General features: G+C 35.3%; 1 protein-coding gene across 3 annotated transcripts; it reads left to right on the plus strand.

The window, feature by feature from the left end:
- The first annotated feature begins 24820 nt into the window (after window positions 1-24820).
- ZBTB8A (zinc finger and BTB domain containing 8A) lies at window positions 24821-58367 on the plus strand. 3 transcript variants are annotated; one of them, XM_074305376.1, is made up of 7 exons: window positions 24821-25124; window positions 35056-35160; window positions 41714-41813; window positions 46871-47828; window positions 50003-50172; window positions 54039-54370; window positions 56853-58367. In XM_074305376.1, exons 4-7 carry the CDS (start codon window positions 46898-46900, stop codon window positions 56863-56865), a joined length of 1446 nt encoding a protein of 481 aa, XP_074161477.1. In that variant the 5' UTR covers window positions 24821-25124; window positions 35056-35160; window positions 41714-41813; window positions 46871-46897; the 3' UTR covers window positions 56866-58367. The 3 variants fall into 3 exon arrangements, 2 of the variants coding, with proteins under 2 accessions (XP_074161477.1, XP_074161478.1); XR_012488515.1 differs by having other exon boundaries at window positions 24822-25124; window positions 54039-54792; XM_074305377.1 differs by lacking the exon at window positions 24821-25124 and adding an exon at window positions 25929-26276.
- Window positions 58368-72089: the final 13722 nt, after the last annotated feature.

Genomic DNA, 72089 nt, shown 5'->3' on the forward strand with positions numbered 1-72089 from the left:
AAGGATTTTTTTTTTTTTTTGTTACATCACTGAAAAAGTCAGTTTTATTCAAGTTTGTTACTAGTGTGGAAATAATATATTTGTGTTATGTGTCCTGTGGTACAGATGTTTTCTTATAAGTGCCTTATTTAATATGTACTGTTCTGAAATTGAGTCCTTAAACACCCTCCCAAGTCTCCAAGGGTGCGGTTACTCATGTTCCCATGACAACTATTTTTCAATCTTTTTGAGAGCTTTGTTTCTTTCCTAGGCTCCAAGCCATGCACATCCAAACTACCTGCTCAACCTGGATACTGACTTCTTGATTCTGAGGCTCAGGACCCCCTGCATGCTGCTGCCATCCTCTTCAAGTCACGCCTTTCCTCTCCTCAGTCTGGAATCCACTAGGCAGGGACACTTTTACACCCTTTGTCAGCCTGAAGAAGGTCCAGAAGATGAGACCTTCATCCCTTTGCCCCAAATGAATTTGGGTCCCAAATGCTCAAGGGGAGAATGGTGTGGTGCAGCTCTTGGGGATGATGTAGCAATAAGGCCAAGGCTACCTGGCCTTGGGAGGGATGTAGTTAGAAATGATGTATTTCTTCCCTTAGGCTATCTGTCTTAGTTTACTTTATATAGCCAGGATGCTGAGCCCACAAATATAACTGGCTGTCAGATAAACAGCCTGTTGGTCAGTGATAACAGGGTTTCTGAGATTAATGAGGTGCTTAATGTTAACAAAGGCTCAGAACAAAATTGGATGCCTGCCACTGACCTATTGATATTTCAAGCTCAAAAACAATTTTATAAGATTTCCCCTTTCCATCCTCCCCACTAATGAGCTCTACTCAGGGAACTATGGGAATTGAACTCGTGCACACTCCTCAACTGCATCTCTAAGCCACAAGATTAGCATATGTCACTGAGGTGAAGCATCTGATATTTCCCTATAAATTTACTTTCTTGTTCCTGGCTCTTTGTTAACTTTTTTGTAATTGGGTCTACTTAAATTGGCATTACAATTATAATAAACTTTCCAATTGACTAGGAGATGGGTCTGAGTCTGAACATTCTTTTGAGAGACCTTGTGGCTCTGGTCTGGAACCCCAACATTTTTGGTCCCCCTTAAGCCCCAAGAACATGTTGGCCTTAAAGGAGAGAGCACAAGGCATCTTTCCTCATAGAATTGTCAGCCAGGAAGGAGTCAAATAAAAAGAGGATATCAAACCAAAGAAAAAGCTAAAGCAACAGAGGAAGATCTAGGTTGACCATTGCACTTTCAAATCTTACCACAGTTAAAGAAGATCCTCCTCACCACATGGTTAGTCAACTAGAACCAGTTATAACATGTCTACTAACTTTATCGGCAAAATTCCTGCCCCATCTTCTACAGTCTTTTCCAACCCTTCACCTAATTAAAAAGAGGATATCAAACCAAAGAAAAAGCTAAAGCAACAGAGGAAGATCTAGGTTGACCATTGCACTTTCAAATCTTACCACAGTTAAAGAAGATCCTCCTCACCACATGGTTAGTCAACTAGAACCAATTATAACATGTCTACTAACTTTATCGGCAAAATTCCTGCCCCATCTTCTACAGTCTTTTCCAACCCTTCACCTAATTATATCCTACTTATCCTACATATAAGTTGTTTGTACATATTTCTTTGTTTTCCCCACTTTATATTGTAATCTCTGAGAGTCAGGACTGTTTTTTGCCTCTCTTTTTTTTTTAATACATGGTGCCTGGCACACAGTAGGCACTTGATTAATGTTTACTTACTGATACACATTTTCATATATTACAACAAAGTCTAACTTGTTCAATAAAATAATATTAAAAAGTTATTTTAAATTCTAATAAAAGTTTGTCTCAATTTTAGAGAGAACAATTTTTACCAAATAAATGGAAGGACATATTGAAGCAGCTAGGTAGTTAGAGAAGAGAAGAATTGAGTTGAGAGCTGGATTTAGATCAGGTAGAATTGAATTGACATCATGGCTCAGACCTTTACTAGCTATTATGTAACTAGGAGAAAGTCACTTAAGTCCTCTTAGCTTTAGTTTCCTAATTTATAAAATAGAGTTAACAGCAGCACTTCCTTCACAGATTGTCATAAGAATCAAATCAAATCAAATGAGATAATATATGAAAATCATTTTCCAAATTACAAAGTGCTTACAAATGTTAGATTTTTGGCTGTTATATCACAACTTGAATAATGTTGACTTTACATTTACTAAGTTCTAGACAAACTGCTATAAAATTTATGTGCTGCTTACAATTTGTATTTATAAAGCTCTATTTCTGAAAATAGTTAAATTTTTTCCTATTTATCACTGTTAAATTTCATTTTATAAGGTCTAACCTTATATTCTAGTGTTAATATTTTTCTGATTCTTGACTTTAGCATCCAAAATATTAGCTATTACCCATTTTAATGTGTCATCTGCAAAATTGGTAAACATAGCATTTAAATCTTTATCCAAATAAATTATAAACATATCAAGTAGTTAAATCCAATCAGAAATCTCTATATTATTCCACTAAAGATCTTCTTTCAAGTTGATATTGAATTATTAGAAAAAAAATCAGAGCAAAAGAGAATAAACCATGGGAGAGATTTAAAAAAAAAAAGTAGTAAAAAGAAGTGAATATATCATGTGTTGATTTACATTTAGTCTCCTTAAATCTTTTTTTTTTTTTTCTGGATGCAGATGGAATTTTCTGTCCATAGTTATTTGAATTTCTCAAAAAATATCAACATGACAATTTGCTAACCTAAAAATATAAATGCACTGATCTAGAGGTTTTGAATTTGAAATATTCTTATAAGTGTGATAAGATTTGAGTTAGCTCTCACTATCTGACCTGGTTATTAGCAAAGCTAACTTTAATTGTATTAAAACTTATTTTGTTTAACAGAAAATCAGACCTCTGCAAGTGACCTGAACCAGAAAAGTGAAGATGAGAAGCTGCTCTAAAGCCCCATTCATTCCAGTGTGACTAAGAAGAGAGATTTCCAGAGGACCAGAGTTCTGCATCAGGAGATGTTTCAAAAAACAGACAACTGTGGAGATAAAATGTCCAGGGCTTAAGATAAAATTAATTGATGAATTGGCAGTGGGAATGGCTGGCTGAAAAGAGCTAACAGGACTCCCTATCCTCAATGGCTCCCATCAATTTCTCTCTCACTGTTCTCCTTCCCAACAAAATAAGCTAGTTTAAAAAACCCTTAATCATATCAGTAATTTATCATATCAGTAATTCGTTGATAATAGAGCTTCTCTCAAAAGAAGAAAAAAGGAAAAGTGAAATTATTTTAATTTATTATTCATCAAGTCCCAACTCTTGTTAAAAAGTCAGTCATTGAAGGCCATGACTGATTAATGAGATTACGCTAGTCCTCAAGGAAACACTCTTCAATCTTCATCTATCCAACTAAGAGACTTAATTTCTGTTCAGAGAGCAAAGAGAATCCAGTAGGGTTGAGTTTTTATGCCAAGGAAAAGAGCCCTTCATTACCCCTTCATTAGAGTTTAGAGTGACTCAGTTCATGAAGAAGAAAATGAACCAGACTGGTCTGGATGGAGATGAATTCCTCTGTCTAGAGGTGGCTTAGTCTCATGATCAGGCCATGTTCTGAACAATTAAGATGATGTCTGGATTCTTTTTTTGTCATTTTAAAATTCTCTTTCTTGACTCTAGTTTCCAGATCAGTTGTTTTTCCAGTGAGATATTTCATGTTGTCCTCCATTTTTTCATTCTTTTCTTTTTGATTTTTCTTGATTTCTCATGATGATAATAGCTTTCATTTTCTCAATTATTTTTCCCCCCTGAGGCAATTGGGGTTAAGTGACTTGCCCAAGGTCACACAGCTAGGAAGTATTAAGTGTCTGAGGCAAGATTTGAACTTAGGTCCTCCTGATTTCAGGGCTGGTGCTCTATCCACTGCATCTCCTAGCTGCTCCTCAATTCTAATTATTAAAAAAATATATTTTCCTCAGTGAGCTTTTATACCTTTTTTTCTTCTCATTAGCTTTTTGCATTTCCTTTGGCATCATTCTCATTTCTCTTCCCATTTTTCCTCTCTCTCTCTCTTACTTGGTTTTCAGAATCCTTTTTGAGCTCTTCCAGAGTCTGAGACCAATTTTATTTTTTTTTTTTTGAGAATTTGGATGTAATAGCTTTGAATATGTTCAATTATTCTGAGTGTGTATTTTGATTTTCATTGTCACCATAGTAGACTTCTTAGCCCATCTCCTCATTAAATGTCCAACAATCAGGGTCAATTTTCACTAGCAAAGGGTATTCCCTTTTACAAAGGTATTTAAAGTATTTGTTGTCTCCATTGGATGTCTTTGATTATGGAGAGAAACCACCAGTTTATTGATTACTGAGCTAGCCTAATAAATAAGTTGGTTATTAATTACCCAGAAATTCTGTCTCTTGGGTCTTTTTCTATTCATTACAATATATAAGAAGCACAAAATTCACATTACTCATTACTAGATCTATAATCAAAAGTTATCACTAATGTTTTTTAAAAAAAAAAACTCGTTTGTAGAAAAATATTCATAATAACTATGCCCAAAGGGCTATATAACTATGTATACCCTTTGATCCAGCAATACCACTAGTAGCTCTGTATCCCAAAGAGATCATAAAAAAGGGAAAAGAATCAACATGTACAAAAATATTTATAGCAGCTCTTGTTTTATGGTGGCAAAGAACTGGAACTTGGGAAAATGCTCATTAGTTGGGAAACAGATAGACTGTGGTATATGAATATAATAGAATACTATTGTTTGATAAGAAATGATGAGCAGTCTGATTTCAGAAAAGCTTGGACTTACATGAACTGATGCAACTGATGAACAGAATCAGGAGATCACTGAACACATTACAAGCAAGATAATGTAATGATCAACTGAGGGACTTGGCTCTTCTCAACAATGTGATGATTCAAGACAATTCCAATAGACTTGGGACAGAAAATGTCATCTGCAACCAGAGAAAGAACTATGGAGACTGTGGATCAAAGCCTAATATTTTTACCTTTATTTGTTTGCTTGTTGTTATTTCTTGTGTTTTTTTTTTCCCCTTTTGGTCTGATTTATCTTGTACAACATGACAAATATGCAAATATGTTTAAAAGGATTGTACATGTTTAATTTAGGTTGCTTGCTGTCCTGGGAAGAAGGGAGGTAAGGAAGGTGGATGAAAAATTGGGAACACAGACTGTTTAAATGTTTAAATGTGAATGTTTAAAACTACCTCTACATGTAGTTGGAAAAATAAAATACTACTGAGAGGGGGAAAAAAAAGTATGAGCAGGTGTTTTTCAGAAAAACCTATAAATGTACATGAACTTATGCTGAGTGAAATGAGCAGAACCACATATTATGATTATTATACACAACATATTCTACATAATTATTACTATATTATTGTTATTACATACAATATTATCATTGTGTTATTATACACATTATTATTATATACAATTATTATACACAATAAAAGCAACATTATGCAATAATCAACCATGATACTTAGCTCTTCTCAGAAATACAACAATCCAATACAATTCCAAAAGACTTGATGGAAAATACTATCCATATCCCCTGCAAGAATTATGGAGTCTAAATGCAAATTAAAGCATACTATTTTCACTTTTTTTTAGTCTTTTCTTTCTTGTTGTCTTTCCCTTTTGTTCTGATTCTTCTTTCAAATGTGAACATATGTTTAATATGATTGTACACATATAAGCTATAGATGGGAGAAAAAAATAGGAGAAAAAAATTGGAACTAAAAATTTTACAAAAATGAATGTCAAAAATTATCTTTACATTTAATTTAAAAAATTAAAATACTATTAAATGTAAAAAATAAAAGTTCATAATAGATAAAAACTGAAAACAAATGTGTTCAATAAACAGATATAAAGGCTAAACAAATTGTCACATGTTAATGGAATATTTTAGTGATATTGAAATTTGAGCAATAAAAGAAAATATGTAAATGCCTATTTGTATAAAGTCATACATAAGGATTAGTAAAATAACAACACCATACATTTTGACTTCAAGTTTTTTAAACCAATATAAACAAACAAACAAACAAAAAAGACTATGGAGTTTTATAATGGGATTCAGAATGAGACAAAGATAAAATTTGTTAATATTTATGTTTTTCTCTTTCTTCCTAAATATATGTTACAAGGAAAAGTTTATTGAGTAGGAGAAATATTATTTGAAAAATAAATATGATATAAAAACTAAATATCTAAATAAAACAAAAATATGTGAAATAAAAAATGAAAATTAGTTTCTTTTATTTCATAAAATGAAATTATGAATTTATGCTTTATAGTTCATCTAGTTATTAGTATATGTTCTATATGTTGTTTTTTAAAAATGTATTTTAAAATAAGTAATTACATATCCCCCATAAGAAATTTCTCATTCTTTACCAATTTAGGATTTGCAGACTTACTCACACATATTTGCTCTGCCTGCAATACAGACTCACTCTGAGTCAATCAGGAAACCTCATGTTTGTATGATGGAAGATTATGGCATGTTCTATCTACATTCCTACATAATCACTTACTACCTGACTGCCTCTTTCCATGATCAAAGGAAAGATGAGGAAATACATGTACAGTGCTCCTATTATCTCAAAAATAGATTAGCACTTCATAAATACAAACAAACAAGGCCATCACCTACAATGACCTTGTTTTGATTTCCACTAAAAACCCTTCCTCTGTGGAAATATCCTACTTATCATTTAAAGCTCAGCTCACAATCTACCTCTTCCAACTATTATTACAACTCAACGCAAACTTGTGAGTTTCAGAAGATCAGAATGTCAACCAGTGAGTTGAAGAATTGAGTGCATGCTGGGTTTGCTGCTAACCTAGGATTAATGCTGGAAGGATTGAGAAGTGACCTTTAATACTTAGTGTAGGGATAAGTGAGACAAAGACTTATCTGACAGCAATCCTACTTTTGGGTGTGAATTTAGTGAGACCAATATTATTTAGAAATTGGGCAATGTATAAGGACATTTAGCCCAGAGATTGAGGTAATATAGAAGAAGAGTACTGGAGGACATTTTTTAGACTTTTGATATCAATGAAATTTTTTCTTGCAATAGATAATTAAAGTCAGTTAAATAGAACTAGAATATTAATTACTAAGAGTAAAGCAAATAAGCCTGAAATGGGAGTCAATGGATATAGAAAAAAAGATACCTTATCTCCTCAGGCGTATTCCTAGAACCTTAAGGGAGGATATAGTCAACCTGATTCTGTGATAACAGAGAATGGAACATAGAAGTAGAGTCAGTTTTATATAGATTATTTTTGTGTGTTGGATGTATATGGAAATACCATATATACATATATATATATATATATATACACACACAGATACATATGTACAGATATACATATCTATATAACTCTTTGGTGTTTAAGTTCTGAATTTTTAAAAAATGCTCCAATTTTTTAAAATAAGCAGACAGTCTTTGTTCTCAAGGAGATTACATTATAATAAGGGAAGACAATAAGGAAAGGCACTCTTGGTTCCCCCAGAATACGGGGATCATGAGGAGGGCCATTAATGATTGATAAACTTGTTCCAGGAGCAATCCATTTTGAGTTTATTGTAGTATATGTAGTATAATTTGGTCTTTCAAGAGTAACTAGATGACAAAGTAGATAGAACAGGCCTGAAGTCAAGAAGACCTGAGTTCAAATCCAGCCTTAAATACTTACTAGCTGTATGACCTTAAGCAAGTTTGCCTCAGATTCCTTATCATGAAGGAAATGGCAAACCACTCCAATATCTTTGCCAAAAACAACTACAACAACAAATGGGGTCACAAGCTGAAATGACTGAACACATGTATTAGAATATTTTTATTCAACTGTATTAAAGAACTGAAAGAACTATGCTTTGTTTTATGTTTTATATTTATTATTATTATTTTTTGATGAGGCAATTGGGATTAAGTGACTTGCCCAGGATCACATAGTCAGAAATGTCAAATGTCTGAGGCCAGACTTGAACTCAGGTCATCCTGACTTCAGGGTTGATACTCTATCCATTATGCCATTTGGTTGCCCCTATTTTCATTATTCTTAAGTATGTTTTATGCTAGTGCTATACATGCTTAAATAAATTTACCTTCCTAATTTTATTGTGAGTTTCATTTTTGTGCTTCAAGGTTCTGACTCAGCTGTTGTCTTTTCCTTAGAAATATTTGAAAACCTTCTCCTTGTCCCACCAGGCATGGACTACTGCCATAGTGCTGCTAGGTTGGCTTCAAGTCTTTCCACACTCCAGTGGATCCTCCATTCAGCCTCCAAAGTGATTTTCCTAAAATATAGGTCCGAATGTATAAATTCCACTCCTGCATTCAATAAACTCCATGAACTAATCTTGTTTAGTGTTCCAATCCCTTTGTAACCTGGCCTCCTATCCCTACAGTCTTTTTTATTTCTTACTCCCACCCATGTACACTTATACCTTACAATAGCCTCTTTTTGCTATTCCTCAAAAAAGACAGTCTGTCATGTTTTGGCTCTACTAATTTTCTCTGTTTGTCCTCAATGACCAGAATGCTCTCTCTTTTCATATATACATACTGGATTCCTTGGTTTCATGTAAATCCTAATTAAAATCCCATATTCTAAAGTTTTTTCCAATTCTCCTTAAATAAAATGTCTTCTCTTTGTTGGTGATTTCCAATTTATTTTTTATATAGCTTGAGGATAGAGACTCTCTTTTGTCTTTTGTATAGTCTTGTTTTTATTTGTATCTGAGCATTTACCACAGTTCTTGGAACAGAGTATGCATTTAATAATGTTTGCTATTTGACTGACATTAAATTTTTATTTCCCCCATCCAGCCCTTTTATTTGCCCTAGAGGGTAATACTCTTTTTCAGGATAGGTTACTTATTACTTATTCTTGGTTATAAGTCTTATTATCTTTTCCTTTTTGGAGTATTATATTCCAAGATTTTTTTTTTTTTCCTTTGTAATAGGAGCTAATAGGAGCTTCTAAGTCTATGTGACCTTCAGTATGGTTCTTGGTATTTGAAAAGGTAATTGGAGAAATTTTCTGTCTTTACTTTGTCCTATGGTTCCAGTAGATCTGTAAAATTTTTATGTAAGAGTTCTTTTATTTAGTGTCACCCAGGAAAAGATAATGATATATGAGAAGATGCTCTAAATCACTATTGATCAGAGAAATGCAAATTAAGACAACTCTTAGATTCCACTATACACCTGTCAGATTGGCTTATGACTTTCTGATAACCGTGAGGCTTTGCGGGCAGAATTCCTCTTTGGTTACCTCAGGACACAGAGCCTTATAAAATACCAGTGTTGCTAGTCACCTAAAGAAGCTACTCTGTGCTGATATTAGCTTTGATAACCCCCTTTCTAAACACTCTCAAGCTGACCGCTTAAATAGTTTGGGGTTATAAGAATTCACTTACTTTAGATTCTTATTATATTATATTTCTTGATCATTATTCTATGAAGTGCAAATTTCCAGGCTTTGATGGAACAAGAATAGGGAACTTGGGTAACTGCCCTCCTGTTCAGGAAGCCATCTGGACAAAAGTCCCAAATTAGTGGTGTTTTTCTGTACTTAGAGGTCCATAGTAACAGAATATCCTTGGCTATGCAATGACCTTAATTTACTTAGAACACTTAAAGGGCTGTTCAATCATTCTTTTGATCTCCCTTCACTATTTGTCTAAGCCACTATTTATATCATAGGCTGAGTAATTTTCTCCTCATACAAGACCAATGGATCTACTTTGTTGATCAGAATCTTATAGAGGGCATCTCTGTCAATTTGCAATTGTGTGTCACATTATCAATGTCAACATTCTTATGTAAATCTATCATAAATGGTCCTCAGAATACATTTCAAGCAGAATTTTCCTTTTTCCCTTTCTGTTATTGTTTGCTTGTATTTTTGTTTTCCTTCTCAGGTTTTTTTTTTTTTTTTCTTTCTAGCTGATTTTTCTTGTGCAGCAAGATAACTGTATAAATATATATATATATATATATATATATATTGGATTTAACATACTTTAGCATATTTAACATGTTTTGGACTACCTGCCCAATTTAAAATAAAATAAAAAATAAAAAAAATAAAATTTAAAATAAAAACAAAAATCAAGTCTTAGTAACAGATCAACAAATGATAAATCATAAATCCTGAAGACTTATGAAGAACTACACTATCCATCTCCAAATAGAGAACTGATAAACTCAGTGCAGAATGAAGCATATATTCTTCTATTTCTCTTTTCTTCTTGCCTTTTTTTTTTTTTTTTTTTTTGAGGGGAGAGTGTTAATAGGGAAATGTATTTGCTATGACTTCATGGTTATCATATTTGTTGCCTTCTAAATGGGGTGGGGAGTAGAGGAGAGAGATTGACAATTTAAATTTTTAAAATATATAGCTATTAAGTGAATTTTCAACCATAGAAAGAGAAAGCCTTTAACAATGTGTAAAGTGATAACAAAAGAGAAAATAATTTCATGAAATTAAAAAGGTTTTCATGAACAAAATCAATGTAACTAGGAAGGGAAACTCAATTGGTTAAAAAAAAAAACTTTATCAAATATCTGGTAAAAGTTTAATTCAAGATATTATAGGGATTAACATAATTGAAGGTATTATTCAAGAAAAGTCATTGAGCTATCTCTGAATCTTGCTGAGATGCTGACTGCCAGTTTTGAGAAGGGAAGCTAGTGATAACTCTGGATAGGACAAAGCAGCAGATGGAGTTGGAGAGAAAAGGGTAGGCAGGAAATTCAGTCAGTATTAGAAATCCAAAATTAGGGAGCTGCAGCTGACTGAATGGCAAGGGACATAATTTCTGATACATGCAAGCACAAAAGACTGAACTAAAAGCAAAGATGTGCTTCTTCTGGAAGGAGCTACATTAGAGGAAGTGATTGTTGAACTATTCACCAATTGATGAGAATGTCTTGTTTCCAATTCTGCTTGAAGTGTATTCTGAGGGCCATTTATGATAGATTTACATAAGAATGTTGACATTGATAATGTGACACACAATTACAAATTGACAGAGATGCCCTCTATAAGATTCCAATTTTTTGCCACCACAAAAACTGCAATAAATATTTATATTTAGGATTTTAATTTTAAACTTGAATATAAAAAGACAAAAAAGAACATCTCCATGCATACAGAACAACATAAAATCGGAATTCAATATAAAACCATAAATTTAGATTTCACACTTTTTTTTTCAAAGCTACCTTTTTCCCCTGGGTTATCTTCTAAGTTTACTTTTGTTCTTTGCTATGCACTTTTTTTCTTTCTCCTTTCCTATCCTTCTCTAAAGTAAAGTATCTTACTTTATTTTAAAGTAAAGTATTTTAAATTGAGGGTCATGGTCTCAGATGGAATGTGTAACTGAAGGTAGGGATTATGAAATTATGATTTGTTATGAGTAAATGTTTGATTTGAATACCTTTTTGATATATCTATATATCAGGGGTTATGCAAAATTTCTCAATTGAAAAGAGGTCATGAATGGAAAAAATTTAAAAAGACCTGCTCTAAAGAAGGGCTACCATTAGACACAAATATATACTATATAACCAGGCTATATACATACTTTTATTTATCAGTTTTTTCCTCTGGATGTAGATAGCATCTTCCTTCAGAGACCTTTTGTATTTTATTTGAATATTTATAATACACAAAATGATTTAGTCATTTTAATGAGGGAAAGGAAAGGGGGAACCCCATTTGTCGGTACATAGATAATCCCATGAGGCACAGTGTCCCCTGTAAAATGAATTTACAGACCTGAAAACCTAGATTGATAAATAAAGGTTTATTGTAGAAATTTGGAAGTAAAGCTCAGTGAATGAGATGAGGTGAGATATTTCAAGACAGTTGTGAAAATCGAATAAGACTTCATCTACTTCCGTGTTTGAGTAGTCCTGAAGGACTGTGAACATCCAGTCAAGGGCATAATTCCCCTCTCATGATATCTCCTCCCTATTTCAGCCAAATATGGCACCTATGTACTTATTGGTCAAGTTCAATTTCATGGGCAGATCTCGAGTTTAGAATGTAAGACTCTCAGCCAATGAGGATGAGGGTCCGTGATGGGAGGGGGTGTTTTGCGTTAGGGATTAAAGGGGCTGTCCTGCCCACAGGAGGCGCTTCCCCTCTTCGATTGTCTGCTAGTAGGGTGGGACGCCCTTCTCCCTAGAATGTACAATAAACTTTGCTTTTCTCTAGAGCTCTCTCTAGCTTTTTTATTAAATGGTGACCCCTCACCATTTCCATACCACACATCAGTTAGAAAGACGCCAGGGCCAAAGGTGGCCGTTGGCGGGCAGGGACCCTTACATGGCTGGAAGGATACCATGTGTTGGCTGGGAGGGCTCCTGCTAAGAGGGCGTTCCAGCTTGTTTCTTTTATACCTAGAAGATGATGGGCGGTACCCAGTTCTGCTGGTGGGCTTTTCTGCTAGCTCAGATCAGGTGAGGGCTGGGGAAAGCTGAGCTGAGAGTGGGGGGCTGGGCCCGGATATTCAAAGGGTGCCTTTGACCAAGATTTGTGAATCAAAGTCAGTCATGGGTTGGGCAATTAGGAATCTTAAAGGGATCCCAACCCTCAACAATTTCAAAGTTGTTCTTAGAATGATTTTGCTATTACTATATACAATGCTCTCTTAGTTCTGCTCATTTCAATTCCCTTCTCTTGTTTTGTGGGAACCGCACATCTCATCAAGCTAAACTTTTAGCACCAGCTATAGTTCACTTGATCCATGAGATGACAGAGTGTTATGCCCAAGGAGGTACAAAGCAGATCAGTAAACAGAAGTACGACAATGAGAACTAGGCTCAACAGTGGCCAAGTGTTCAACCCATTCATTAAAGTCATACTCAAGGAGATAATAAGCCAAAGAGGTTGGATGCCAGTGAGGTAGGATGTCAACACTGAGGTGGGAAGTCAACAAGGTAAAACATCACAATTCTAGTTAACAATTAAATATCAGTGAGGTAGGTTGTCACAATTCTAGTTGCACTTTTCACAATCCTAGAGCAATTCTAATTTCACTGGTGCACATAAGCAAAGTCATGTCCAATAACATTGTCTCAATAACAACGGCAGGTGGGTATGTTGGTTTTTTCACCCACTAATTTAAAAGCATAATCCTTTAATAAAAAGCATAGCCTCTCCCCAGACCACCATATGGCAAGTAGCCACGGGAGAAGCAAGCAGGCCCATTGTCCATTTACAGTCTTTATATTGTTTATCACCCAAAACAGTCCATTTCAGCTGCTACACTGGAGCTGTATCTGCTGTCTCTGGCGTCACAGTCAGGAGGGACATTGCTGCCATCTGAAGCATCTGAAGGGCTGCTGACATCTGGCTGGTCCCTCTGGGCTGTTGTCTGGTCCTTCTCTTGGATCCCCAGTTCACAAAAGTCTCTGGTGGGGATCAACTCCTCTGCTGCTGGATCTGCACCTAGGAAAGAATGTACCTGGGGCCCCAAACCCTGGCCCATCTTGGGCCTTTCCAAATGCCATCCAGGCCTTTCCACATCACAGTGAAGGAAAGTTCTTGTCAAAAAGATGAACAAAAGTCAGACAAAAGTCAGTCTGTTACTTACCTGCACTTTCTGTGTATGCCCGAAGTGCATTGCTAAGGTAAAATGCAAAAAATTTAAAAATGTAAAACCAAGATAATTTAAAAATGTAAAATCAAAATACTTTAAAGATGTAAAATCAAAATAACTTAAAAATGCTTTTACATCTTTAAAGTATTTTGAATTTACAATTGTGAAGATGAAATATCCTCTTTCATTCACTACCTAGGAGGAAACTTCTGTCCTAAGTCTCTGCTGTCCCAGTTAATTGGTGACTATGCCAGGACCACTAATTCTGGAAAGCCCTAACTTTAATGCTCTACTTCCCCACTAGTCTCTTCTGCAAGTCTTCTATTCCACAGCCCCTCTTCCCTCCACTTATGGTACTAAGAACTGAAGTCAAATCCATTTTATTATTGCTTTTGAATGGGATCTTGTCAATCTCCTTCACTGAAATGTAAATTTCTGGAGCTTTTTTGTTTTCATGTTCCTAACATTTAGTATTGTGATCACTCAGTGATTGCTCTTCCATTCATTTTTTTCAAGTAAACTTTTATATTAAGTTCACACCTATTTGGAATTTATTATGACATGTAATTTGCTAACTTAATTTTTGATGAGAGAATTTCAATAGCTCAGGATATATATATCAGATGGAAGTCTGCAGTTTAGTTATGCAATCAAAAATGTGATATGTTACATATATTGCATTTAACATATATTTGGACTACTTGCCAGCTTAGGGAGGGGGTGGAGGGAAGAAGGGGAAAAATTGGAAGGTTTTGCAAAGGTCAATGTTGAAAAATTACCCATATACATATGTCTTGTAAATAAAAAGCTTTAATAACAACAACAACAAAAAAGAATGTGATATATGCCCTCAGTCAGGAGATGGACATGTACATCCTTACAACTCCACATATGATATATCTATATCTAAATTTGTTCCAAAAGTCATGAAGGCAGCCGAAGTGGGCACTAAGGAGCACTTGGAGCTCGGCTCCTCCACTGCATCTCAAGCAATCACCTTGTCTTGACTCTGTCCTGACACTGCACTGTGATGACTCTGGACTACAACACGAGGTAGGCAAGATCATGCAATTCTATCTCACTTCAATTCAATGTACACATGAATCAAAAGGCATCCCCTAGGCCATTTTACCTTTTCTACCTATCTCAGACTCCTGAGGTAACCAAGAAGTGATGGAGCAGCAGGAATGGAAGGAACTATATCACAACCCTGCACTGCCCAGGCCAGAGGAGCATCTTCACAGTGGAAGCAGCAGTGGGACTCGGCAGCTCCCAGGGCCTCTGAGCAGCCTTTTAGGAATTATACCGCTCACCTCCTGGTGTGAGAGAGGGACTAGAAAAATTGTCTGCTTACCCAACCCTAGCCTGATTATCACAGAAAACTGGGATCCCACCCTGGGTTTGAAATACAAAAAAAAGCACAAAAACTTCTGCAAAGATGAGTTCACTCACCATAGAATGTATGCACACGCACACTAATATACAGCACAAAATCCAGGAGACCTGAAAGATGAACATCTGTTGTTTCAAGAAAACTCAGCAGCTTTTACATCCAAATAGCAGGCCTGGATAAAATAAGACTGACAAAGTAATGCCAGCTTACTGAAGTCAGAGCTGGGTACACATTTTTCTGCAATGGTTGCAGTGAAGGGGAGAGCCATGAGGCTGGTGAAGGTTTTGCCCTCAGAAGTAATCTATGGCTAAGATGACAGGAAAAAATAATGATGAATGTTGGAGGGGGGTGTGGGAAAACTGGGACACTGATACATTGTTGGTGGAGTTGTGAACGGATCCAACCATTCTGGAGAGCAATCTGGAATTATGCCCCAAAAGTTATCAAACTGTGCATACCCTTTGATCCAGCAGTACTTATGTCCCAAAGAAATACTAAAAACTAGGCTTATATCCCAAAGGAGTATTAAAGAAGGGTAAGGGACCTGTATATGCCAAAATGTTTGTGGGAGCCCTTTTTGAGGTGGCTAGAAACAGGAAAATGAATGGATGTCCATCAATTGGAGAATGGTTGGGTAAATTATGGTATATAAAGGTTATGGAATATTATTGTTCTGTAAGAAATGACCAGCAGGAGGAATACAGAGAGGTCTGGAGAGATGTAGATGAACTAATGCTGAGTGAAATGAGCAGAACCAGGAAATCATTATACACTTCAACAACCATACTGTATGAGAATGTATTCTGGTGGAAATGGATATCTTCAACATAGAGAAGATCTAATTCAGTTCCAGTTGATCAATAATGGACAGAATCAGCTAACCCAGAGAAGGAACACTGGGAAAGGAGTGTGAAATGTTTGCATTTTTGCTTTTCTTCACAGGTTATTTTTACCTTCTGAATCCAATTCTTCCTGTGCAACAAGAAATTTGGTTCTGCACACATATATTGTATCTAGGATATACTATAACATATTTAACATGTATGGAACTGCCTACCACCTAGGGGAAGGGACTGAGGGAGGGAAGGGAAAAACAGAACAGAAGTGAGTGCAAAGGATAATGTTGTAAAAAATTACCCATGCATATGTACTGTCCAAAAAAAAAAAGTTATAATTATAAAATAAAAAATAAATAAATAAATGATAGGACAGGAACTATTTTTTAAATCTTTGTTTCCTCAGAAGCTAACACAGTGTCTTGTATGTAGCAAGTGCTTAATAAATGTTTGTTGAGTTGGAACTAAAAAAAAAAAAAAAAAAGTAACCTAGTCAACAATTTTGAATGCCTACCGAAAGAAGTGAATGGCAGGCTCATGATAATACAATTGCCACTTGCAAGAAAATATCACACCACATCATCTGTGCCTAATTCCCACTATGACAAACCCTGATGAAGTCAATGAAAAATTTTATGAAGACCTGAATACCCTTATCATCAATGTACCAAAAGAGGACAAGCTTATTAAAAAAAAAAAAAAAAAAAAAAAAACTGTTTTATTTTGCTTGTTTTCTTTTTTTAAAAATAACTTGTTTTATTTTCAAAATATATGCAGATAGTTTTCATCATTCACCCTTGATAAACCTTGTGTTCCAAATTTTTTCATCCTCCCTTTTTCCCATCCTCTCCCCTAGACAGCAAGTAATGTTAAACATGTATAATTCTTCTAAACATATTTCCACATTTATCATGCTGCAGAAGAAAAATGAGATCAAAAGGAAAAAAATGAAAAAAAAAAAGCAAGCAAACAATAACAACAATTAAAAAGATGAAAACACTATGTTGTGTTCCACATTCAGTCTTATACTTGAAAAGTATTTAAGTCTAAACTAAAGTGGAGGGAAAGTTGGTGAATGATTTTTTGTGGTGGTTGTTCACTCACTGCAGCCTCTGATGCTGAAATGCAATAAAGTATGGATATCAAGTCAATTTTAGCTTAACAATTAACACCAAGAAAACATAGATGCTTCATCACCAAGCATCTATATATGAAACCACTGTTTACAGCAAATGGAGAAGTTCTAATTGATGTAGAGAAGTTCACTTACCTTTCAGGGAGGCACACATTGATAAGATTGACCTTTAGGAGGCTCTGAAGAAAAGTATGGGAGAGAAGAGGTACTAGACTATCAAACTAAAAGTCTACAGAACCATTTTACTGACCTTATTGTTGTATCTGCAGAGTAAACCAGCATCATGCCAGGAAATTTAATTACTTCCATTTGAATTCTCTTAGGAAGATTCTGAAGATCACCTGGCAGAATAAGGTACCAGACAAAGTCCTTTCTTGAATATAATTGCCAAGCATTCAAACTGTTACAGAGAGAGCAACTCCATTGGGCTGGCCACATTATTAAAATGTGAAACATATGCTTGCCAAAAAAAGAGTATTTTATGGAAAGTTCAGACAGGGCCAGCACTCATATGGTGGTTAGAAAAAAAGACACTCTCAAAGTCTCTTTTAAGAACTGGAATTGATTTTAGGATGGGGGAAAACACTGCCCAATATGGTGTACCCTCATCAAAGAAGCTGCTGTGCCCTATAAGCAAAGCAGAAATGAAATAGGTCAAAAGAAATGCAAGATGCACAAATTTATAGAACCATCCCAAATGTTCATGGGGACTATTTGTGCCCACTGTGATTGAACATTCTGAACTTGTACCAGTCTGATCAGCCACAGGTGAACACACTGTAACTTGACTCTAACATAATAATTGATGTGACTGAGGTAGCAAATGATGAGACACCAGGTGATGTACTTTAGGAAAGCAACAAATGTTAGGGTACAGTCATGTGAAGAATTTACAACGGCCATTCTCTTTGGCAAAAGAAATTTATTTAGAAGTTACAGACAAAATGAAGAGATACCACAGATATGATAGATAGGAATGCTAAGTATGAAATAGAGTTGGGATAGCATAAAAAGATAAATTCTCCAGTGGAACTCACAATTACCCGACAGAAAGGGAATACCCCATGAGTCTGGGGCATTGCCCTTTGCTGGCAGACTAAATCCTGAAACATATTTAGCATCTAGCTGGAAGGAGGAGAAGTGGGGTTGACAAACATAGTGGGGTTAGGAGACATACCACATGGCAGGGAGGAGGGCTAAGGGAAAAGACACATGAAACAAAGTGCTATGGCAGATTGACCCATGGTGGTCCAGTGTCAAACCATGGCTCATAAGCAGAGTTATACAGAAAAGTTCACCTCAGGGATTTGACATAACTTGGATTTCTGACCAGATTACCTCCACTGGGGAAGGACCAACAGAGTTTAAGTGATCTAGATTATTAGAGCCTTCTTTCTGACTGCCCCAGGGAACCATTTTATTAGTGTTTCAGTTTCTCTTTGACAACCTCACCTATCATTCAAGACCTCATCAGTAATGATGTCATTTTGTTCCTTTTTGAGGTCAACCATTTATATCTACATACCTATACATACACATATACTTCTCTCTCTCTCTCTCTCTCTCTCTCTCTCTCTCTCTCTCTCTCTCTCTCTCTCTCTCTCTCTCTCTCTCTCTCTCTCTCTCTCTCTCTCTCCCTGTATTTCTCTCTGCCTCTCTTTCTCTCTCTCTCCTGATCCCCTCTCTTTCTTGGAAACTGAAAGACTATTTAAAGGGAAAGCACCATTGATTTGCAGGCCAACCCTAAATGGGATTCTGAACCCTAGAGTTAGCTATAACAAGGATAAAGGCACCATGAAGCAAGACACCACGACAAAATAATCCTAAAAGCTGAGATTTACACCATGAGTGGAAATATAACCTTGAGGCATTTTTTTTTTTTTTGAGGTAATTAGGTTTAAGTGACTTGCCCAGGGTCACAGAGCTTAGAAGTGTCAAGTATCTAAGGTCAAATTTGAATTTAGGCCCTCCTTACTCCAGGGCAGTACTCTATCCACTGGGCCATATAGCTGCTGGAGGTATCCGCTTTCTTATTGGATTAATAAAGATGGGATTTGTAGAAAAATCTACCCGGAGTGGAATTGTAATGAAAGTTCACTTGAACAAAAGGCCTACTCAAGAACAAAAGCTTAATTAAAGCTGAGATGATCCCATCAAGTCCTTCCAGCTTGCCTAGGGAATATTATAATACTCTCAGGGCTTTAGGTTTTCTCCGTTAACACCTACTTAGTTACCCAGGGCCTCATCATCACTTTTGGGTCCGTATCCCAAAGAGATTATAAAAAAGAAAAAAGGAGCCACATGTAAAAAAGTGTTTGTGACAACCCTTTTTGTAGGGGCAAGGAACTGGAAAGTGAGTGGATGCCATCAGATGGAGAATGACTGAGTAAGTTATGGTATATGAATGTTATGGAATATTATTGTTCTATAAGAAATGATCAGCAGGATGATTTCAGAAAAGCTTGGAAAGATTTATTGAACTGATGCTAAGTGAAGTGAGCAGAACCAGGAGATCACTGTACACATCAATGGGATTATGTGATAAAAGACTGTGATGGACTTGGTTCTTTTCAACAGTAAGCTGATTCAGATCAGTTCCAATAGACTTGTGAGGGAGAGAGCCATTTGCACCCAGAGAGAGGACTGTGGGGACTTAATGTGGATCACAACATAGTACTTTTATCTTTTTTATTGTTGTTATAATTCTTCTTGTGCTGCATGATAAATGTGGAAATATACTTAGAAGAATTGCATATGTTTAAAATATATTGAGTTACTTGCTGTCTAGGGAAGGGGGGACAAGAGGAGGGAGGGAGAAAAATTTGGAATATAAGGTTTTGTAAGGGTGAATGTTGAAAACTATCTTTGCATGTATTTTGAAAAATAGAAAACTATTATAAAGAAAGATTATGTGATGATCAACTTGATAGACTTGGAGATTCAAGACAATTCCAATAAATTTAGAATGGAAAATGACATCCACATCCAGAGAGAGAACTATGGAGAGTGAATTTGGGTGGAAGCATTTGTTTGTTTTTTCTGGATGCTGCCAGACTCTCCCTGTATAGACCATCAGAATGATGTTTCCCACCAAAATAATCAGTGTCACAAGTTTTTTTCTGTCTCATTTCCCTATCTCAGATTGCTTGTTCTCTAGGGAAGGGGGGAGGGAACAAAGGGAAAGAAAGGAAAAAAAATTGGAACACAAAATCTTACAAAAATGAATGTTGAAACTATCTCTACATATATTTGGAAAAATAAAATACTACTGAGGAAAAAAAAATTGCCTAAGCAGTCTGGAAAAGTTACTTATTAGGATGCTTAAAATGTTTCAAAGAAAAGAATGTGTCCTTTAGCTGAGCCATCATAGGAACCCAAGAAATGGTTTCTTCTTTATCAGTCAATTAGCATTTGATACATTTCTACTACAGTTTTATTAGATAGGATAAAGAGAAGAAGGTGAGTTCCTAGAACTAATGAAAATCCTATGAGTTTTTTTTTAATAATAGGGAGAAGGAAGGGACCTAAGGAAATATGATCAATGAAGTCATGCTGTGAAATAAATATAATAACAGCAAATATAGTACAAAATGGAATCATTATGTTCTCCTCAAAACCCACTTTTTCATGTTTTTTTTAAGTAAATTTATTTATTTTTAATACACATTGCTCAAAACCCACTTTTAAGACTGTCTAATTGCTTGCTATTTTTTGCTGTAGCTCTTGTAAAAAGAGCTAAATTTTGGGGTTTATCAAACATTGAGTTCAATTGTTTCTTATACTTGCTTATCTAGACTTATTTTATTTTGCCTAGGGGGCAGACAAGTTAGCCTAGTTGAATCAGCTAGGCATTGGGAGAGAAAGGAATAATCAAATCACCTTCTTTCAAATCCTATTGGAGGTCCCTGAGTCTAAGAGCCCTAGGATTAGTAGTTTTCCCCTCTACCTTAATCCTACTCTGCTCTGCTCCTGACTTCCCCTGTAGCCAAATAATATAAACTGAAGCCAGAAATTTTACGTTGGTACTCAAATTTGAAAAGCTTTAAAAGGTACAGGAATCTATATTTTACCTGGGAGTTAACAGGGAGCCACTATAATATATTGAGTAAAGGAGTGACTAAATAGGTCTGTGCTTAAGGAAAATCACTTTGGCTTCAGTATGGAAGGATTCAAATATGGAGATGCTTGAGGCATGGAGACCACTTAGAAGACCTGTAGGTGAAAGGTGATCAGGGGCCTGAACTAAATTGCTACATAGAAGGGATGGGATATGAGAGATGTCATGGAGTAGAAACAGCAAGATTTATCTACTGATTGGATGAGAGTGAATTGAGGATAATGTTCAGATTAAGAACACAGGAGACTCACTTCATCAGAAAGATGGGCTTTAGAAAAGGGCCAAGTTTCCAAGGAACTAATGAATTTTTTTTTTATGCTGTCCAGTTTGAAATATTCAATTGGCAATTGGAAATGTTAGGCTTGAACCTCAAGGAAAAAATTGGGACTGATTTTAGAAATGAGAATCAGCAAATCAACTACAGAGAGATGTCAAACCCATGGAAGCTGATAAGGTCACCTACACAGAGTATAGAGAAGAAGGTCTAATGAGGTACATGGATGCTGCCAGACTCTCCCTGTATAGACCACCAGAATATGTTTCCCACCAAAATAATCAGTGTCACAAGTTGCCTCAAAAGAATTTGCAGGGTTAGATCTTTTCCAAATCAAGGGGCAAAGATTTTGCTACACTGCTAAGAGCAGGCTAGATCCATAAGGGTTTTTAAAAGTAATGAAAGGAGTTTTAGCAATTAATTTAGCAATTGTTAATTGTTAAGATGCCATGAAGGAGAAAGATGTCTTTAAGTCAGGGCAAATGGGGGATTATGCCATTGACATGCTAACCCTAAAAAAAGAGTTAGGGTTTATTAGTATTAGCTATTGTGACATTTAGCAAGTATCTAATCCCAAAATGGAATTGGGGGCAGGGTGATTTACAGAAATGTAGGTCTTTTATAGGGGAAATGTAATCTAGGGTTGACATCATAACTTGGCTTTCTGATTGGATATAATTGTGGAGTTATTCTGGATTTTGTCAATTTAAGGTTTTCAACAAAAGGCCCAGGTGATCCAAATCAGTGCTTCTCCCTGCTTGCCCTAGGGAGTAACTAGGTTTTCAAATTGTTTACTATAATCCAGGTTTCTCTAAGGATACTACTCCTCAATAGCCAAAGTCCTGGGGGTCTTATTTAGCTCCCACCAGGTCCAGAAGAGAAGCTTAAGAAACATCAGCCAGTAGAAGCAGCATGAGACTGATGTCTCAAAAACCCAGAGAGGGGAGATTTAGGAAGAGAGAAGGTAGTCATAGTGTCACTGAAATTTGAGAGAAAGAGATCCAGAACAAAGAAATTGGTTCATTATGAATGGGAATTCCAGAGGCACCATGGAAGGGTGGTAGGGGAGTGGAACAATAGTAGAGTAGAATAAAGGAGGATGGAGACAAGAGAATATTGAGATTTTGGGGATAGTTTGCTTCTGACTAATACTGGGATAGACAGAAATAAGCAGTGGGAGATTGTTAGCCATAAGGGTGTAGTTGGTGACAAATAAACTATAAAAGTTCATAGTATCCAAGGTTTTAGGATCCAAGTACAGCTTTCGGTAGTTCCTTCTGCTTCTCCAGTGTGACCCAGGAGTGGCCCAGAAGGCAAGGCTATGTTGGCCTGGTATTGGTATAGGAGCAGAACAGGACTTTTGCTTTTCCCCTATTGGAAATTTGTATCATGTACACATAATATGCTGTATGTATCAATCATCTCTACCTCATATCATGAATTCCATGAAGACAAAGATTGGCTCTTTGTATATAACGAGTGCAGGGCACATAACAGATACTTAATGCTAATTAACTGGAGTTGATACCCAATGAGCAGTGAATATTTTTTATTAAGTGCCTATTATTTACTGGGCACAGTGCTGAAGATTTAAGACAAGAGAAAAGAGAGTTCATACTCTAAGGGGGAAGACAACATGCAAATAAACTAGGTACAAATTATAAGATACACACAGGATAAATGGGGATAATCAAAGGAAGGAAGGCACTAACATTAAGAAGGGTGAGAATAGGTTTCCTGTAGAAGGTAAGACGTTAAGGAAGCCTGAAGCTAAAGATGGGGCCAGGTATGGGAGACAGCCAGTGAAAGTGCTCCGAGTCAGGAAACAAGAGAATCTTGTTTGAGGAACAGCAAGAAAACCAGTATTATTATTGGATCTCAGAGTACAAGCATGGGGAGGGAGGAGGAAGAGGAAAGGATATAAAGTTCAAGAAAACTGGAAAGGAGCCATATTATGAAAGGTTCTGAATGCCAAACAGAAGACTTTATATTTTATATTGAAGGGGAACGTCCTGGAGTTTTTTGAATTGGGGGTAGAGGGGTCTGACAGGGACTTTAAAGCCCCGGCTTTAGAAAGGTCAGTCTGACAGCTGAATGGCAAATGGACTGAGGTGAAGAAAGCCTGAGAAAAAGGAGCTCACCAGATGTAAGGTGATGAGGGCCTGGACCAGAACAATGGCAACGTCCAAAGGTAGAATCAAAGACCTATCCAACAATTGTTTGGGGGTAGGAGTTGATAAGAATGAGGCGGGGAGATTAGTGGGAAGATGGAGGTGCCCTCAAGAATAACTTGGAGTCAGAGAAGTCAAATCAAAATCTCTGCTACTTCCTACCTGAGTGACACTGAGCAAGTCACTTACCATCCCTGGGTCTCAGTTTCTTCATCTGTAAAATGGAAAGATTAGAGTAACTGTCCCCTAATGGACCTCCTACCTCTAAATCCATGATCCTGGGATAGAATTTTCCTAACTAATTTTCAGTGAAGTCTTCACATATATAATTTTTGAGAGAATTAGTATTTTAGTACAATTCAATCAATGCATTCAAAGAAAAAGGCCCATCTTCTTTCAAATTCCCACCAATTACAAAAAACCCTCAAGATGTACAGCTAATAATCTGGATTTTTAAATGGAATTAGTGAAAGCCAGTCTACGATCCAAGGAATAGGCCAATGAAAAATGGCTAACCCTGTGAGGACAATGGTAATTCACTATCTCTATCAGGAAGAACAGATCAAAAATGGTTAGACTAAACATCACGTTGATTCCTTTAAGACGGAAGGCCTCCATGGCTTTGGGCAGATGCGTTATGGAGGGACTTGTGGAAGGGTCTCGGACATCGACAAAGGTGGGATTTTATCAGGACCTATGGAAGTTTCGTTTTTGCAGAAAATTAGCAATTTTCGCTTTCTAACAGATAGGTAGGGAAGATATTAAAGAATCTCTGAGTTTGAAAAGATCTGGGACTATCTAATCTAGCCAGAGATTATACACTGCCCTGCCTTTTTCAAATGCAAAACTGTACATTTCGGTTACTTTTTTGGTCTTTTCTATAGAACTGTGTTCTCGTATTTCCCTGCAGTCCTGAGATTTATTCTATCTAGGTTTAGGAAAGGGTTACCCAGGACTGAGGGCTTGCTCCAATAAAGGAAGAAAACAACACAACAAACAGCCCTGTGGGGAAGCCGTTTGTATTAGATTTGGATAAACTTCAGTGTAGTAATGTCAAATGTCTGTGCCCAGGGATCCCGTGTATGTGTAAGTCCCTCCCTCTTTTCTAATCCCAACTCCCCAGACCCTAGAAACCCGGCCCCTTCTGCCCTCCGGAGGCGCCTCGCGCTCTGCACGGGGCATTTTAGATTAAAGTCTCCATTAAACAATGGTTCCGCAGGCCGGCGCTCCGGAACCAGGGCCCCCGGCTTCTGCGGAGGGTGCATCGGGGCGTAGGGAGGGGTGGGGGAGTGGGCGAAGCTACTGGTTGGTGCCTGGAATCAGTGCGTTGCCCCTTTAATTGTGTCCCCGGCCCTCGGGCGTTTCTGTCCAACGCCCACGTCAGCAAATACCTTTTGTTTCCCTCACGTTGGGGCTACTAGTTTAAGGGCGGCAGGAAACGGGATTCCGAGGGGCAGTTCCCCAGCTCGGCCGCCGGGACCCCCCCCAGCCCGCAGCCCGCGGCACCCGGTAAGTGGCAGCGCTGGGAGCGGGCGGAGGGCGGGTGGGGCGTCGGGCTTTTCATCCTGCGCTGGCCCAGATGCGACCGACTGCGGGAGAGGGAGGCGGCGGCGGGCGCGAGCGCCGCGGCCCCGGGCAGCCCCGCACAGCTCCGGGCCCGCGCTCGGAGCGGGGGAGCCTCTGCCCCGGGACGCTCCCGCTGCCGGGGGCAGGGCGGCGAGGAGCCGGGCGCCGAGCCGGGCGGGCGGGCGCCATTTGCAGCCCCGGGCGCAGCGGCGGCGGCTCCGAGGGGCTGGAAATGGCCCCGGAGCAGGAGGGGACGCTGGAAACGAGGGCGATGTTTCGGGAGGAGGTGGCCGGGAGGCTCGGTCCAGCCGCCAGGTTGTAACGAGGCGCCGGAGGCTCCCGCAGCCCCCGGGGCGCCCCTCCCGTCCCGGGCCGGGGCGCCGCGCGACTCTCTCTCTGGCCAGGAGGGGCGCCGCGGACAATAGCCGGCACCCCCCTTCCCGGCCCCCGCGGGCGCCCCGCGCCGCGCCCGCCCGCCTGCACGCCCGCCAGTCCGCCCGCCCTGACAGCTGCCGCCGGCGCCCGTCTCGTCCCGCCCCGCCCCGCCCCGTCGCGCCCAGTCCCCGCTCGCCGCCGCTGGAGGCGGGGGTAGGGAAGAGGCGGGAAGAGCAGAGGAGCCTCGGAGCCGCCGGCGCTCTCGTCGCCGCCCTTCCCAGCGCCGTGCGGCGGAGGTGCCGGGCGGGTCCGGAGCCGTCGGGCGTCCCCAGACACGGAGAGGTCGGCGAGCGTCTGCACCGCACTGGCTGCGTGGCTGAATGACAGTGCGGACTGACCAATGGGGCGGCGTCCGACGGAGCCCGGTCAGAGAGCGCCGGAGTTCCGATGGGCCCGCGAAGCCCGTGCTCGCTCTCCGGGCTCCCGCCGCCAGCTGGGAGGAGATCGCGGCAAAGTCCCCAGACCTCTGAGCTCGTTGTAGGAAAGCCCGGACCAGCCCGACGGTACCGCGTTACACGGGGACCGGGCCACACCTCGCAGGGCCCTCGCGGCCGTCTGGTCCAGCCCCCTCCCAGTGCAGAAAACTGCGTCCCGGAGACTCGGTGACTTCCCCAAGATCACGTGCGTTAGTGGCGGGAACCCGCGCCCTCTGAACGCGAGGTAAACGGGAGGCCCCTTAGAAAGATGGAATTTTCCAATCAGCAGATCCTTTCTTTTCCAGGAACCCACAAAACTAGTACTTCTCATTTGTTGTTAAATGTATCGGCTTTAGTAAAAATTACACAAGTAACCTGAAAGGCACCCGTGTTAAAGCTTACGTTTGCAACTATTAATTTAATAAGTTATTAATTTAGTTAATTAAAATTATTTTTAAGCTGTAATAATTGGGGGCGATGGCTTGAAGAGATAGACAAACGTCAGAATAATGTACTGTTTAAATACCACTAAACGGCCTTAAAACAAGCCCTACAATGGAAACCTCCCAGCGCTTACAGAGAAGTCTTCAAAAGACCAGATTCCCGGGCCAGGGTTCTTTCCAGTACATTCTTCTGCCCTCCACACCTAGATCTTTCATTGAACGGAATCAAAACCTGACGGACAAATATGGGAATTACACAGGGGTAAAAGGTGCCACATCTCGGTGCCGGGAGCCCGTAATTTCTGAGAACTATAAGTACAAGGAGGCAGCCCAGCCCGAGGAGTGGAAGCTGCCCCGGAACTCCTTGCTGCCTTCTCCCTAAGCAGCAAAACCTGCAAGTTGTGAAACACTGATGTAAATGTCAATCCTGTGACCAAGGATGGGGCTCCTTTGAGATGTGCTCCGAAATTAAACAACGGACATTGTAGAGGTGTTTTTTTTTTCCCCCCAAAAAAACAGTCGTCCTCAATCTGGTCAGTCTACCAGAAAATGGAATCACAAAGAATTAGATGATGTAGACCCTCCCCAACACAAATCCAAACTTGAGAGCTAAAACACAGGGTCTGTTTTCAGATCCTAAGGTTTTCTGCTCACCAGCCCGGGGGCAAGTCTTCCCTTCTAGGTTTTCCACCTGGAGAGGTGAAGCTTTCCTCCCATTAAAACATTCTGTAATTCTATGACTTAGGACAAGTGAAATAAAGAAACTGATTTGGGCTGACAAGGAAGTTAATGATACAGAAATCATGCTCCTTTTGGATATTGCTGACAAATCAAAAAACCTATCACGGGGAAGATTATCTGAAGAAATAGCTCATTCAGTCTTTTAATTCAGTAATTTCCAGAAATGTCTTTCTAAGGTAAACTACAAGGAATTCTTGTTCTAGAAAGCCGATATGCAAAAGTTAGGATCAGGACCCATTTGATGTTCATCTGTCATCCCAGCACAGTAACTATTCATGATAATGAACCTGAATCTTTGCAAAAAGATAAAAATAAGGTGGGGAATGTGAGGTCATACATTTTAGAAATCCATCAAAAATAGTTTTAAAATGTTAGCCCTTAGGGGTTTTTAAGCTTAATTGGCTAGAAAATCTACTCATCTAGGATATGCAAAAGCTTTTCCTGCTAGGTAAATCAATCTTTACTGTGGTGCATTTCTAAATGTTTTCTTTAGCATCCTGGCTCTAGAAAGGATCATTTGATGTAAACTCATTCTTATTCTACAGATAAATGATTTGTCCAAGTTCATTCAAACTGTGCCTCGAGGGTGGAACTAGAACAAGGTCCTTTCTCCAGAGCCAGTTGTAGACTTTAACTCTAGACCACAATTTTCTACAATCTCTAAAGTATGAATTACTGGAGAATACCAGATATAAGCAATATTTGAAATTTTAGCTTTAATGTTTGGAATTATAGAAGGTATATAAAGCCTGCCTAATCAATTAGGTTGTAATGAAATCTGTAATAATATTTAATATTCTGAGTAATGTGCTAATAGTCTAAATAGTGAATTCATGAGGAAATCAGAAGATGATAAAAATAATAGACATATATATTGCCTTATCAGGGTGGGTTCCATAATTGTTTAACAATAAACTTTTTATTAGACTCCAGTAAACTCATAATTCTAAAAAACTTTCATCCTAGGTTTCAAAATATGATAAAAACTGGTTAAAATTCTGTTCATGCTTTAGCTTTCATTCTGACAAGAGGTAAATGGAAGGCCACTTTTAAAGCTTTAGAAAGATTGTTATCCAATCAACAAAATCTTTATTTTATAGGAACCCACAAAATTGGTACTTCTAAGAATATAGTCAATACCCTCATTCCTATTGCTTAAATACAGTAAGGCTTGATTGGTTAGTACCTTCCAGGGCAAAATTTAGTTAGCACTACAATAGATATTTCATTAGTACTGCAGAGTTGTTTAGGGGATAGACTATATTGAGAAATGAGTTAATTAAAAAAGCCAAAGAATGGTCTGTTTGCCACCGTCTTGCTATAAATGGCCCTGTGATCCATGGGACTGCTTGGTATACCTACCTTTAAGGCAGATCTACCATAAATATTATGTCTTATAATGATACTGAAGTGAACTGGATTTACCTTCTACTATATGAATATTCTCCAACTTTTAGAGCTGTTCTAATTGATGTGTCTTTAGTGGTTTTTTATAGGCTATTAAAATATATGCCATCGTTTACCTCTAAACTTATCCTACCTTTCTTACCCATTTTGCTACCAATACTTTAACGAGTCTGTGTTTATATATTATTAATCAAGAAATTATTAACAATTACAATATGACATTAGTTATTAATCTATTAATTACCCTTTTTTTTTTTTTTTTTTGGCTGAGGCAATTGGGTTCAGTGACTTGCTCGGGTTCACACAGTTAGGAAGTGTTAAGTGTCTGAGGCCAGATTTGAACTCAGGTTGGTGTGCCACAGTTCTATTTTAACATCCTGACCCAGAGGATTCCCTCGTGATATTTGATAGGATTAAAGTCTTATATCTTAGACCTTAGGCTATACTTATTCCCTCTTAATGTTTGATGGGATAAAGGTCTTTACCATTTTAGACATCATTAGAATATCTGGAGCCAGTCTAGTACCTCCCATTATGTCATCCTAGTTGCCCCCCCCCCCAAATTAGGTCATCCCCATCCAGGTACCACCCCCATTATGTCATTGTTACCCTATAAAAGAACATTCACTGCTGGATTCTTTGAGATGATAGTCTCATTCAGTCCTGGGACCAAATCATAGATCCATTTGGTCCTAGTAGATCTCTCCATTAAATAAATTATTAATTTGTTCTCTAATCTCTATCTTGCTTAGTTTCTCCTGACTTCAGGGCTGGTGCTCTATCCAGTGCCCCAATTAACTACCCCAATTGTCTATTATTAATATATTCTCTCTTAAATGCAGAATGCATTGTAACCTTGGACAATGTCCAAGTCCAACTTAAGGTCCATCTAACATTTGTTTTCTTTCTTTTTTTTTTTTTTTTTTTTTTTTTTTTTTTACTTTTTTATTTTATTTTATAATTATAACTTTTTTTTTTGACATTACATATGCATGGGTAATTTTTTACAACATTATCCCTTGCACTTACTTCTTTTCAGATTTTTTTCCCTTCCTCCCCCAACCCCCTCCCCCAGATGGCAGGCAGTCTTATACATGTTAAATATATTACAGTATATTCTAGATACAATATATGTGTGTAGAACCAAATTTCTTGTTGCACAGGAAGAATTGGATTCAGAAGGTAAAAATAACAGTTTACACTCATTTCCCAGTGCATTTTTCTTATAACACTGTGTGGTGAATACTAGTGAAATACTACTGTTTACTCCTACTGTTGCTACAGGACACTTTTTTCCCCTAGTATGTTTTTCTGTCATCTTTTATACTACTTGTCCCATGTAATTCCTCATTTGTAATGTTTGTCAGTCTGCCTGTGCTCATCCTTTGCCTGTTTTGCACCTTCATATTCAGCTGCCTATTAGGTGTATCAAACGTGTTTCCTATGTCCTGTAGACATACTCAACATGTCCAAAATGAAACTCATTACCTTTCCCCCCAAAACCCTACCTCTTTCCAAATGTCCCTATTACTATCCTATTACAATATTATATAATATGTACATTATATATATCTTATAATATATAGTAAAGTGCATTATATATTATAATATAATTGGATAGTAATAGGGAATAATAATTATTCTGATATTCTAATTATAATACTATTATTATTATAATTATATATAATTACTATTATACAATAATAGAACTATTATTATTATCCCCCCAATCCTCCAGCTCAAAATCTGGATGTCATCCTCTCCCCTCCGTTATCCCCACCCTCTGTATCTAGTCTGTTGCTAAGACTTGTTGATTTCACCTTTGCCCTGTCTCTGTGATGCATTTGCCTCCTTTTTCCCATGATACAGAGCAGGCCCTCATCTCTGTCTAGACTTCACTGTTAGTGTCTGTCTCAATTCCCATTGAAGGGCATTCATTCTACACTTGGCAGGTAAAGTGATCCAGCCATGTCTCCCTCACACACCCCTTCCCTCTCCCTGAGGGAATCCCCAATGGCTCCATAGTCATCTTCCATAAGAAAGACACAAATCCCCTTGGCCATTCACAGCCTTCTAAGACTTATCTCCCTTCCCACCCCCAACACTTTCTGATGCTGGAGCACCTCTCTTGGCTCTCCTTTGCATCTCCACCGTCCCCTTCCTTTAAATTCCAGCTAAAATCTCACCTTCTTTTCCTACTTCCTTTTAATCCTAGTACTTTCCCCTGGATATAGCTTGTGTATAGAGTTATTTACCTCTCTCCCCAATCAGAATGGGAGCAGGGACAATCTTTTGCCTTGTTTGGAATCCCTAGAGTTTATCACAATGCCTGGCATATAGTAGGTGCTTAATAAATGCTTATTGATTGACTTTATTGATCTATCTATTGATCTTTGGATCATCCTTTTAATTCTGTGGTATTTTATAACTAAACATACACCATCAGTGAAGGAATACTGGTGTAGAAAAAAATGGACTTTTGTTTCAGGTACAAGAATTTCCTAAGGCAATCTAGCCTGTTCAACTCTGTTCAATTCTGAGCCCAGCTCATTGTCCATTTGCTGTGTAAATCCAAAATATATTTACTTATATTTTAACATGTGTAACATGCATTGGATTACTTGCCATCTAGAGGAGGGGGTGGGGGGAAGGAGGGGAAAAATTTGGAATACAAGGATCAATGTTGAAAAATTATCCATGCATATCTTTTGTTTTTGTTTTTATTTTTGTTTTTTTAATTTTTAATAGTTTTTATTTACCAGATATTTGCATGGGTAATTTTACAAACATTGACAAAGCTTTTGTTCCAATTTTTCCCCTCCTTCCCCCCTTCCCCCCAGATGGCAGGTTGACCAATACATGTTAAATATGTTAGAGTATAAATTAAATACAATATATGTATACATGTCCAAACAGTTGTTTTGCTGTACAAAAAGAATCGGACTTTAAAATAGTGTACAATTAGCCTGTGAAGGAAATCCAAAATGCAGGCGTTCAAAATTAGAGGGATTGGGAATTCTATGTAGTGGTTCATAGTCATCTCCCAGCATTCTTTTGCTGGGTGTAGCTGGTTCAGTTCTATTGGAACTGATTTGGTTCATCTCATTGTTGGAGAGGGCCACGTCCAACAGAATCGATCATCTTATAGTATTGTTGTTGAAGTATATAATGATCTCCTGGTCCTGCTCACTTCACTCTGCATCAGTTCATGTAAGTCTCTCCAGGCCTTTCTGAAATGATCCTGTTGGTCCTTTCTTACAGAACAATAATATTCCATAACATTCCTATACCACAATTTATTCAGCTATTCTCCAATTGATGGGCATCCATGTCATTTCCAGTTTCTGGCCACTACAAAGAGGGCTGCCACAAACATTCTTACACATACAAGTCCCTTTCCCTTCTTTAAGATCTCTTTGGGATACAAACTCAGTAGCAACGCTGCTGGATCAAAGAGTATGCACAGTTTGATAACTTTTTGAGCATAGTTCCAAATCATGCATATCTTTTGAAAATAAAAAGCTTTGATAAAATTTTTTTCTAAAAAACCCAAAATATATGTACAGTCCCTAAAGGTTTTCCACATAACTATATACATCATAGCCTGGACAATAGACATTCTTAGTTTTTCTTGAAAGTTTTTTTAGATTTTCTTGAGGCAGCTAGGAAGTAGAGTGGATACAGAATGCTGGGCCTGGAATCAGAAAGACGGGAGTTCAAATTTCGCCTCAGATTCCTAATACTTGTGTTACCTTAAGCAAATCCCTTAACCTCTGCCCAGTCTCCTCAAATGTAAAAGGGGAATGATAATAGCAGCACTTATTGTTAGGAGAATCAAATGAAATATTTGTAAAACACTTAATCTAGTGCCAGGCACATAATGGGTGCTTAACAAATGCTTATTCCCTTCCCTTCTTGAGTGAATGAATTTGGAGCCTCGTGAAAGATTATATCTAATTTAGAAGATTTGCAAAGGTTCTAGGTCTTGTTGCAGTCAATACAATATCACTCACAAATGGAGCATCTGGAAGAACTGCCAGTCAGATGCATTTTATAGTCAAATAGTACAGTGGTTAGGGTTTTTGTTTTTGTATTCTCCATACATATACTTTTTTAGTCATTTTGGGATTGTAAGGTTGTAGTATGCTGTGGCAAAATACATTTCATTTTGTAGAAACCTGCCTGTTCTCTTTCAAGTTGCTTTCTGAGCAAGGGAAAGTGAAAATTTTGAATAGATGAGGAATTAGGCATATGGATCAGTAATTAAATGTTAGTCTCTTAATTTCCTTTCTTGTTGATAAAGATGTCTGAACTATTTTTTCCCTCATCTTGATTCCATTTTTAGATGTCTTAAGAGTTTGCTCCTTCATTGGTGTTTTCTTCCATTATCCTCAGTAAGATTTTGCAAATTACTTCAGCTTCTAAACCTGTACTATCATTAGCTGCCAAAGCTCTCTACCTACCTAGTAAGGAAATCAAATGTTTGCCAACCAAGGTAGTTTCTAGAATCTGCTCTTCTCCTTTGTTGTGGCGATTTATATTTAGAAGTTAAATTCCTTAAGAAATGGTGGTAGTGTACTTTCTTTTATTTTGAGTTCTCAACTTCCACAGTAAGCTGGGTTGTGATGGGTTCTTAAGTGCATGGATATTTGATTTTTATTCCTTCTAGTATGGCATTGATCTTCATCTTTTTTCTAACAATTTGATGAGGTGACTACATAGGCAAATGATTCAGATACTATTCCCCTATTAGTAACCAATTATTTCTTCTTAATTAAAATGTAATCAATTTTCATTTTTAAATGACATTTTTTGATACTTGCCACATTACCTCAATTCTTTCTGAAGATTATGGTTTATAGGCAAGAGGCTTTTTGCCGTCTATAAGCCTTTTGTATCTCATTTCTTATTTCTGAACCATATTTTCTAATATTTCTCTAACATTTTCCCCTTTGCCCAATTTTATTGGTTCTTGTCTTTTGTTCTTGAAAAGGACCAAAATGTCAAATTTCAGTGTGTCTGACTGTGGGTGATCCAAGTAGGAGCTTGGACTGTTCCACCACAGTTTGGACACATAAAGTCCACATGAACATTTGGAGTGGATTCTCCAAATTTGTGTGACTTGTGTTTCTTTTGAACTGTTTCATTTCTGCTTTGCTTTTAGGGCATAGCTGTCAAGGGCACACTGTGTTGGGCTCCTCCCGTGTACCACAATCAATTCTAAAGTTCTTGAGTGTTCTTGTTTGGCTTTTTCTGACTCCCACATGAGCGCTTGCCCTGTGTGAGTTTGCCATAAAATTTTCTTTTTGGCAAACTTTTATTTGACATCTGAACAATGTGGCCTGGTCATTAGAGTTGCTCTCTCTATAACAGAGTTTGAATGGTTAATAGTTTAGTTTATCTTAACTTATCTTACACATTTTAACAACATTTTTTGGCAAAACTTTTATTCATCTGCAACATAGTTGTATAAGCTATGTTTTTCATGATGTTCTTTTTTGAAAATTGAGATTATACAAATTGAGAAATTATGAGAATTGAAATTGAAATATGAGACTACTCAATATCCTATGAAATGGTGTTTTTTTGTTTTCTGAGCATGGGCAATAAAACTAACTCAGCCAAGTTCTTTATTTTTCTATTCAAGGAGAACTAGAGAATTCTTCTATTTAGGTGCAACTTTCTTTTGTGTCCACTTTGATTTATAATGAGAATGCCAAAATTCATATGATTCAGTTCCTTCATGTCTGCTGATCGTCTGATCCCATATTTAGTATTCCAGTGACTAAGTTAATGTGGCTCTCTATCTCAACGCCCTACTTTGCCCTTCAACAAAACAAAATTACTACAGAGCTCTTCTCATTTCCAGCTATTCTGGATTGCCCTTTCTTACTACTTTTGTTCAGAATATCTTCTGTGTTTTTCACTATGACCACCATTTTTTTTGAACATTTCTTCTTTTTTTATATGCTCTTATTTCTTAACTTTGAATATCAGGTTGGCCTGGATTTTATAATTCTGATCAAAGACAAATTAATAATTTTCCTTCTGCTTGGCCAGTTGACCAAACATTATACATAACTCTGTAAAAGCTGTGACTTTTTTTGATTATTTCCCTTACTATCATAATTATTTATAGTATTAGAGGTAGTTAGGGCTTTTTCCATAATTCTGTGACTTAAGTAGTACAATTATTATCTCCATTTCATAGAGGAGAAACTAAGGTCCAGAAAGATTCTATGATTTGCTCCAAGTTACAGAGCTAGCGTAGACTGAAACTTAGGGCTCAGGTCTCTTGGGTCTAAGCTTAATACTTCCCCCCCCATACACTACACTATTAAGCTTGCCAAAATGATTTTTCCCCCCTTCAGGATTTAACAGTTCAAGTTGTATGATTTTTAACCCCTCACTTTTTTTTCTTTTTTCTTAAAGGAAAAGAAAGAAACAAGTGTTTATCAACCATCTACTATGTGTGAAGTACCGTGCTAAGTGCTTTACAAATATCTTCTCATTTGATTCTCACAACAATCCTGTGAGGTAGGTACTTTTCTTATCCCCTTTTACAATTAAGGAAACATATAAACTGAAGTTAAATTACTTACCTAGAGTCACACATATAGTAAGTGTCTGAGATTGGGTTTAAACTCGGGTTTTCCTAACTCCAAGCTAATGATTTATCCACTGGATTACTTAGCTTTGAGACTTGGACTTCCTTAAGCTGAAATAATACAATCATGGCTGGATTCCATCATTGACGGGCATGGGAGCTTTGATTCAGTCAGTTAGTAAATATTTATTGAGTATTGAATATTTAAGTACCTACTATGTGCCTAAGCACTGGGACACAAAAAGTCAATCCTTGCCTTCAAGGAGCTCACAGTCTAGTCTAGGTGAATAAATATGTTAAAAAGTATACACAGTTGGGAAAAATTTCTTAGAGGAAATGGGATTTTGAGTTGGGACTTATTAAAGCCAGGGAAGCCTCTGGTCTAGTGAAGAAAGCATTCCAGACTCTAGAGGTAGCTGATGGGAGCCAAGAAATAGAATGCTTAATTTTTTGAACAAGTGGACAGCAGTGGTTTTATATATATATATATATATGGTTGAAGATCCAGCAAGAGAGCCTGAGGAGAAGTTTAGATATGTAAAGGCCAAAACCTAGAAAGGCAAAAGCAGTGTCTGAAGCTTCAGAGATCAGAGAAAATGAGGAAGGAGAAAAGGCCCTTGGCTTTGAGGATTAAAAACTTACCAGTAAGTTTGGAGAAGCAGTGTCAGTGGAATGATATGGTCAGAAATCAGATTGTAAAGGGTTAAGAAGAGAGTGAAAGAAGAGAAAATATAGGCAATTATAGATAACTTTTTAAAAAGCTTTTTATTTTTAAAACTTATGCATTTGTAATTCTTCAACATTGACTCTTGCAAAACCTTGTGTTCCAGTTTCCCAACTCCCATCCTCATCCCCTCCCCTAGATGTCAAGTAATCCAATATATGTTAAAATATGTGTTAAATCCAATATATGTATACATATTTATACGATTAACAGATGACCTTTTTAAGGAGTTTAACCACAAAGGGCCGAAGAAACATAGAACTATAGTTAGTAAGGATGGAAAGGGCAATAAAGTGTTTTTTGAGAATGAGAAAACATAGGTGTGTTTGTAGGAAGAAAGGAAGGAGCAAATAGACAAGAGAGATTGAAGATAAGTGACAAAGTGGAGATGACAGAGGGACTAATCTAGGGGCTCACCATATTGATGCCAAATTTAATGTGGACACCCAATCAAGTTTTACTGCCTTTCATGACTGAGCTCCACTGGGGTTTTAAAATGATAGAATAAAACAAACATTTATTAATCTGTAAGGCATAAGAGAGAAAATTTACCTAAGAAATGATTCCTGTTCTCAAGGAATTTGCAATTTATGAGTATAATACATCAATATAGATTGTTATAATAAAAATATATAGATTTAAATATGTGTATAACATGTTTTTATAATGTACAATATTATATGATTATTTATTAGAAATATGCAAATAACATTATATGATGGCCAAGAAGACATAATTAATTTGTAGAGTTCAGAGAATGCTTTATGAAAGAATTAACATTTACATTTATCTTTAAAAGCAAGGGTAGGAATTGAACAAAGCTAAAAAAACAGGGAAGGCACATATTCAAGGCATAAAGAATGCTTTAAGCAAAGGCCCTGAGGAATTAGAGTGAAGCATCTGTTAGAGAGGAAAAGAGCATAATTTTACAGTGTAGGATGTGTGGAAAGGTTTCCTGTAAGATAATTGGAAAGATAGGTAAAGCCTGATTATGGAGGGCCTTAAAAAAGACAGGCAAAAATGTTTAAACTTTTAATTAATAGATCAATAGATAGTATATATATATTTTTTTTAAACAAAGGAGTAATTTGGAATCATAGGTATAAAGCTAGATATCAGGCCATTTAATAATTTTATATTTCATTTTATAGCTGTGGAAAATAAGGTCTTTGGGGGTTTTAAGTGACTTGTCCAAGCCCCCACAGCAAGCATGAGAAAGCGGATGGTCAGACACCACAGGGGTGACCTTTTCACAGCTAAGTGACCACAAAGCTAAGTTTCTTAGGGTGCTTATATGAAAGATGGATTAGGATAGGTGTAGAAAAGGAAGGACTAAAGCCAGAAGATCTGAAAGGATATTATCACAACACCCTAAGAGAAGGCTCTTACTAGGATATTGACTGTGTGGAGAAAGGAAGGGGAGGGATGTGAAAGTGGAACTGACAAAACTTAGTAACCAGATATGAGACTGGAGGGAAGATTAAAAACAAATCAAAGTTAACAAAAGTGGGATAATGGAGGAATAGTGTTAGAAACTCACTTATTTTCAGTCTCTTCTCTCTACTGGCTTATTTCCTACTGCCTGCAGTTTTCCATTGCTAACTTTTATACTATCTCTCTTCTGCCCTTTGTGGCAAAACTCTCCAAAAAAGCTGTACCTTTATCTTTTCTCCTCTCACTTTTCTTAATCCCTTTCAACTCAGCTTCTGGATTCCACTAAGTTACTAATGATCTTAGTGGCCATATGTACTTGGTTCAGTCCTTATCATCCTTGACCACTCTGCAGCTTTGACACTATTCACTCTTTCCTGGGCTTCCTCCAACCTATCTGCTCTTTCTGTCTCCTTTACTGGATCCTCTTCAGGATCACACCCGCTAATGGTAGATGTCCCTCAGAGTTTTGTGCTAGGTTCTCTTCTCCATCTGTATCACTTCACTTGGAGATTTCATCAGCATCCATTGATTTAATTACCACTTCTATGCTGATGATTCTTAAAACTACCTTTCTTGCCCCATTCTCTCTGCTAACCTCCAATCAATCTTTATAGTAATAAATATATAGTGTGTGTGTGTATATAAACTTTATAATAATAAAGTACTTTTCAGATTTCTTGAACTGGATGTTCAGGAGAATCCAGAATTCATTATTCCCTCCTTAACCCTTCCTGCCTCCAACCTTCCCCTATTACTTCCCAGTCCCTCAGACTGGCAATCTGGAAGTCACCCTAGATTTCTCACCGTCTTTCCCTACTTTCCCTAACTCCCCATTTCCAAATGATTGTCCAGACCTGCTGATTTCACCTATATACCATTTTCTGAATACATCCCCTACTCTTCTTTGACCCTGCACTCGACTGCTGTAAGTTGCTGGTGGGTCTACCTACTTGTCTTTCTCCACTCCAGTACATTCTCTATTTAGCCACTAGAGTGATTATCCTAAAGCTCAGGTCTTTCTATATCACCCCCCTATTTTGTAAAGGGTTAGAACTGAGGCAAATGCACTTGGATAATGGAGCACGGGAGACTAATTGCCAATTGGAAGGTTTTCTATTAACTTGTTTGAAGGTTGACCCTCCCCAAGCTGTTCTGTGCTGACTTGATTGGTGGGACAAAGAGGGAGAAGTGATGTGTGTGGGAAGAGTAGGAGGAGGAAATTGAGGCACTCAATCTCATGGTGGTGGAGAGTTGAGAGTGGTGTGGAGATTACTAGATCTAATCCCCTGACCAAGAATTAAAGATATTTGATTATCCTGACTCCGACTGATTTCTGAGAAGACTGAGTTCCAGCACTATTTAAAATTTTTTAAATTTCAAATTTAATTAAATTTAAATTTAAATATTTTGATTTAATTGAAAATAAAATTTAACAATAAATAAATAAATTTAAGAAAAAACAAAAAAATTAAATTTGAAATAATAAATAAATTTAAACAAATAAAAATTTAAATTAAAAAAAAACCACACCATTTGCATGCAAAGCCCTTCCTAACTCAGCCCCTTCTTTCCAGCATTCTTACAGTCTTACTTCCCAGCATGTACTCTTTGATTTGCTGATACAAGCCATCTCTTGGCTCTGGGTATGCTCTCCCTTTTCCCATCTAATTGCTGACCTCCCTGGTTTCCTTTAAGTCCCAACTAAAATTTTACCTTTCTCCAATCCCTCTTAATTCCTGGGCCTTCCTTATGTTAATTACTTCATATTTATCCTGTAAATATCTTGCTTTCAGGAAAAAAAGAAGCTGACCTTTATTTTGGACATGTTGAATTTGAGGTTCAAGTGAAACATATCAGTAAAGATGTCATGTAGGAAGCAGAATATAGCTTGGGAGATATCCCCTTTTATTAAATACTTATGTCCCTTGTCTTCAGACCCTAAATAGCCTCCTGGACCATACCCACCATGTAAGTGATCCTTCTCTGAAGAATTTTCTTTCAGATCCTTTAAACATAGAGTATTTCCCAAGGATATTTCTTCTATACCTTTTTCCTTCAATATTTATTCACTTCTAGAGCTTCAGCTACTAATCCTAGGCAACTCATTATCAAATCTTTCCCTAGGTCTGTCCTATTTTCCATTCTCCCAAGCTATATTCAGTTCAGTTCAATTCAATAAATATTAAGCACCTAATGTGTTATAGACACTGTACCAAGAGCTGGAGATGCAAAGAGAGGCAAAGGACATTTCCCTGCCCTCAAGGAGCTCAGAAGTCAAATGGGGGAGACAAAAAGGGAGGAAAATGACTTTATGTACAAAAATATTCATAGCAACTCTTTTTGTAATAGCAAAGAATTGTAAACTAAGAAGATGCTTATCAGTTGGGGAATAGCTAAACAAGATATGATATATCTATATGATAGAATACTGCCGTACTGTAAGAAAATGAAGTGGATAGTTTCAGAAAAATCGGGGCAGATTTGTATGAAATGATGCAAAGTGTGAAGGAAGCATAATGAGAATGATTTATGTGGTAACAACAATATTGTAAATAAATATATAAATATTATATATATATATATCAACTTTGAAAGTCTTAGCAACTCTGCTCAACATAACAATGAACCTCAAATCCAAAGGACTCATGAGGAAACATGCTATCCGCCTTCAGGTAGAGCACTGATAAACTCAGAGAATAGACTGTTAGCATATTCTATTTATTTTTCTTAATTTTTTTGGTAACATATCTAACATGGATATTAGTTTTGTATAACTATGTATATTTGTAGGGAGTTTTATTTTTGCTTTCTCAATTGATTGGGGAGACTGAAGTGGAAGGGAGTGAATTTGGAATTGAAAAATAAAAAACATCCAAAATAAAAATCATTCCTATTGCCTTAAAAAGTCAAAAAATAATCAATGGACTATTTGAACACCATGACCAAAAAAAGAGTCTCCATATCAAATTTCAAGAAATTTTTAAAGCAAACCAGTCAGATCTCATATAAGAAACCAAAGGTTAAAATGGAAACAACAAAAAATCTATCCTCTCCTAAAAGAAACTCCCCAAAGCTCTTTTTGAAGTGTTAAAGAATGGGAATCAAAGAATATGTCTATCAATTGGGAAATGAATGAACCAAGAACAGTATAAAAATACGAGGGAAGGAATACTATTGTGCTGGACTCTTATCAGCAAAAAGACCAGGAATCCATCCAGATAACTATGTGAAATCTACTTTCTGGTAGAGAATCAGATCAAATGCTTTCACAAATATGTTGGAAAATTCTTAACCAAATAAATGGTGATCACAAGAGACAAAATAAATAATTTCAATGTTTGGTGAAAATACATATATCAAATATTTCTGAAATTGGGTCTGATATTCAAGGTATTTACAGAATTTACACAAATTATATTTTATATATAATATATTGTATATATTTATACAATTATATATTGTATATATAAATATACACAAACACACACAACCACCAACTCACACACGTATATATAGGAATTATGTCAGACCTTTTGTCCCACTGATCATAGTTAGGCATCTCCTATCCCCCAATCCCATATCTCACACATTCTTGAATAGATCAAAGACAGAAAAGTGCTAGATACATAAAAAATATTCGTAGCAGCACTTTTTGTAGTAGGAAAGAATTGGAAATAGATGCCTATTAATGGAGAAATAGGAAAACAAATTATGTATGTGAATATAATGGAATGTTACTGTTCTATAAAAAACAGCAAATAAAAATTCAGACATATTGAAGAAAATTGAAGTAAGCAGAACTAGCAAAAGAATATACACAATTTCAGTAGTGTGTAAATGGGGAAAAATATTGAACACTGTTTAGTTATAATGACCTAGTTTGGCTCTAGAGAAGAGTTGAAAAATTCAATTCATCTTCCCTTTCTTTGCAGAAGTTGGGTTTTTACTGTCAGATATGGCTGATGTGTTTGTTGTTGGTTTTGCTGAACTACCCCCTCCCCCATTTATTTATTTAGTGAATTGTATATTTATCATATGGAATAGCTTACTATGTAGGGAGAAAAGGGAAGATGGAGATGAATATGTTAAAAAGATATCAATAAAAATAAAAGTTATTTCATAAATGAATGCGAAGTATTTTGGTGGAAGGTCCTTGGTCTAGCTAAATGCTATGACCATCCTGTGACTTTTCACAGAAAAATAAAACTTAAACTCCATGACTAATGTCTTTCTATGTCTAATTATAGTATTTTAAATATTTTTCTCAGCACTTATATAATCTATTGTTAAAGCATATTAAAAGTACTTATATTTTCTCTTTACAGGAAGTACGAGATAGCCCAAATTGGCAGATTTGGACACTGCCCTGTTTCGACTCTATTTCACTTAATTGGTTTTTCAGGAGAAGTACTCACTTATTTACAGGTATAATTATTGACAAATAGCTACTTCAGTGTACAAAACTAGCAGATTTATGTAATAAAGTCAGAACATATTTATTCATTTCTTAAATATTCACTTTGTGAATTTTTCAAATATATGGGATATATTGACTAGTTCTTCCAATAAATGTTCCTTTGATATTTCCCTAGTTTGTTAACTTGTCTGCCATCCTTTTCATACTCAAAACATTGAGTCTGATTTTTACTATTGAGTCTCCTTCCCTCTTTTCTTGAAATTCTTTTACTTCTTTGATTCAGAATTTCAGAGTTTGAAAGAGCTTCAGTCCATTCAGTCCAACTCTTACCTAATGATAAATTCCTTTTTTGCAACATCCCCAATAACAAAGTCATCTAATTTTTATTATTCTTTTCTTCTGACCCTCTACTTTGCAAGTTTTTCCTCCTGAATTTCCTGAAACTCTTTCTTCCTGTTATTTACATTTTTCTATCCCTTAGACATGAACTCTTTCCTTGGTTTTTAGCTCCCATGTTTCCTATAGAAAACTCATCTATTTCCATCTCCCCAGTCTAAATAACGTTAGAAACAATCCCTTCAGTTTTGAGGTCTGCTCCCACATTTCAAAACTGCCTATTCAAACCTTCTATTTGAATATTGTCATAGTTTCAAATTAAATTCAACATGTCTGAAATCAATTTCCCCCCCCAAAATAGTATCGCTCTTTGACTTCCTTGTGTCTACTAATGATGCCCCCAGTCACCAGACTCAAAACTTCAAAATAATTTTAGACTCTTTTGCTATCATATCAATTAAATCTTTCTGATGATTTCTTCATTGTAGTACTTTAATATATGTGCATTCAATTCATCCCAATTACTACCTCATTAGGACAAAATCAGCTAAGTTATTTTTCTTTTCCTATCATTTCTCTTATTTAATCCATTATCATCTTAATCTTTCTAAAACATTTCAAAATTAGAGAATTTTAGGCTTTGAAGGAAACAAAAAAGTCATCTATTCCACCTGAAAATGAATAGAAATTCTCTCTAAAATATACCATAGTATTCCTCTGTAACACAAAACCTATACTTTTAAGATGCATCTCTTATCTTACACTATTTACTTTTGCACAGTTTTAATTATTAGGAAGCTTTTCCTTACATTGAATAGATAACTATCTCTTTGTAACATCAACCTATTATTTCCAGCTGTAGTATCTAGGACAAAGCGATACAAATATAATCCTTCTTATGATAACTCCATCATGTTCCTCATCCTCTCCCCACTCAGTCTTTTCTACTCTGGGATAAACATCTCCCACTACCTTCAATTGAACTTCATATGACATGATTCCCAATCCCTTAATCATTATCCTGTATGCTCCCAGCCTGTCATTTTCATTCTTGAATGTGGTACCCAGAACTGAACATAATAATTCATATATGATCTGATCTTGGCGGAATACAGCAGAACTATGACCACCCCAAACCTGGCAATTAATTGTATTTCTTAATGTAGCCTAAGATTGTTTTATTAGCTTTGTTTGCTTGTTTATTGAAAATTGAACTTGTAGTCTTAAAAACACTCAGATTTTTTTCATATCAGTGTTGATCAGCTATATCTCCCCATCCTTTCTTTAGACAATTGATTTTGAAAAAATCCAAGTGTAAGACTTCATACTTATCACTGTTGAATTCCATCTTATTATATTTAACTTACATCATTTTTGAGGTTTTTTTTTTTTTGTCTCCAGTTCTGTCATCCATTAACTATGTGTCCCAACTTTATATTATCTATTGAATTTGAAAAAAAAATTATATTTATAAGCCTCTTTTGATATTTATATTACTGGTAATCTTGATGTAAATATCAAGCCTGATTCCATCAAGAATAGTTTGTACAAACTAATCACATTTCCTCTTATTGAAAGAATTACTGGAGAAGTAGATATGGAAAATACTGACTTTTCTTATTATTTTAAGTAGATAGAGATATGAGATTGACGATAATATAATGTATACAAACTACTCTTGATGGAATCAGGTTGATTTTTGGCATTATGCTTCCTTTTCTAATTTCTCAGAAATTACTCACTTAAAACAAACTTTTAAAAATGTTGATAAGAGTTTTACATCAAGATTACCAGTCCGTAATTATAAATTCCATCCACTTTCTTAGTTTGAAAACTGGGATATTTCCTCATTTCTAGTTCCATAGCACTTATTCCTCTAAATTTTTTCTATAATCACTGAGAGCAGCTTAGAGTGATAACCACTCTCTTATCCTTTGCCTTTTGAAATATATTGTCTACTCTTTTACAGTGATAACTCCTAAATCATGTGTGCTCTTCACTGTGACTACTCAGTAATTGAATTTTTTTCTTTCTGGATTCTTGCAGTATCTTTTCTTAGCTTTGGATTTTTGGCTATCATATTTTTAGAAGTTTTCATATAGGAGTTTCTGATGGATTCTTTATTTCTATTTTACCCTTTGGTTTCTTAAGATATCTGGGCAGTTTTATTTTAATATTTCTTGAAAATAGGGTGTTTAGAGCCTTTTTTGGACCTCATTTTCAGGTAGTTCAATGATTCTTGAATTTTTTTCTTCTTGGATCTATTTGTTTTTCAAATTATTTAGTTTTACCAGGAGATATTTTACATCTTTTTTCTTCTGTTTTAGTTTTTTAACTCTTTTATTACTTCTCATCTCATGGAGTCATTACTTTCTATTTAGTCCATTCTAATTTTCAGGGAATTTATTGTTTAGACAAGGTTTTGTATGTCTCATACCCAAGGTATTGATTCCTTTTCTAATTCTTTATAGGTCTCATTCCCTCTTCCCCCAAATTTCTTTCTTTAGGACTTTCATTTAATTTATAAAATCATTTTTCAACATTAAAAAAAAATTCTTATTTAGCCTCTTCCAAAAATTCTAGTTCACTTTGTGTCCAAGCTGTCTTTTTCTTTGAGGTTTTGCTTATAGATGTTTTACAGTCATTGTAATTGTAAAAGGAAGCATAATGCCAAAAATCAACCTGATTCCATCAAGAGTAGTTTGTATACATTATATTATCATCAATCCCATATCTCTATCTACTTAAAATAATAAGAAAAGTCAGTATTTTCCATATCTACTTCTCCTGTAATTCTTTCAATAAGAGGAAATGCGATTAGTTTGTACAAACTATTCTTGATGGAATCAGGTTTGATATTTACATCAAGATTACCAGTAATATAAATATCACCATTATAGCTTTTTATTTTAAAAATTTATTTATTTTTAATATACATTGCTTTATGAATCATGTCGGGAGAGAAAAATCAGAGCAAAAGGAAAAAACCCTGGGAGAAAAAGAAAAAAAAAAAAAAAACAGAAAAAAGAATTAAACATAGCATTTGTTGATTTACATTTAATCTCCATAGTTCTTTTTCTGGATTCAGATGGCATTTTCTGTCCAAAGTTTATTGGGATTGTTTTGGATCACTAAACCACTGAGAAGAACCAAATCTGTAATAGTAGATCATCACACAATATTGCTATTACTGTGTATGATGTATTCCTGGTTCTGCTTGTTTCGCTCAGTATCAGTTCTTGTAAACCTTTGCAGGCCTTTCTAAAATCAGCTTGTTCATCATTTTTTATAGCATACTAATATTCCATTATCTTCATATACCACAACTTGTTCAGCCATTCCCCAATTGATGGGCATCTACTCGTTTTCCAATTACTTACCACCATAAAACGGGCTGCTACAAACATTTTTGCACATTTCCTTGGGACACAGGGCCAGTAGAGACACTGCTGGATCAAAGAGTATGTACAGATTGATAGCCGTTTGGGCATAGTTACAGATTGCTTTCAAGAATGGTTAGATCATTTTACAACTCCACCAACAATGTATTTGTGTCCCGGTTTTTGTAGTCTACAACTGAGGTAGAAGCTTGGTTTCAAGCAAGATAAGTCCAAAGTGAACTTAATAATAGATAGGTCCTGGAATAAAGTCCAGATTTCCAGTGGGGGAGAACAAAAGATTAAGAGAATGAATAAGAAAGCAAAATTCTAAAATCTTGATAACAAGAAACATTCTCCAATGAGCCTTTCTTTGGGGAGCTGGAGGAGGAGACAAGCCAAGACTTCCATTCTATGTTGTCTTGAACCCCTCCACTGAAAAATTAAAAAAGAACCCATAGCAGACCAAAACAAATCCCCACATTGCCTACATCAGAAAATACATGTCTTTTATTTGATACACCCCGGTTTTATAATATATTTTATTCTAGTGCAATGATTTTGTGCTTGGAAAAAAAATTCGAATTTTTTGTGGTCAAAATTATTTGTTTTGGCTTTTATGATCTTTTGTGTTCCTAGCCATAGTTGTGTAAAATTGTTGTTGTTCAGTTGTGTCTGACTCTTTGTGAATCCATTTGGTGTTTCCTTGCCAAACATAAGTGATTTGCCATTTCCTTCTCCAGCTCATTTGATAGATGAGAAAACTTAGACAAACAGGGTCACAGAGCTAGTAAGTGTCTGAGCTCAGATTTGAACTCAGGAAAGTTTGTCTTTCTGACTCCAGACTCAACATTATTATTTTCTGTGCCACCTCACTGCCCCATCTAGCTGCCTGTAAAAAAGTATCCCCTTCTGTTTTTGTATGTAATTTTTTCATACGTCAGTTAAAAGAAAATATCTAGAATTTAAACATTTATTTTTGTTGATAATTTATTTTTGCAATTAAATTTCTTAAAGACAGATCTATTAAAATAGTCCTGATTAAACTTTTGAATTTATGCTGACTTACTTTCTATTGACTTCATAAGGTATGCTTCATTTCGGATTCATCATGTTAAAATAATCGTAATAAAACTTTCGTAAAATTGATTTTTTTTTGATTAAGTAAGGTTGTGTGTGTGTGTGTGTGTGTGTGTGTGTGTTTGTGTGTGTGTAGAGCCTCTAAAATTGAAATCTATGAATGAGGAAGATGACCACCAAAGTATGGTTTTGTGGGGAAAAAAATTAAATGGAATCCACTGATTGTATTTCAGTTAAATCACTCTTTAAAAGGCAATCTCATTTATTTTTAGGTAACTGTGTTTTCCATTTCCTCAAGGATGGAGATTTCCTCTCATCAGTCTCACCTGTTGCAACAACTTAACGAGCAACGTAGGCAAGATGTTTTTTGTGACTGTAATATTTTAGTTGAAGGGAAGGTCTTCAAAGCACATAGAAATGTGCTTTTTGCGAGCAGTGGCTACTTTAAAATGCTCCTTTCTCAGAGCTCAAAGGAGACAAGTCAACCAACCACAGCTACATTTCAGGCATTCTCCCCTGATACTTTTACTGTTATTTTGGACTTTGTATATTCAGGCAAACTTTCTCTGACGGGTCAAAATGTCATAGAAGTAATGTCAGCGGCTAGTTTCCTTCAGATGACTGATGTTATTAGTGTCTGCAAGACCTTCATTAAGTCCTCTCTTGATATAAGTGAAAAAGAAAAGGATCGCTATTTTAGTCTCTCTGATAAAGATGCCAGTTCCAACGGAGTAGCAGAACGTTCCTATAATGCTGGCTGGTGTGGAGAAAGCAGCCCCCCGCAATCTCACGTAAATCCAGATCAAGGGACATGTGCCGTGAGTGGGAAACCATGGAGTAATTACAACTACTATCCAGCTTCCCAGCGGAACCCTCAGCAAGTCCCAAGCAAACACGAACTAAGACCAGAGTCTGTGAAAAAGTCCAGGCATTTGGGGCTACCACAGTCTGCGGATGTTCCTCATTACAAGTCAAGCAAACTTGAAGAGCGAACTTCTGAGCCGCTTAATAACACCACTGTGTGCGAAGAAAAGATCCAGAATGAAGCTGGGATTGACTCCCCCCGTGTGGGACATAAATATAGCAAAGGGTCCGACGTTACCTCCAGAAGTCTTCCAGGTTCCCAACAAGAACAAGAATCCTCTAGGGCTACATCCAAGTCGCCCAAAACTGATGAACCCTATTCCAATATGCCTTTAATTCTAGGGGTTATGGGCAGTTGGAGTGAAGGTAAGAAGTGATTGCTTTTAAGATTTATACTCAAGGTTTTCTCATAACATTATCCTTTACAATTAATTAATTGCCAAGCTAAAGAAATCCCACATAAAGAGGACATAGATATTGAATACATTTATTGACAGCCAAGAAATGACAAGAGGCAAAATATACTTTTCTATTAGTACAATAGGGAGATTGCTGTTAATATTCTATCCTAATTCCTAAACAGTTCAGTCTTTTAAAACTGATCTAAATCTTTTATTTTTTTCCAAATATATTATAGTTTTGCAAAAATAACTGATTATAAAATTTTGACAAAGGGGAGGGAAAATGATCATGTAAATTGATATAACATTCTCATAGGCTTGGTAACTAGGGAATTAAATTAGCTCTAAGTCCATCAAATTAGATAGAGGAAATTGAATGAAAACTGCATATCTTTCTATATTCCCTCCTATCCTAGCATTAATGTTGTACTTTTTATTTTATTTTATTTTTTTTGCTGAGACAATTAGCGTTAAGTGACTTGCTTAGGAAGCAAGCTAAGAAGTGTTAAGTGTTTGAGGCCGGATTTGAACTCAGGTCCTCCTGGTTTTGGGGGGGAAGTATCCACTGCCCCAATATTATACTTTTTCATATGACTAATATATACTACTATCAGATGTTATTATCCAATATTGACAAGGTACTGGTAAGTATACAAGGGGAGTGTAGTAAAAATTTTCCACAATGGTAGTTTAAAAAAAATTATAAGCCCCAAATAGTCACACCAAGAGTTATTAATTAAGTTCCTCTTATGTATAGGCACTTTAGCAGTAAAGCATTAGAGATATAAAAAAGGGGATAAAAAGTTCTTGCTTTCAAGAAACTCACAATCTAATGAGGGAAAGCTATGCCTATAACTTCAGATAAATTATATACAGGATGAATTAGAGAGAATCAATAGAAGGAAGGCATTAACATTAAAGGAGAACAGAAAAATTTTCTTGGGGAAGATGGAATTTTAACTGGGACCCAAAAGAAGTCAAGGAATGTGGGAGGTATAAGGGCTTTAGGGATAAGTCAATGAAAATACCTTGGAAGTATAGGAGTTGGGAAACGTGGTGTCTTATGCAAGGAAACAATATATCTGGGTTATAGAAAATACAGGTATAGGAGTAAGGTATTAAAAAACTGGAACATAGAAGGGAACAGGAAATAAAGGGCTTTGAAAGACAAAAGGATTTTTTGTTTTGATTATGGAGGTAATAGGATTTAAAAATTATTGTTCTTTTACAAAAGAGCAAAAAGCCATCGTCTCTCTTTTCTGCCTCCAAATTGGGCAGAAGTGGAAATTATAATGTACTGATAACATGGTTAACTTGTTAACTTTTATAAATTAGGGGTTAATTGCCCCAATAATATAGGCAATCTTTTATAAAAAGGCTATTAAAGCCCAGAAGTCAGGAGGACCTGAGGCCTCAGACACTTAACACTTCCTAGTTGTATGACCCTGGGCAAGTCACTTAATCCTAATTGCCTTAGAGGGGGGAAAGGCTATTAAATTGATGCATTGTTTGCCTTTGTGACAAATTGTCTTTTTTTCTTTTGTTAATATTTTTAGTCTTTTATAGAGACAGCATGGCAAGTAATGGATAGAGTGCTGGACTTGGAGTCAGGAAGACTTGGATTCAGATCCTTCTTCTGACACCAGTTGTGTAACTATGGCCAAGTCAGTTAACTCTGAACCTCGGTTTCCTCATCTGTAAAACAGGGATAATGATCTATAGAGCACCTAATTCACAGAGCTGTTGTAAAACTTATTCAAGATAATACACATTATTTTTGCAAACTTTAAAGTTAAAATCCACATCAGTTATTTTGTATGGACACTAACAATTTGCATATTTCCCTATAAATAGTAATTATTAACTCTATTTTTAATGAATTACTTAAATGGTTAAGTTATTTAACAGTAGTAATTTGCCTATTTTTGGTCCATCTAGTTTCAAAATGGGATGTTTTTCAAAAGTGTAGTAAATCAGGAGAATGTACTTAACATAGCCATACTCCTTTGGTTATTGAATATATAGTTTTGATAAAAACTTCCTTAAGTTAAAAAAAGTCTGAAAATTTTTCATGTTTTATATTTTACTAGAATCATTGTGCAAACTTGCTATTTATTTAATGAGATTGTTTTATAACAGATGAACTGCCTAGAATGAGATTCAAATGCCCATTCTGCACACATGTGGTAAAACGGAAAGCAGACCTAAAGCGCCACCTTCGTTGCCATACAGGAGAACGGCCCTATCCTTGTGAAGCCTGTGGGAAAAGATTCAGCAGACTAGACCATTTAAGTAGCCATTTTCGAACAGTACGTACTTGAAAATTTTTAATGTTTATTTTAGTAACGTATACTTGTGGATATTAAAACAATAAAGTGCCAGTACTATCGCAAGACAGTCAGGATTTTGCCCAAGGTACAAACATGAAGACAGCTTCCCCAAACCCAAGGCTGCTATCCCCTGAGGTCATAAGGCCATGAAGCTCCTTTCCTTGTTCCTGGGGCCCACTTTCTTTTTTAAAAGGGTGTGTTGATGTTTAGTTTTTACATTACAAACATTTACATATTACTTTCCCTTTGTGGGATCTCTTATAATAAAGTAAAATCTTTAAATAAAATTAATAATACCTCATCTGAAAGCCCATGCAATATTTCCTAGCTACATCATCTTCCCATTAACAGAAATCTTTCCTTCACATTTCTCACTCCATTGGAAAATAATAATAGATTTCTTCTTCTTCTTTTTTTTTTTTTTTTTCTGAGACAATTGGCCAGGATCACACAGCTAGGAAGTTTTAAGTGTCTGAGATTAGATTTGAACTCAGGTCCTCCTGACTTCAGGGCTGGGGCTCTATCCATTGTGCCACCTAAATGCCCCAATAATCAATTTCTTATAACACATGCATAAGCAAAATACCCACCCCAATGCCTGTATACAAATGTGCATGTATGTCTCATCATACACTCTAAATTTATCATGTCTGTGTATGTAATAGATATCATATCTCATTATTGGTCTTCAGGAATCAAAAATAGTCATTAAATTTATCATAGTTATTAAAACTTTCAAAGTAATTGTATAAATTGTTCTTGTTTTACTTATTTCATTCACTGGTTTATAAAAGTCCTCAAAATAGATCATTTTCATAATATTGAAGTTGAGTATAAATTTTTCTTTTGGTTCTGTTTACTTCACTTACCATCAGTTCATATAAATCTTTTCATGCCTTTTTGAGATCATCTCTTTCCTCATTCCTTACAGTCAATAGTATTCCATCACAATGCAGTTATCTAACTTTTTTTAGGTCTGTTCCATATGATCAAACTGAGGTAGTGTAAGACGGTATAAAGTGCCCAGTGTCCTATTAGTATCTGTAGAAAGCTTACCTTATAAAAAATTTTGGAGACCCTGGCCTAATATATCAAAGAACCTAGTGGTTTGAAGCAATGTCAGTAGTAATAATGACTATTCACACTTCAGTGTTTATTTCCAAATCTCATTCCTTTTATGTTCTATACCTAAGTAGATATTATCCTGAAGAATATTACCATGATAGCCCCACTTAAATGTCTTATAGAAGGGATGTTGACAGAGAAATGAATTCTATGAAATCAAGCATTTTGACAACTCTTTGGGTTTTCAGATTGTTATTAAAAAGATGATTTCTAAGTAACAGCATAATTAGTACTGATTCTAATTGTGCTATGTTTGTTAATGTACCTATTAGAAGAGCTAGAGATCATTATTGATCACAAAATAGAAAATTTTGATTATATCAAATTGAAAAGTTTTTGTCCAAACAAAAGTAATGCAGATAAGATTAGAAGAGAAGAAATAAACTGGGAAAACATTTTTACAGTCAAAGCTTCTGATGAAGGCCTCATTTCCAAAAATATAATTTATAAGAAATCAAGCCATTTTCCAATTGATAGTCAAAAGATATGAACAGATAATTGTCAGATGAAGAAATTGAAACTATTTCTAGCCATATGAAAAGATGCTCCAAGTCATTATTAATCAGAGAAATGCAAACTAAGACATCTCTGAGATACCATACATACCTCTCAGATTGGCTAGGATGACAGGGAAAGATAATGCACAATGTTGGAGGGGATGTGAGAAAACAGGGACACTAATACATTGTTGGTGGAATTGTGAATACATCCAGCCATTCTGGCGAACAATTTAGAACTATGTTCAAAAAGGTATCATACTGTGCATACCTTTGATCCAGCAGTGTTACTACTGGGCTTATATCCCAAAGAGATTTTAAAGAAGGGAAAGGGACCTGTAATGTACAAGAGTGTTTGTGGCATCCCTTTTTGTAGTGGCCAGAAACTGGAAACTGAGTGGATGCCCATCAATTGGAGAATGGCTGAATAAATTGTGGTATATGAATATTATGGAATACTATTGTTCTGTAAGAAATGACTAACAGGATGATTTCAGAGAGGCCTGGAGAGATTTAACATAAACTGATGCTGAGTGAAATGAGCAGAACCAGGAGATCATTATATACTTTAACAACAATACTATATGATGATCAGTTCTGATGGATGTGACCATCTTCAACAGTGAGATGAACCAAATCAGTTCCAATAGAGCAGTAATGAACTGAACCAGCTACACCCAGCGAAAGAACTCTGGGAGATGACTATGAACCTAGAACTATGAACATAGAATTCCCAATCCCTTTATTTTTGTCCGCCTGCATTTTGGATTTCCTTCACAGGCTAATTGTACACTATTTCAAAGTCTGATTCTTCTGTTGCAGCAAAATAACTGTTTGGACATGTATACATATATTGTATTTAACTTATACTTTGACATATTTAACATGTATTGTTCAACCTGCCATCTAGGGGAAGGGGTGGGAAGAAGGATGGGAAAAATTGGAACAAAAGGTTTGGCAATTGTCAATGCTGTAAAATTACTCATGCATATATCTGGTAAATAAAAAGCTATAATTAAAAATAAATAAATAAACAAACAAATACATAAATTACAAAAAAAAAGAAAATCCACCTATTTTCAAGGTCTAAAACATTTGCCAATTCTATTTAGTAAGCTATCATCTAAAGAGAAATAGAAAAGAATTATAAGTTATATACAAGACATAATGGAATGGAAAAATTAAGTGATTTAAGATCAGATGGCTAGTAAAATGATAATACTAGGACTTGAGAAAGCAGGTTTTCTCATTTTTAGTTGAGTATTATAAGATATGACACTGCTTTTAAGAAACAATAGCAGGTAACCCTTTCCCCATTAAAAAAAACCCACTAATTTTGTTAAATTTTAATTTGGAGAAAATATTTATTTTCTCTAATGTAACAACAAAAGCCAAATAAAATAAGGTAGGATTTGGGGGTCAAGTTGTGTTAGGGTGAAGATTTTAACTTTCCCAGCCTCATCTTATAGTTGAAAGGACTTTTAAAGATATCTAGTCCAATCCATACTTGAGTGGATCATGCTAGTATCTGCAACTTCTTTTAACCATTCCCCCTGGTATTCCCCTCTAAGACCAAGCACAGGGGAAAAATTAATAGTTCAATTATATCTTCCCATAAATTGTATATTTTTGCCATGTTTTGCCAAAATATTATTTGATTAAAGGAAATTTAAAGTTAGGAAGGATTAAATTAATTATCCTAATTATCAAAACTTTATTTTTTACTTCAAAAGATTTATCAATGTAGACACTCCTTTCCTGATAGAGTGCAAAGCCTTTATTCCAACTTGGTAGTTGCTTTCTTGTGATTTATTATGGCCAGAAAAAGGTGACTGTTGACTAAATGGCCTCTCAAAGCTGATCTTTGTATAACGGTCCATAATCCAGGCACATTCTTAGTCTTTTCAACTTGGTATGAAATTCTAGAGTTTGTGCTGCTATCACGCCAAGTTTCTTTGTGCCATAAGACATCTGTTGGAAGACTGATGTTATAACTTAACATTTTAGAAAAATTCTATCAATTGAAGTATTCTGGAGCTTAAGAATTGAACTTAATGGATATTAATCCTAATAACAAATATGATTTTACTTTAAATCTTTCAAACTTAACCTGAAATTGGATATCCTCTTAAGTGACATCTTTCTGTTTTATAATGTGTCCTTCTTTTGGGAAAAAACCAAAACAACAACAATGATTCTGTATCTATTTAATTATTCTCATAGATTCATCAGGCATGCAAGCTAATCTGCCGAAAATGCAAGCGTCACGTTACTGATCTGACTGGACAGGTGGTACAGGAAGGAACAAGGCGCTACAGACTGTGCAATGAGTGCCTTGCCGAGGCTGGGATAGACAGCATCCCCCTTGATTTGGGAGCCGAACAACCTCTTGCATCCCCTCCAGATGGAGATAAGAAATCAAAATGGCAACTGAATGAAGGACAAAAAAAATCTTATGTGGAGATTGTGGAGGATGGTTCTGCTGATTTGGTCATACAGCAGGTGGATGATAGTGAAGATGAGGAAGAAGAAAAGGAAATTAAGCCTAACATTAGGTAGTTGTGAAAGAACTGACCCGGCATGTCTTGTATTTGAATGCTTACATTTCTCTCTTCCCCTGACGAGAATCTGGTTAACACATCTGTCATACTGGCTTTTTTAAGTGACCTGATCTAATTTGCATGCATTTATGGACAGACCATTAAGTTCACATTCTGAACCATGTTGCTCTGGGGTACCAGTATGTTGCTGCACTGAAAAAGAGAACCTAGCTTGAGTTGGCAGGATGGATGAACAACTCATCTCTCAACTATAAGTAATACTTTTTATACATTAGAAGATCAACTTGAGAAATTTTTCAGTAATAAATATTTAAGATAAATTAACCATAGCCAGACATGAAACTTTATAAGACTTTGCAGATGCTTAAAAAAATTAGATAAGCTATCCTATATTGCATATTCCTGGGGGAAAAAAGGTAAGAGCACATTTCAGAATCTTGCTGCCCACCTCAATGCACTAATAAAAAAATCTTTTATGATCATTTCACATCTGGAACAGCTGATTTATCATTTCAAAATGTATAAGATGGCTTAGGAGTTAGAAAACTACAGTTTTAAGATCAGTATTTGAAGTTAGAAATTCATATGAAGTATTATAGTCAGATTTGTAAAACTTATAAAGTGCAGCTGGAATCAGATGAAAATGTAAATGGAAAGTGAACAAAAAATAAAAACCTTTGTATTTGAATTTGATGCCAGTGAGTTAAATTTGGTGATTGACAAAAAGAGAGAAACAGGCAGCATTTTATTTTAACTTTTCTAAAAGCAAGAAACCAATAGTAAAATTAGGCTAGAGTATCTGAAATCTTGTTGCTTCAGTTTTGTTTGTTTGTTTGTTTGTTTTGTTTTGTTTGCTGAGGCAATTGAGGTTAAATGACTTACCCAGGATCACACTGCTAGGAAGTGTTAGGTGTCTCAGGCCAGATTTGAACTCAGATCCTCCTGTCTTGAGGGCTGCCACTGTATCTATGGGGCCATCTAGCTGCTCCCTTTCAGTTTTAAGGTATGGAAATTTAATAGATTATATTGTTCTTACTGATTATCTTCTGAAACTATTAAGAATAAAGGCAAAGTTGACTAAAATGAATGAGACAGTTTAAATATAGTACTATTAAAGTGTTGCTAAGTAAAACATCTGTTTTTAATAGATTAAATCATTAGCAACACCAACTGTTTTATGTAAGCTAATGCTTCTAAAACTTTGAAAAATTTATATTGAAAATAAAGTTAAAGTATTCTTATTGTTATAATCACTTAGCATGCTTTAAATTTTTTAAACTTAAGCAATTAAGTAAATTTCAGTTTTGCTGAAGTTATAAAATAAATCCAAAAGAACCAAAACTTGTGAGAAATTAGCTATAGTTCTAAAGTTGAAAACCAAATGGTAGAATTAAAGAACTAAGCCACTCTGCATTATTAAAAAGTCAAAGCAAGTGCTGTCACTATTACATTAGAAATAGATTTTTTTGAGGTAAAGGCTGCATGCTCTTAAAATATACAAACATGTTATTACACATCAAAATGGTATCTCTTATTTATATTTTTGTATCCTTTTTTAATTATTATCCTTGATATCAATTTGTGGGCATAAAGATTAATGTATATAAGCACCAATATAAGGCCATTGTCTTTTATGGCATTCTTAGAACTTCATCAGGATTATCCATACTTTAAATTACCTAGGGAAATCTAGCTCATACTCTGGGGTTCTCCAACATAAACATCTCTGAATCAGGATGCTTAAAACTGTTCTGTGCTCATTCTCGAATGGCATTGAGGGCAATGTTGAAACTTTCCCAGAACTAACAGATTTTAATTGGGAATCTATAGGCACAATGGCTAATTTGAAATTCAATCCTATGAATGAAGTAGTATCTCATATGCGCTTTCATTTTACATGTGTACATTTACATTTAAATGTGTGCACTCTCAAAATTTATGTTTTGAATGTTCTTTTATGCTATTATCTTTTCTGCATGGGAATGTAAATACTGTCAGCATGAATGCTAATATTTCTTCTCAACATGGGACCATACCAGGGTATATAGAATAATTGTATTTTTTCAGAAATACTATCCCTTGACAGTAAAGACATTAACCAAGTTATCATTCCCCAAACCAACAACATCCAAATTAAGTAGGTCCAAATTACTGGGTACTTACTGGTGCTTCTTTTTTTCCATTATAGCAAGATATAATTTAAAAACATGACAATATCCTTGCAAAATTTCTAATTAAATTATAAAAGATTGCTGTAATTAACTTTAAAAAAGATTCTAATAAGAACATCTTCTAAATTGCGATTCCATACAAAGCGACTCTTTTCTATAATGAAGCATTCTATACAGAGGATGCTTAATAAATATTCAATTTCAGGGGACTGAAAGGTTGAATATTATATAAGAGAAAATGTTATATGGGGCAGTAATTGCTTAAGTAAGCCTTATACTAAGGATTTTTAAATTTTTTAACACAGGAAACTGATTTAATTTGGAGTGAAGATTACAGTAGTAGACATTTTGTTCATCAACTTCTGAACTCTGTCACAACTGTCAATGGAAGAATGTTAACCGATGATCTTGGATCCTTGCAGAAACAATGTGGAACATTAATTCTCCTTTTAAATGCAGTTCTGCCTGGAGGCAACAAAATGAAGTAGCTTCTTGAATTCTCTTTGAGTTCTATCATCTTAAGATCGCTTACCCTGTATTTAATTGTTATGTAAACAAATGAAGATACTAAAAAAAGAGGATGACTTTTGGAATAGCAAGTAAAATTCTTAATGTGTTCAAATTTTATTATAAATATAGTTGTTAGTTCTGAAGTTTTTCATTGAACATCAAAATTTAGCAACGTTAGTTTTGAACAATTCAATTAAATCATATTACCTGTTGTATAAGCTATGGTAAAAGCACAGTTTAAATCAGTGGTCCTCAAATTTTTTAAATAGGAGGCCAGTTCACTGTCCCTCAGCCCATTTGCCATAACCCCGGGGGCTGCAGTTTGAGAACCCCTGGTTTAAAACCTCAGTTTAAATTTGTCACTGCCACTTACTACCTACACAATAGGCAAGTCACTTCACCTCTCTAATCTTCAGTTTCTTCATCTGTCAAATGAAAAAATTGGACTACATGACTTCTAAGGTGCCTTCTAGCTCTAAATCTATGATCCTGTGATCAAATATGGAGATGGCTTTAATATAAACCAATTAGAAATTTTTGATTCAGTTCCACAAATATTTATTATCTACTTCATACAATGCACCAATAATTACTGCTCTCAAGGAGGTTACATTCTGTTGACAATTTATGAGTTATCAGATGGTTGTTAGTTCAATATTAAATTCACCAAGAATTGTTTTTATAAGCCATGTGGCCTAATAAATATCTCTTCCCCTTATATTTTCAGCTTTTGAAATTTTAATTTTCAAAACTTACTATAAAACATTAAGAAATGGTACATTTAAGAATTTAATTGGAATATTGTGTAACACCATTTCCAGAGCTTTCCTGACATTCAACTATACCTGAAACTACAAATTATAAGTAAAAAATTATATATTACATTTTACTACGATTTACTAGTATTCATATTTAGCCTTTATACTGCATTTTATATTTGCAAAGTGCTGTAATAATCATTTTCCTTCATATACCTATAAAATAGGTCAGTTATTTCACGTTAAAGATAAGGACTCAAAGGCACAAGACATTTAAGTAACAATGGCAGAAATGGAAAGTAAACCCATCAGATTCTTGGAATTTTAGAGTAATATGTACGATTTAGATCATAAACTGTAATGTTTATCACTCTAGTTTTATAAGGTAACTTTTTACAAATAACATTAATTTGTTTTAAAGCATTATATGGATATACCATATGTGAAATAAATATTGTTCATATAAAACAAACTACTTTTAACTACATGAGTTTTAAATGACATGAAATTCAGGTTATCACAAAAATGGCATTAAAAGTATATTAAGATGTCTTTGTAAGTTGTGAAATGTAATTCCTGTTATGTTCAACTTTTTGTTTTGATGTTCAATCCATCTTAATTGAATTTTCGTGCCAATGAGAAGAACAGGGTTTGGAAAAGAAATTACTAAGGCTCCTCAAACCTCATTTTAGATATATCAACATGTCCCCCCTCCCCCATCCCACAAACTTTTAAATCAGATTTTTAAAGCAAGTAATCAAATAGTATACTTATTTAAGTAATCAGATAGTATATTATATATATTATTTCTTGGCAAGTAATCATAGTTATCTTTTCTTTATCCTTTCACTTTCTTATCCTCTTAAGAAAAATGCTAAGTAAATTGACTTTTAAAATAGCTATTTTCTTATTCCATTTCATTTGCTTTTGTTCTTCATATTTTTGTTAAGTTGTAGAAAATTTGTGAAATAGCATCATTTGTTTCTGGGATGGTGGTTTTTCATACCATCAAGAGGAAGGTATCCAGAATCTTGAGTGGACCACTGTGGTGAACTTAAGGGAAAGATATGGACGAGAGTCACAAGGAATAGCTTCAGAAGAGTAAGGTTATAATCTCTATAGCTGGAGGGAATGCTCATATTGGTGACATTACAGATTCATTTAGATATCACCCCAAAAACTTTAGCCATAAACCTAAATGAATAGGATTATTCAAGTCATCCTTCTGGGAAACAACTGAGAATATACCCTTTAGTTTCTACTTGATTGTCTCAAAGTTTGAGGAAGCCAATTGCATTTATATTTATCCCCTAAGAATGATTACCTTTTAATATGAGAAAAAAGAATTTGAGGTTTATTTATTCTCAAAAGAGAGCTTTATGAAATATCTAGATTGGTCTGTTTTTTGATGGTTACTCAGCTCCTTGAGGTCCAATACTATTTTCAAAATACCACTTATAACTACAAACTACTATTTCTTATATAGAGATGTAATACATTTGTGCCCAAAATAAAAGTTCTTCATTATCTGCACTGGAAAAATAGATTCTTAATATGACTTTTACTTATTTTGCTCATTTAGAGATGCAAATAGTTGTTTCATTTAACCCAATAATCCAGGATGAAATTGGAAAGAAAAAAAGATTTTCCTGGAAGTTGTGAACTACAAAGGCAATTCTTCCTACACTCAATTTGAGGGGTGCTTGTGACTAAATCTAGGATGAAAAGGATAAAGTACAAGGTATAAACTAGAACAGAAGATCAAAATGGGAAAAGAGGACAACAATCCAATCAGGCTTTTCCTAGCTAAATTTCTTTTAAAGTTGTATGAGTTTCAAAACACAAAATACTTAACGATATAACTAAAGCACCCTTCCCCATGGGGGGAGGAAAAAAAATTCCAAAGTTTTGAAATTTAGTTTTTGAATTATCTGCAATTTTGGATTTTTCATGCTATTACTCCTAATTATTACTTTTGTTGAAGAAAAAAATTATCCAAACTATACTCTGTGTTAAGCACAATTATGCCAGAAACAATATTAATTGAACATTACATCAAAGCATTTCTTGCATAGAGAAAAATGGATATCCAAATTGCTGGAATTGTGTCATGGATCAACCCTAAGACAATTTGAGGTGACATTTATAGGAATATTGAATAAGCTGCAATATGTTAAAAAATATTGTTTGAGGTCAGCATTCTAGAACAGGGATTTTTAACCTGGGGAATTTGAATTTGAACAGGAAAAAAAAAAGTGCCATTTATTTGCACTAACCTCTAACTGACATTTAGCATTTAATTCAATTATTCTATGAAACAGCACACTACCCTATATTGCGAAAAAGGATCCATGACCAAAAAAAAGTTTAAAAATTTCATTTCAGGGAAAAAAAAATACTTTTTCTTTCTTGACTACTGTTCTCAAGGAAAGGGCTTCTTCTTTATGGTTAATACTTTCATTTCTTCAAAATGGGAAAGAAGATACTGTCCTAAGGGGTGCTATTGCTCCTATCACTTTAAGGGATAATAAAAGAAATGATTTTAACTAAACAAGAAGTAGTTTTTATTCTAAGTTTAATTATCACTCAATCCATTTTTCAGAGGTCTTAATTTCTTGTTCTTGACCTTCCACACATTTTACTAAAGGGAATTCAAAAAGGGTTCTAGACTGTAAAAAGATTCTTAATTTCTTAATATTTTCAGTTTAATTTTAAAAAAAAGTTTAAATACATTTTTATATTCTGAATAAGATAATTTACTAAAAATAGAAAACTGAAAAAAAACCTCAGTGTTTTTATGGTAAAAAGTTTTAGCATTCACAAACAGCATGAAACAAATAGCAATATTACTATGTATAGAACCCTTTATTTTGTTCAGTCATTTCAGTAGTATCCACACTTTTTGTGATTCTTGATAAAGAAACTGGAAACTGAAGAAAACAGGGTTGTTACTTGCCCAAGTTCATACAATTAATCCGTGTCAAAGGCCAGATTTGAACTTGAGAAGATGAGTTCTTTTTAACTTCATGGCTAGTACCCTATCTGCTACTTAGCTGCCCCAGAACCTTTTACAAGTAAATAAAATTAATTATTTCAGTTTTATTCGATTAATTAAATCAAATTAAAGGACATTATTTTAGTTTGAAAAACTTTTAAGATTTTGAACAAAAGAAAATTTATCTTTAAAAAGCAGAATTGTGTTGCTGAAAATGTTATATTTGGTGCCAAGTCACCTTAACTATTTCTAGCTGTACCACTTAAATATTATATGATCTTGAGCAAAAAGTACCTCTCCGAGTCTCAGTTGCATATCTGCAAAATTAAGGTATCATAACATGGATAAACAGGCTAAAAAATTCCTTTCAGATTAAATAGTGTGGCTGATGAGTTATAATTTAGGTTTTTAGCAAAACAATCATTTTTATAAATCTTAAATTTAAGAAGTATACTATACAATGCAACCTTTGAAGTATTCCTGCTTCTCAAAAGGTAGCTGAGATTGTACCAAAGCAAAGATGACAATTTTCCCCCATATTTAGCTATGGTGTTAGAAATTTCTTATAGCTGTAGCAAAAAAGATAAGAAAAAGATAAGAAAAAGAAAGTGAGGAATAAGCAAAGACAAAGGAAGACAGTATATTAAGAGTATATATACTTAAAGACCACAGAAAATTTTTAAAAAATTAATTGAAAAAAATTAGCTTTTGTAAAGTAATAATACAAGATAAATTTCTCCAAAGCACAAACATTTCTCTGTTACTAACAACTTCAGAGGAAGAGAGAAAATTCATTTAAAACAACAACAAAGTACATTAACGATCTGGGAGTTAATCCACCAACACACACAACCATTACAAGATAATTTTCACAGTAATAAACCGATTTAAATGCCTGGAAAAAATTCAACATTCATATTTGCTCTTGTATATGATATAAAATACTGGATATAAAGTCAACAAGCCAGGAACTGTACTGAGCTAAGGATATCAAAAAAAGGCAAAAAATAAACCTAGTTCAAGGAGTTCAGTTTAATAGGAGAGACCACATTCAAACTATTAATGTATAAACAAGATATTTCCAGGGAAAATGACCAATGGAGGGAAAGCACTAGCATTGAGGAAGCTCAGGAAAATCTTCATGTAGAAGGTAAGATTTTAGTAGTTAGGCTTGAAGGAAATCTGGGAAGGATATAGTAATAAAAAGGGAAAGAATTGCAAACTTGGGTGTAGTCAACTGAAAATGAATGGAGCAGGGTAATACAGTTTCTGCTAGGAAGGCAAGGAAGTCAAAGTAGCTAAATCAACCAGTTCGTAGAAACTGAGTGTAAGACAACTGGGAAAGTAGGAGGTTATAAAAAGCTTGAAAAACTAAACAAAGAATTTTATATTTGACCCCAGAGGTCGTCGACAGCCAGAGGAATTTACTGAATTGGGAGGGGAAGGGAGAGCAAGGTGTGTATTGTCCAGATCACTTTTAGAAAGACCAATTTGGTAGTTGAGTCTAATAGGATTGTTTGGGGTAGGAAGAAACTTGAGGTCAGAAGTCCTGTAATAGCCTAAGTATAAGATAATGAGAGCCTACACTGCTGGAGTGTCAGATGTCTCATATATATATATAGTGTTTCAAATCTTATATATAAAATATATATATATATATATAATATATATAATGCTTCAAAGGTAGATTTAATTTATAAGATGGAGTGTGTATATGTATATATATATATATATATTTATTTATATCTATATCTATATATGATGTTTTAAAAATAGATTTATTATATAAGATATTTCAAAGGTAGATTTAATAGAACTTGAACTTTGCAACAGATTCCAGGGCCTACAAACTGAACTACTCTGAACTGCTGATGCAAAAAGCAGGTTCTGAACTAGCTCTGGCTTGGGGGGGAGCAGAAAGGGGAGAACAGAGACTTAAGAAATGGAGGAAGCAAGCGCAGGACATCCTTCATGGTGGGAGTTATGTAGCACTCCATCAAGTCAGAAAGAAAGAGCCTCTAGCTGGAGCCATAATCATTCAGAAGTTAGCTGAGGTAGAGACTTAGGCTGAGGAATCCTGAATTGCCCAGTGTGGAGAAAGCTGAGATGTTTTGAGATCCAGCCTCTAAAGAAATTATAGTCAGAGAGGAGTGTGCCAGGAATGCAGTGATAAGAAAAATAACTACAGGGGATGGGAGAAGAAAGTTACAGAAGTCAGAAAAAATTCAGGGGAAGAAATCTCAAAGACTTTGAACACAAACAGATAAATCAAAAGGCAGAACAGTTACAGAAGGAAACAACTTCCACATTTAGTAAATGAGCTCAGGTATCTGAACATTACAACATGGGAGGGCACATAAAAAGAACTTGGAAGGAAAGCTGGGGGATAGAGGGGAATATGGAAGTGCCAGAGTTTAAGCAAAGGCTAGCAATGAGGGAAAGATGATTTCTGTGGTCTCAGAAAGAGGAAAAACTATAGTAAGAACAGGTGAGGAAGGGGGAAAAAGATAAAGTGAGGAGGTCTAACTTTAGAGGTGGGAAGGGATTCCACTGATGAATGCAATTATGGGTAAGGGGAGATGAAGACCTTACACTGGATGAATTGATGCCTGAAAAGTCTACTTTGTCCTGGGAGTGGGTGATATACTCGAGAGAATCATCCAAAAACCTACTTGAAACGATTAACAGCTGTAGCAAAATTGAAGGATATAAAATAAATCACCACAAATCATCAGCATTTCCAAATGTTATTAACAAAGCCCAGCAGCAAATCATAGAGAAATTCCACTTAAAATAACCATAGGCAAAATAAAATATTTGGGTTTCTACATGGCAAGACAAATCCAGGAAAACAATTACAAAACACTTTTCACCCAAATAAAGTCAGATCTAAACAATTGGAAAAAATATAAATTGCTCAATTATTGCTCAATACCAGTAAAACTGGCAAGAATTATTTTATAGAACTAGAAAAAATAATAAAATTCACCTGGAAGAACAAAAGGTCAAGAATATAAAAGGAATTAATGAAAAAAATTTACAAAGGACGATGGCCTAGCAGTATCAGACCTAAAACTCTATTATAAAATAGCAGTCATCAAAACCACATGGTTTTGGCTAAGAAATAGAGTGGTGGGTCAGTAGAAAAGGTTAGCTATACATGACGCAGTAATCAATGATTATAGTAATCTGGTGTTTGACAAACCCCCATACTCCAGCTTTTGGCATAAGAATTCACTTTTGAGTTCTTACTAGTAGAACTGGAAAATAATGTTGGAAACGCAGTATAGACCCACATCTCATACCCCATACCAAAATAAGGTAAAAATGGGTACATGATTTAGGGCTAAAGGGAGATAACAAACAAATTAGGAGAACAAGCGATAGTTTGTCTATTAGATCTTTGGAAAAGGGAGGAATTTATGGCCAAAGAAGAATTAGAGAAGGATTATGAAATGAAAAATGGACAATTTTGATTACATTAAATTAAATTGCACAAACAAAAGCAATACAGCCAAGATTAGAAGTAAAGCAGAAAGCTAGGGGGGGAAATTTATAGCCAGTGTTTCTGATAAATGCCTCATTTCTAAAATACATAAAAAACTGAGTCAATTTAAGAATACATGTCATTCTCTAATTGATAAATGGTCAAAGGATATGAACAGACAATTCTCAGATAAAGACATTAAAGCATAGTAACAAAGAAAATAAAACAAGAGATGGAAAGAAAATTTACTATGCATCAAGTGAATCCAGAAAAACAGGAGTTGCCATCATTTTATCAAAGCAAAAAGAAACACACAAAAAATAAGTGAGGACAAATAAGGAAACAATATTATGCTGAAAGGAGTCATAGAAAACAAACAAACAAACAAACCAATTTTCAGTAACAAAACTGTATGCTCCAAATTTCTAACCATCCAAATTCATAAATGAAACATCTGAGCTTCAAGAAGACATAAATAGTAACACAGTGACAGGATACTTTCATTTCTCTTTCTCAGTTTTGGTTGTCTTAAAAAATGATAAACAAAAGGGAAAATTTGGAACTGAAAAAGTGCTGGAGAAACCAGAGTTAAAAGACATATAGTATTTTTTGAAAAGGACAGCAAAAGGACATATACATATCACTGTGCCACTGGAAGTTGTATAAAAAACTGACCACATACTAAGCACAGAGATATTGCAAATCAATGTAAGAAGCAGAAAGAGTCAATGCATCTTTTACAGATCATAAATAAACAATAAAAAGAAATTGGTTAAGGCACCACAAATACACATATGAATCCAAATGGAGTTATTGCAATGAAATATTAAATATTGAGTTGGTCAAAGAAAAAAATCAACAATTAAAAATTATGTAAACTAAACATGCATTTAAAAATTAGAAAAAACTAAAATGATAAAGATGAAATATTAAAAATTAGAGGGGAAATAGATAAACTGAAACCAAAACCCCCATAGAAATGATAAATAAAACTAAGTTGGTTTTTTGAAAAGATTAATAAACTTGATTAACCCTGCGTTAATCTGATTAAAAAGAGAGCAAAAAAACCAAATCAACAAAATAACGAATAAGTAGCAAAATCAGAAGTAAAAAGAATAACCAATACATATTATGCATAGGTATATGCTTACAAAACTGACAACATGAAAGATAAAAGACTGCCTTCAAAAATATAAAATATTCAAACTGTAGGAAGACAAAGATTTTAAATCATCAGATCTCAGAAAAGGAAACAGATAGAGCTGAAAAGGAACTGCCAGAGGAAAAGATACGTGGACCTGATGGATTCACAGTAGAATTCTATCAAACTTTTAAGAAACAGTAGTACTGATACTTCACAAATTGTTCTCACAAATTGAAACAGTCCTAATTAGTCCTAATTTCTAAGCCAGAGAAAGACAAAACATGGAAAGAAAACCATAGGCCAATATCATTAATGAACACTGATTCAAATTTTTAAACAAAATCCTATTAAATAGATTTCAGCAGTATAACCAGAAAATCATATATTCTGATCAAATAAGATTTATACCAGGGAGGGAAAGTTGGTTCAACATAACTGAAAACAATCAACATTATTAATCATATTAAAAGCCAAAACATTCCAAACCACATGATTATCTCAATAGATGCAAAAAAAAAAGTATTTGACAAAGAATGCTAAACCCCCCACAAATTCTAGGTATAGACTTGTAAAAAAATATTTTAATATAAAAATTTTATTTAAAAACAAAAGCGGGTATCATATGCAATGGGAATATACAGAAACTTTTCTAATAAATATTTGATATGATTCTGAAAATGGCTATCAATGGCAATGAGACAAAAGAAAAGAATTAAAGATATGCTGGAAGGCAAAGAGAAAATGAAACTATCCTTGTTTGCTGAGGATATGATGATTTACTTGGAAAACCCCAGGGAATCAGCAAATGATACTAACTGAAACTATAGATTCGTCAAAGTTGCTGAAAATAAAAAGTTTTATTGAAAAATTGCTACAAAATAAATCTTCAAAAATTATTTGCAATATTTCCATATAATAACAAAACACAATAATCAATTAAATAAAGGGAAATCCCATTCCAGATAATTACAAAATGCATAAAGTATCTGGAGATCAACCTCCAAAACATTTATAGCAGCAGGGTTTTTTGTTTGTTTGCTTGTTTTTAATAGTTAAAAATTGGAAATAATAGGTACCCATCAACTGGGGAATGATTAAGTAAATTATGATATGTAAATGTTTTAGAATAATACTATGATATAAAAAATGATGAGTTAGATGAATCTAGAGAAGCATGGAAAAATCTGTATGAATCAATTCAGAGCAAAGTGAGCAAATTCAAGGAAACAGTATATATGCTAACTATACAATGTAAAAAAAGAGAGACACCAAAAAAAAAAAAATCAAGAGTAAATGTAACAAAAATATAAAGATCAAGTGAAAATCAAATGAAGATATATGAGAAGATACTCCCCACATACCCTTTTGTGAAAGTTGAATGTCCACAGATATTAAACATTGCACATGTTTTAGTGCATGCATAAAAATAAAAAATATCAACAAAAATTTATTTTTTAATAAGAAATAAATGTATACACGATATATGTAGAATAAAGGAAAGATGATACTTGAAGGAAAAGCTCTAACTGCTTGGAGGGACTAGGAAAAGCCTCTTGTAAAAAGTGACATTTGAGTCAAATCTTGAAGGAAGCTGAAATCCTAACAGGTAGATGGAAAAATCATTCAGGCAGATTTCAGAAAGAAAATTTTCAGAAGAAATATCATTCAAGCTTGAGGACAGTAGTGAAAAAAAAAAAAGGCATGAAGATGTAAGATAGTATGTTTTGTTCAAAGAATTGTGTGGCTGGATTATAAAATGTGTGAAGAGAAGTAAAATATAAGAAAACTAAACACCTCTGGAAGGGCTTCAAATGCCAGAAACTTTCTATTTAATTCTGAAGGTAACAGGGAGATAGTAGAATTTACTTAGGTGAGGGAAGGTACAATATGGTCTAAACTATGTTTTAGGAAAATTATTTTGGTAGCTGAGTAGAGGATGAATTGGTATAGGGAGAGACTTGGGGTAATGAAACCAATCTGAAATTTACTACTACAAGACAGGTAAAGAGATGACAAGTGGGTCTGAGTTAGAATGATAGCTATGGAAATAGAAGAGGATGTATAAGAGAGATGTATGAATCTACATTCAAATTGCTACATTATTAACTGATTGAATGTATAAACTGAGTGCGAAAAAATGAGTAGTGAACCTCTGACTAAGAGAATTGTAGTGACAATTATAGCAATCAGAAAGCTTAGAGGGAGAGAGGAAAGGAAATAAGTAGGGAAATAATAAAAGGAGAGGAGGGAATTGACAATAGCAAAACTATTTAGCATGGGATAAATAAGCTGATCTGTGAAATAAATTAGATAAGTATAACAAATGTACACAAGCAGTCTGGTGTTTAGTTAACCCAAGAATATAAATTACTATCTAAGAGAGTTTATGACAAGAGTTGCCAGGAAAACTAAAAGCAGATGGGTACTTTCAGGATTATGCCTCTAGAACTGGAAAAAAATCTCAAAGGTCATATAGTCTAATCCTCTCATTTTAGAGATGAGGAAACTGAGTCAAATCACTTGCCCAAAGTCACAGAAGTAGCAAATGTATTGGGGTGAAATTTGAATTCATGTCCTCTGAAGTTTAAGTCAATCATCTTTTCACTAAGGTAAGAAAAAAAAAGTTTTATTCTAGCATCTTGTACCACCTGCTCTAGCAAATTTCTTTTTTCCTCATATTTTTAAAATTGTATTTTCTCCAATTACATGTAAAACAACTTTTTTTGTTGTTATATGTGTATACTCAATTTTTTACATTATTTCCATGTGAATCATGTTAGGAGAGAAAAATCAGGACAAAAGGAAAAAACCACAAGAGAAAAAAAAAAAAGAAAAAAGTGAACATAGCATGTATTGATTTGCATTATCTCCATAATTTTTTCCTCTGGATGCAGATGGCATTTTCCATCCAGAGTTTATTGGGAATGTCTTAGATCACTAAACCACTGAGAAGAAACAAATGTGTCATAGTTGATCATTGGCACAATCTTGCTATTGCTGTGTACAATGTTATTTTAGTTCTGCTTGGTTCACTCAGCAGCTCATGTATGTCTTTCCTGGTCTTTCTAAAGTCAGCCAATGGAACAATAATAGTGTATTACTTTCATATATTATAACTTATTTAGCCATTCCCCAATTGATGGGCAGCTAGCTATTTATTTTCTAATTCTCTGCCACCACAAAAATAGCTGCTACAAACATTTTTTGTACATGTGAGCCCTTTTCCCCCTTTTATGATTTCTTTGTAATATAGACCAAGTACTACAGCAAAATTCAAACAAATAAATTATTTAAATGTAAAAGTCATATCAAAGAACAAAAGGTCAGGAACTTTAAAATAACCATGGGGGAAAAATGTAAAGGAAAGTAGTATCAAAGTGTAAACCATATTACAAGGTGAAGGCATTGTTGAAGTGTGAAATGGATAATTTTGATTATTTTAAAGAAATTTTTTTATATGAATAAAATCTATGCAGCCAAGAATAGAAGGAATGCAGAAATCAAGAAGTAGGAAGAATGGGCAAACAATCAAAAAAAGAATCCCACCATAATGAGCTATTGTAGTGGCAGGGATGCTCAAGACACAAATGCAAAAGAGAAGGACTACAAAACATCTCTCTATATTGCCTCGGAGAAAAACATATCTTAGCCACAAACTCAGCTAGAATTCCAGAAACAGATGAAGCAAAAGTTAAAAAAATATTTTTATAAATTAAATAAGAAGACTTGAGGGGGAAAAATAGAAAAAGAAATGAGCCATGGAAGAATTGGAAATGGAATTAACAACTTGGCATAAGAAGTACAAAACCTTGCCCAAATAATAAACTCTCTCAAAATTAGATTGGATCAGATAGAAGCCAATGACTGTGAGACGAAGAAATATTCAAACAAAGACAACAGGCTGAAGAAATACAAGGCAATGTAAGATACTCAAACTAAAAACTGGCCTGGAAAACAGATTGAAGAAAAAATATTTAAGAAACATTGAATTATCTGAATACCATGACACGCCTGCACCAAAAAAGGGCAAAGACATCAAATTTTAAGAAACTTAAAAGCACTCAAGTCTCTCATATAGAATCAGAAAGCAAAGTAGAAATAGAAAGAAACCACCAATCATCCCCCTACCACCAAAAAATGAAAACTTCAAGGAGCATTTGAAGCCAAAATCCAAGTTAAAGGAAAAAAAAAAAAAAAAAAAAAAGGCTAAACAACCAGAAAGAATTAAAAAGCCACAGTTAGGATCACACAATTAAGCAACTATCACTAAGAAAAACAAACAAAAAAACAGAGAATTTGGAATAAGATATTCCAGAAAGCAAAGGCTATGGACTTTCAGTCAAAAATTACTTACCAAGAAAAACTAAGTAAAATGGGGAAAAATGGATCTTTAATAAAATAGGATATCCAAACATTCCTAATGAAAAGACCAGATATGTGGAGAGAATATGAAGTACAAAGGTAGGAATGGAGAGATATTAAAAAATAAACATGATTGAACAATGAGGATTAAACAAAGATATATTGTTCACATTCAAATGAGGGAGATAATGCATGTGTCTTATTATCTGCATTCTCAGATGGAGTCCAATTAGATAAGGGCTAGGAGTGGTTGTGTTATACAGTGTTGTTCTTAAGAAAATAATAATGTAGAGTCAAAATGGCGGAATTTTTGCCTAGCTTATATAATACACCTCCTCTAGAACAGCCTAGAGAACGTAGCAGGCTAAATTCTAATTGAAAATGCAATAAAAAAAAAAAAGTCACTAGGAGTTATTTTTAGAACCCAAGGCAGTTTAAAGAAATATATAGAGATGTTTGCCAACACTGAGGCATCATTGGGGTAATATTTCAGCACCCAAGGGCAGAAAGAGAGCTGAGCCAGAGCACCACAGTAGGAAATACTGAGGTAGAAAGAAATCCCAGGAGATCCCTGAACTAGTGCTAAGTACAGGAACCATCTGGCACCTGTTTCCCATTACCCAGTTATTGGGCACATATCTAGGTCAGAGAGAATCAGTCCCAAACAAATGCTGGATCTAGTTGAGTACCAAGCATGGAACACATTCTGGAAATATAGCTATGTGGCTCTGAGCCTGAAAACCAAGCAGCAGGAACTTAGTTCTAGCTTTTAGTTCAGTGTTTAAACCTTTGATGAAATAACTAGGGCTGAAGTCCCTCACAGAAAGGGAGTCAGCAGTTCAATTGCTCTGAACTTCGCAGAGGACTAATAGTGACTGAGTCCAGTAGCAGTCTACTCAAATTCATACACAAACCAATAAAGTAAAACTCAAGAACATGCAGAAGAGGACAGTAATCTTTCAGATTTTACTTTGGGAGCACTGAAAATTTGTAGGTCCCCAGACAGAGCTATGAAAGCAGCAGGACATAAAAACACTGAAGCCCAATCTTCCCACCTCCTAAAGTACACAGTTAGAAGTAATATAAAATCCAAAATCAAGAAATAGGATGGAAGAACCAGAAATCAAAAAAAGGACCCAATCATAAAGAGCTACTAGGGAAGCTCAAGAGACAAATATAAAAGACAATGACTTAAAAAACATCTACAAGCAAAATCTCAAAGGAAATTGCTCCCCGTATACAATCCCAACAAGAAGAATTAGAAAAGTTAGTCAAAATAAAAAAAAAAGAATATACCCCCCCAAAAAAAGAAAAATTAATGATTTTAAAAACCAAATGAGAGTAGTAGAGAGGAAAACATAGGAAACAAAATGAGAGCTAGGCAAAAAAAAGTTATAAAAAGATTGCTTGATAAAAGAGGTACAAAACCTTACAAAAGAAAAAAAAATGCCTTAAAAATTAAAATTGGCCAAATGGAAACTAAGACTCCATATGACATAAAAAATAATTTTAAAAAAGTTAATCTCCATATGACATCAAAAAATAATAATTTTTAAAAAGTTAAAAGACTCAAAAAATAGGAAATTTGAAATATCTCAGAAAAAAAGCAACTGACTTGGAAAATAAAGTCAGTAGAGAGAATTTTAAAATCATTGTACTACTTGGAAGCAGGAAACAAAAAGCCACCTAGAATTATACCAAGGTATTCTGTCTAATTAGATTGACTCTAAAGCTTCACTATAATTAGATAGAGGTCTTGGTGTTATTCTACTGTATTCTACTATGATCTCAAAAGAATAGATGGATGACTTTTGATCTAATTTTTCTTGTGCAGCATAATGAATATGAAAATATGTTTAGAAGAAATGCACATATTTAACCTATATCAGAGTGCTTGCTGTCTAGAGGAGGAGGAGAGGGAGAAAAATTTGGAACACAAGGTTTTCCAAAGGTAAATGTTGAAACTCTTCGCATGTATTTGGAAAAATAAAAAAAAACTTAAAAAAAAAAAGAGTGGAAGGGTGAGATGGAAGAATTCATGGGGTGGAAGGTGAGGGAAGAGCAAAAGAATAGGGAAAATTATCTCACAAATGGGGAGTACAATGAAGGATTTATACAATAGAGGGGACTGTTGGGGTGGGAAGCACATACATGCAAAGTTGGGTACATAGAAATTCATGTTACTAACAGGAAAGAAGGGCAGAAAAGAATTAAGAGGAAAGGAACAGGAGGAGGGACAGAATAAGAGGGAGAACAGATTAAGGAAGGAAGGCAGGTGTGAGAAGC

This window comes from Sminthopsis crassicaudata, chromosome 3 (genome assembly GCF_048593235.1).
Source record: "Sminthopsis crassicaudata isolate SCR6 chromosome 3, ASM4859323v1, whole genome shotgun sequence".
Classification (NCBI taxonomy): domain Eukaryota; kingdom Metazoa; phylum Chordata; class Mammalia; order Dasyuromorphia; family Dasyuridae; genus Sminthopsis; species Sminthopsis crassicaudata.

Bases quoted from the DNA above. Each gene is read 5' to 3' on its own strand.
- ZBTB8A (XM_074305376.1), top strand. From the start codon at position 46,898: ATGGAGATTTCCTCTCATCAGTCTCACCTGTTGCAACAACTTAACGAG. The intron at 47,829-50,002 runs GTAAGAAGTGAT...GTTTTATAACAG, and splicing joins TATGGGCAGTTGGAGTGAAG to ATGAACTGCCTAGAATGAGA. The intron at 50,173-54,038 runs GTACGTACTTGA...TTATTCTCATAG, and splicing joins TAAGTAGCCATTTTCGAACA to ATTCATCAGGCATGCAAGCT.